At 44.3% G+C, this 70,220-nt stretch overlaps 1 protein-coding gene and 1 long non-coding RNA gene across 2 annotated transcripts in view; both read left to right on the top strand.

Moving 5' to 3' along the window:
* The window catches only part of IL9R (interleukin 9 receptor), a 10,201-nt gene extending 4,173 nt beyond the window's left edge, over positions 1 to 6,028 (top strand). Inside the window, exons 4-10 of the mRNA XM_008587303.1 lie at positions 119 to 230; positions 339 to 517; positions 1,063 to 1,208; positions 1,711 to 1,912; positions 2,397 to 2,502; positions 3,784 to 3,868; positions 5,549 to 6,028. Coding sequence (XP_008585525.1) covers positions 119 to 230; positions 339 to 517; positions 1,063 to 1,208; positions 1,711 to 1,912; positions 2,397 to 2,502; positions 3,784 to 3,868; positions 5,549 to 6,028 — 1,310 coding nt within the window. The remainder of the gene's footprint in view (positions 1 to 118; positions 231 to 338; positions 518 to 1,062; positions 1,209 to 1,710; positions 1,913 to 2,396; positions 2,503 to 3,783; positions 3,869 to 5,548) is intronic.
* A 41,837-nt stretch (positions 6,029 to 47,865) lies between these two features.
* Positions 47,866 to 53,914, top strand: LOC103602852. The gene is made up of 3 exons (XR_551558.1): positions 47,866 to 48,167; positions 53,644 to 53,720; positions 53,816 to 53,914. It is a non-coding gene; the product is annotated as an uncharacterized LOC103602852 (long non-coding RNA).
* Positions 53,915 to 70,220: the final 16,306 nt, after the last annotated feature.

A 70,220-nucleotide genomic window follows, 5' to 3' on the forward strand; every position in this document is an offset into this window, starting at 1 on the left:
CTGATCCCTGAATTCTCCTGGGATCATTCTCTGTGACTGCCCTGTTAGGGTGTCAGCCATCAGTCCCTACCCCCCTCCACTCTGCCCCAAAACACCCACTATGGGCTCCTGTTCCCAGGGCTAAGGGCTGGGAGTTTCGTCTGCCTCACCAACTACGTCCTCAGGATTGATTGCCACTGGTCTGCTCCAGAGGTGGACCAGGGCTCTGGCCCCTGGCTCCTCTTTACCAGGTGAGGATGGAGGGCCAGGCAGGGGGAACGAGGGCGGTGGGTCCTATAGCAGCGGCTGGTGCTGAGATGGTGCAGCAGCTCCTTGGTGCTGATACATGGCCTTCCCAGCAACCAGGCACCTGGCAGCAAGCACACGTGCGTGTTCCAGGGCAGCATGTGCACCGTGGTGCTGCCGCCCGAGGAGATGCTGGTGCCATCCGACAACTTCACCATCACCTTCCACCACTGTGTCTCTGGGAAGGAGCAGGTCAGCCTGGTGGACCCACAGTACCTGCCCCGGAGACATGGTGAGCAGGGGTGGCCAGAGACCTAGGTGCCTTGGCAGGAACATCTTGGCTGCTTGGGGGTTGGGGACAGGCCCTGCTTCCCATGATGTGCGTGGTCCTGTAAGTGTTCTCAGTCCCTGAGGAGTAAGAGCAAGGGCTGGGAACACGCTGGGCTCCTGGGAGAGGAGGGCCATGTGGTGACTATAGGGGCAGGGTTTTGGCGGGGGATGAAGATGCAGGGCTGCGAGTTGGTGCAGGGGCTGCAGTTTGAGTCACTTCAGTCACAGCAGGAAGGACCCCAATAAGACACTGGGAGGAACTTCCAGCAGCTGATTGTGGAATAAAGGGGTTTGGAAACCACCTTGCTGAGCTGCGGGGGCCAGAGGAAGTCACTGCTGTCCTGTCTCACCTGGGGCTTTTCCAGACCAGTCTCCCAGTGAGGCCCCTGGTCTGAGAGGGCCTTGACCATGCCCCTTGGGAATCTTTCAGATCCCCTGTCCTGGGTGTGCCAACTAACATGCCCAGAGCCGTGGGGCTTGGCCTTACACAGCCTCAATCTGTTCCAGTTAAGCTGGACCCTCCCTGTGACTTGCAGAGCAATCTCAGCTCTGGCTACTGTGTCCTGACCTGGAGCATCAGCCCCGCCTTGGAACCGATGAGCGCGCTGCTCAGCTATGAGCTGGCCTTCAAGAGGCGGGCAGAGGCCTGGGAGGTAATGCTCTGGTTGGCTTCCCGGGGGCCTCTCTGTCCCAGGGGCAGCGTTCTGGGGCAGACCCTACATAGGGTGGTGTCAACTTGAATGATGTGGAGGGGAGGGGGCCAGGGCCACCTGTGTGTGCAGCACCTGTGTTTGCACATGCACGTATGTGCTTGTGCAAATGCAAGCAGTGTGTGCATGAGAACATGTGCCTGTGTCTAGGAGTGTGTGTGTGGGTGATGAGTGTGCCTGTGCACGCGTGTGCATGCCTGCATGACTGTAGTGAGTGTGCCTCTGTGCACCCACGTATGTTTGACTGTGCATGCAAGTGTGACGAGTGTGAAAATGTGCCTCGGATGTGTGTGTACGTGCAGGTGTGCGTGTGCTCATATGTGTGAGTGAACACAGGTGTGTCTGTGTGTGGGTGTGCGTATGAGTGTGTGTAAGAACAACTGTGCTCGTGGACTGAGGAGCCCAGCCTGCCCTCAGCACCTGCTGACTGTCCCCAACCCCTCAGTGGGCCCGGCACAAGGACCGCATTATTGGAGTGACCTGGCTCCTCCTTGAAGCCATCGAGTTGGACCCTGGTACCATATATGAGGCCAGGCTGCGTGTCCAGATGGCCACGCTGGAGGACGGTGTGGCAGAGGAGGAGCGTTACGAGGGCCAGTGGAGCGAGTGGAGCCAGCCTGTGCACTTCCCATCTCCCCAGGGACGAGGTGGGTGCTGCCCAGCTGCCCCACTCCTGGGGTCAGGGCTGGGCCTCCTCTCCCCTGCTGATCCCACTTGCTACCCTTTCACCCTGAGGCAGTCACGCCCTGGGTGACCCCCTTCCTTGGAGGTCTGAGATGCATAAGGAGGAAACAAATGCCTGCCGTCCCTTGGGCTCCCTAGGAATCCGCAGTGGTGGCTGTCACCAGGGGCGAGTGTGGCCCTTGGCTGCACACCGGGGCTGGCGCTTCTGCCCAGACATGACCTCTGCGAGGGCTGGGCTGACCCTGCACACAGCAGAGCTGGTTCCCAAGCCTGCCAGGAGGCCCAAAGGTGAACTTCAGCGGGCGCGACACAGACCTCTGACACCCGCCACACACTCTCTCCATGTGGCCCAGGGCACTGGTGCAGGCATCTTTGCAGTGCGGGTTCAGGGGGATTCCCCCCGGTGCTGAGACTGCTCACAGCCCTGGGCCCTTCCTTTTCCCATAGGCCCCCCAATCCCATCCTGGGGACGGCCGGACAGCACCCTTGTTGCTGTGTCCATCTTCCTCCTGCTGACCGGCCTGAGCTACATCCTGTTCAAGGTGTCACCCAGGTAGGTTGCCGAGGTGCGTGTGCATGTGTGAGTGTGTGCATGTGAGCGTGTGCCCGTGTGTGCATGCATGTGAGTGTGTGGAGAGTGTGGCTTCAAGGACCTCCTCCCCCTGCCCCCACTGTCTGGTCTTGGATGGGTGTGGTTTTCAAGTCTCTGCCCTCGGCTGCAGGGATTCTCAAGTTGCCCAGGGAGGGGGGGAACAGGGTGCTGTGGCAAAGCCCGAAGAGGAGGGCAGCTTGGCCCCAACCAGTCATGGGGTGACCCAGAGTCCCCAGGACCAAGTCACCTAAGGGCCCATCTCCTGCTCTGGAGGTGTCTGGTGTTGGCTCTTTTGTTCACACTTTCTAAGAAAATACAGTTTGGGGCATTTGGTGTGCCCAGGACCCTGTTCCTGACTCTGGCAATGCCACAGAGAACCAGATAGACAAGGGCCCTCCTTGAACAGGCTGCCATGCCTCGTGTGCCACATGTCAGGTTGCAGGAGGCGCCGAGGGGCACGTCCTGTAGCGAGAGGACAGGCGGAGGTTGGAGAAAGAGCTAGAGGGTGTGGAGAGGGGGTGCTGGGTAGGGCCAGGCAGGAGGGTGCCCGCTTCTCCTTGGAGCAAAGGAAAGTGCTTGAAGAGGGTTAATCTGTGGTGCAAACTGGTTTATGTTTTGGGAATGGATTGTTGGAGTGCGGGGGTCTGTGGGGACCTGCTGGGCAGCTGGTGGTGGTGTCCATGAAGAGGAGACCTGACGAACCAGTGGGAGAAGTGGAGAGGGCAAGGTGGAGGCATTGCCGGCAGGGGGGAAGCTGGGCATGTGGATGGGCAAGATGTGAGTGGTGGCCCCTGAGGTTGGCAACTGGAGGGGCCATGCCTGGTGGCAAAGTTGGTGATGTTGGTGGGAGGACGAGTGGGTCCCAGCAGGCAGGTCTGGTCTTCAGGGAGATTTGAATGGGCCTGGGAGCTGCAGACCATGTGCTAAAGGCAGATGTGGGTGCTGGAGCTGCCGGCTGCCTCTGAGAGCTGAGGACCCGGCTGGACCCCACACCGCAGCACACCCTGTAAAGGACATGTGTCTCGTTGCACAGAAGTTCTATGGTCCATTAGCCAGGGAGGCCACAGGGTGCCAAGTTGGGTCTTGCCCTGAGGGCAGGTTTGGGGGCAGCAAGAGGGGAGAGTGGCAGCAGGATGGGTGAGGTGGAGGGTCACCCACTGGTCAGAAGGAGCTCAGGTCCCTGCTGTGACCTCAGGCTTTCTGGGTCCCCATAGGCCTCTGACTGTCCTCTCCTGGCCGCAGGGTGAAGAGGATCCTTTACCAGCACGTGCCCTCACCAGTGGCATTCTTCCAGCCCCTCTACAGTGTGCACCATGGGAACTTCCAGGTGCGTGCAGGGCCACCACAGGGCGCGGGGACACGTGTTGCCCACAGGTCTGGCCTGCCCAGGATGTGGGCTTTGATGAGGATTGGGGTAAGGTAGGGGCCTCTGTCAGTGCTTCGAGGCTTTTTTGTATATATGGTGGTTTTAAATTTGCACGCTTGTCACAAATAGGCAAGAGAAGTTAGCTTTACTTTCTATTGCTGGTTTCTTTCTGTTCTCGTCTCCAGTTCCACTGTCGATGGAAAAAATGTAAACCTCCTCTGGTTTGCAGCTGAGGTGAATGGTTAGTTTGAGGTTCAAACTGGGGCTGCCTGGACCCACCACCGGTCTCATCCCTTGTCCCTCTCGCCTCCTCCTCCAAGGCCGTCTGCGTCCTGTGGCCATGAGGAAGGGTCCCTGATGCTTGTGCTGTCTGTCCTTGGGGCCCTCACTGGCCCTGGACTCCTATTCTGGGGCTGTGGTGGAGTGCCTGGCTGTCCTGGTCCCCTGGGTAGCACACTGGCATCACAGCTGGTGAGGTGACTCTGCTTTTCCCCTTTGCCCTGGGCAGTGAGAGCAACACGGAGGGTTGCGTCTGACCATCGTGCAGACCCCTCTGCCCCCTCCCCCGGGTGGGATGAGCAAGGCTGGGGGAGAGGAGAAGCTCTAGCGGGTGGTCTCTGCTTCTGCCCTCTCAAGCCCCTTACTTTGGGCAAAGGACAGCAAATGGTGCTCGGTTCCCCCCCAGGGTCTGGGCCAAGCTGATCCTGGCCTTCCCCAGGACCTCCCCTTCTGGTGGCCTGGGGCTTCCCGCCACCCTTTGTGGCACGGGTATCTCCTCCACACCGTGTCTCCAGCTTATTATGCAGGAAAACCCTTTTCTCTGTCTACGGGGAGCCTAGTTTTCAAGGTGGTTTTCCCAAAGCAGTGGATGTGACTGTCAAGAGCCCTGAGCAGCTGAAGGCAAAGACCCAGAGGGACAAGAATTGTGATTGACCCCCGACTGTGCCATTTAGTTGCAGACAGCCAGCCCTTCCTCTGTAGAACCATGGTGCCTGCCAGGGGTCACTTAGACCCTCGGGTGGTGGTCTGACACCATGAGTTTGCTTTCCAGGAATCAGCACAGTGATGGGAGGGATGGGTGTGGCATGTGTGGTGCATTTGGTGGAGGCCCCTGGTCCTCATGAAGGAACAGCTTCCTCTTTGGGGGTGGGGTGCACAGAAGGTCCAGGGCTGCTGCTCTTAGCCCAACATTTTAAAAGGTGCCAGTCCCGAGACCATGTCCTATCTTGCGTGTGTGTGTGTGTGTGTGTGTGTGTGTGTGTGTGTGTGTGTAAGTGGGTTGGGGTGGGGATGTCCGGTCTCTACAGCTGCTGAAAGGCCCCGGGGCATCATGTTGCCAGGGATTTTCTCTGTCTTTGGCACCTGTCAACCTAGTTCCTGCTGCTGTGATCACCAGGCCCTGTGCTGGGAGGCAGTGAGGGGCCTGAAAGGACTCAGGGTCCTGTGTTGAGGCCGGGCTAGCACATGGGGAAGTAGACAGAATGTTCCAGGCACAGGTGCTGCTTGGCCTCTGGAAGTGGATGTCAGGGGAGCTTCCTGGAGGAGGCATAGAGGCTGGGCCTGCCAGGGGGAGGTCCCTGCTCCCAGGGTGAATCCTGTGTATGCTCCTGACCCCTTCTCCCTCCCTGTGCTCTGTTCCAGACCTGGACAGGGGCCCACAGAGCTGGTCTGCAGCTGAGCCAGGACAGTGTTGTCACCCTACAAGGAGCCTCGGAGCCCGGCGTCCAGGAGGCCATCGCACTGCTCACCTACGGCCCGGTGCATTACCAGCAATCCTCAGGCCTGGGGGAAGAGGGCACCGGCCTCCCCGGGGCCCCAGGCTCCAAGGACATGCTGCCAGCTGGGAGTGTGGAGTGTGGGGGACAGACTCCTGTCTACCTGCCACAGGAGAACTGGGCCCCTGCGTCCCCCACCAGACTGGGTGCCCCAGACTCAGAGGGCGGCAGCAGTGACTACTGTGCCTTGGGCTGCTATGGAGAATGCAGCCTCTCAGGCCTCCCAGGAAACACGCAGAGCCTTGGGCCCATCCCAGCCTTGCCCTGTGGCCTTTCCTGTGACCTGCAGGGCCCAAACACCTGCCCGTGTGGGAGCTGTTCGCAGTCAGAGGCGTGGGCTACATGAGGAACTACTGGGCACCGTATTCCCTTCTATCCAAGCAGACAGTGGGCTCAGGCCTGGAATTTCTAGAGCTCTGGCTTACGCAGCTACATTATGTCTTTTTTGGGTAAAATGAAATTAAGACCTCTGGAGCTGACCCTTGGCTGGGACTGCGTCTCCTGCAAAGGGGCACCTATGCAGTGATCAGAGGTCCCTTCTGGAGGGAGACAGGAGGCTCCTCCTCCTCCTCTGTGCAGCACCCTCCCCTAGGACCCAGCTTCCCCCTCCCCTCCTGGCTTTGTCCCCGGCCTCTCTGAGAACAGCTGTGTGCCCACAGCCTGTTTTGTCTTCATGGTCTTAAAGGGCCAGCCTGGGCCCGGTGAGCACAGGTGAGATGCCATGACCAGGTGGTGCACCCTCTTCGGTGCCTTCCTGAGATGGAAAGGGACATATTGGCTCCTCCAAACTGTCGATGGCTGGGAGGAGGGGCCAGGAGAAATACGAGGGATGGAGTTAGGCCAGCCCTGGGCTTTCTGGACTCCAGGAACATCAGGGTGGAGGCTTAGTGACCAGGTCCAGGGAAGCCGACTCCCTCCCACTCCTGTCCTCATCCTCCCACTGGCACCAGGGGACTGGGTGCTAAGGCCAGAGCTCCCAGACAGTCAGGGCTGGAAGTGACCACACCGCAGTGGCCATGGCCTATGCAGGGCCCTACTTGCACCCCTCGCCTGGTTGTAGGGTGGGCTTGGGGAGGCAGCTGCGGTCTGGGGAAGGGCTGGTGGGTAGAGCAGAGTGTGCCTGTGTTAGTTTTCTAGGGCTGCCATAACCAAGTGCTATAGACCAGGTGGCTTAGAAATTTGTTGTCTCACAGTTCTGATGTCCAGAAATCTGGGCCCAAGGTGTCAGCAGGGCCACGCTCCCTCTGAAGGTGCTAGAGTTCCAGGCTTGCTCCAGCTTCTGTTAGTTTATTGGCTTGTGACAACACAGCTCCAGACTTTATAAGCCATCTCTCGTGTTTCTGTGTCCAAATCCCCCCCTTTATAAGGATACAATCACAGTGAATTAAGGCTGACTGTAGTGACTTCATCTTAACTAGATCATGTGCAAAGACCCTATTTCCATGTCAGGTCACATTCATAGGTACTGGGGGTTAGGATTTCCACATATGAATTTTGGAAACAATTCAACCCATAACAGTGTTCCTGCCTCTGTCAGTGGTCTCCACATTCCTGCTGGCCCCCGGTACCATGACCCCTCCCAGGATACCACCTGCCCTTCCTGGGAGCCTCAGGAAGGTTACAAGAGGGCCTGGCCACTGGGCTCGAGGCTGTTGCTGGGATGAGACCATCCTGGGGTTAGGGGTGCTAAAGTTTTGAAGGCAGAATAAAATGGAGGCCGGTCTGTCTCTGGGTGCTGAGTCATGGGGGACATCTGTTCTGAGAGCTCCCATGTTCCTGTGGCCTGAGAAGAAAGAAGTATTTGCAGCCAAGGCCCTCAAAGGCAAAAGCCTCTTCTGGCATCCCTCCTTCGCTGCGTGCCTGTGGAGCCCCCAAGGTTTTTTGGGGAGCCCCAGCCAGATACCCACTGGTCAGTGGGGGACAGACAGGCCCCAGAGTGTATCTTCAGCATGCAGAGAGTGGGACAGGGTGTACCTTCAGCATGCAGAGAGTGGGACAGGGTGTACCTTCAGCATGCAGAGAGTGGGACGAGTGGTGTGGATGGAAACAAGGGGCAGGCATCCTCAACTCTAACCAAGTATAAAAATACTAGCATGAATCCACTTCCTGGAGCTGGCCTCAGGGGACACCTGGGCTGGTGTATTTGTAACAGTGTCTGAAAGGCTCATGAGGCTTCATGTGGGACCTGGGCCACCTCATGACCAGACAAGTGACCTCCACAGCTGGGACACCTCTCCTGTGTGGCCTGGATACATGCTCATTCCCTGTGTGGCACCTGGAAACCTGGCTCTGGGCTGGAATCTAAGTGGTGAGTCACTAGTGGCCGCATCTGTTAAGGGCTTTTTTGCTGCATCATCCCGTGGTGACAGGCAGAGGGGCAAGAGAGCGCGAGAACAAGAGAGAGAGAGAGCGGGGAAGAGGGGCAGGTGGTGAACTTGCATTTATAACAAAGCCACTCCCATGATAATGACATTAATCTATTTATGAGGGCTTTGCTCTCATGACCTAATCCCCTTTTATTAGGCCCCATCTCCCAACATTGTTGCATTCGGAATTAAGTTTACAGCATATGAACTTTGAGGGAAACATTCAAACCATAGTGCTCCACCCTGGCCCAAAATTCATGTTCTCCTCACAGCGCAAAATATATTCATTTCATCCAAATATCCCCAACAGCCTTAACTCATTCCAGAACAAACTCAAAAGTCCAGGGCCGGCCCCGTGGCGCGCTCGGGAGAGTGCAGCGCTGGGAGCACGCAACGCTCCTGCTGTGGGTTTGGATCCTATATAGGAATGGCCGGTGCGCTCACTGGCTGAGCGCGGTGCGGGCGACACCACACCAAGTGTTGCGATCCCCTTACTGGTCACAAAAAAGACAAAAAAAAAAAAAAAAGTCCAAAGTCTAGAGTCTCCAGTGAATCAGATACTGATGTTACTCAAGGTGCAGTTCACCCTGAGGCAAATCCCTCTCCAGATGAGAACTTGGGAAATTAACAAGTTATGTGCTTCCAACATACAGTAGGGAAAGGCATAAGATAAACATTCAAATTCCAAAAGGGGAAAATAGGAAAAAAAAAAAAAAGGAGTAATTGGTTCTATATAAGTCCAAAACCCAGCAGGGAAAACAACATTAATTCTTAAAACCAGAGAATAATCTCCTTTGAGTCTATGTCCTGCATCCTGGGCATTCTGGGGTGGGGTTCAGGCTCCCAAAACCTCAGGCAGCCCTAACCCTATGACTTTGCTGGGCTCAGCCTGTGAAGCGACTGTCATGGGTTGGAGTCTTGTGCCTGCAGCTTTTCCAGGCTGGAGTTGTACGCTGGTGGCCCTGCAGTTCTGGGGTCTTGGGGGCTGCCTGACTCCCATGGCTCCTTGCCCTAGTGGGAGCTCTCTGCAGTGGCTCTACCACTGTGGCAAGTCTCTGCCTGAGCCCCCAGGCTGTCCATGACATCCTTTGAAATCTAGGTGGAGGCCACTATGGCTTCACAGCTCTTGCATTCTTTGTGTCTGCAAAGTCAACACCACACGGATGTCTCCCAGACTTATACCACTTGTGCTCTCTGGAACTGCAGCCTGAGCCACATCTGAGCCTGCTTGAGCCACAGGTGGTGTGGCCAAGGAGCACTGTGTTGAAATGTGACAAGCAGAGTCCTGAGACAGCCCTGGGCAATGAGCCCATGAAGGGTGCCCCAGGCCTGTCCCTGGAAACCATTCTGCCCTCCTAGAACTCTGGGTTTGTGATGGGAAGGGGAGCTTCAAAGATCTCCAAAATGCCTTTGGGGTCATTCTCACATTATCTTGATGAATAGAACATGGCTTCCTTCTATCTATATTAATCTCTTTAGCAAATAGTTGCTTGGCCAAACCCTTAGTATTCTCTCCCAAACGTGCTTTTTTATTTTTTACATGACCAGGCTGAGCGTTTTCCAAATCTTTCCATTCTACTTCCATTTTATTTATAAATTCTGTCTTTAAATCATTTCTCTCTTCTTTCATTTTCTTGTAAGTGGCCAAAAGAAGCCACACAGCTCTTTGAACACTTTTCTGCTATATATTTCTTCTGCCAGTTATCTTAGTTCATCACTTTTAAGTTCTGCCTTCCACAAAGTCCTAGGACATGGACACAATTCCAGCAATTCTTTGCAACTATATAACAAGTATGGTCTTTACTCCAGTTTCTAATATCTTGTTCCTCAGTTCTATCTGAAACCTCATCAGAGTAGTTTTACTGTCCATATTTCTACCAACATTCTGACCACAACCACTTAAGTAATCCCTAAGAATATTTAGGCTCTTCCTATAGCTCTTGTCGTCTTCTGAACCCTCACCAGAATTGCCCTTAGTGCTCTATTCATGGCAATCTAGGCTTTTCCTATTTGCTCCTCCAAATTCTTCCAGCCTGTACCCATTACCCAGTTCTAAAGCCATTTCCACATTTTCAGGTCTTTGTTATAGCAATGACCCCACTTCTGGTACCAATTTTCTGCCTTAATCTGTTTTGTGCTCCTATGTCAGAATACCTGAGACTGGGTAATTCATGAAAACCAGATTTTTTTTTCCTTTTTGTCTTTTTTCGTGACCGGTAACGGGATCGCAACCCTCGGTGTCGCGCCCGTACTGCGACCGGCAACGGGATCGCAACCCTCGGTGTCGTGCCCGCACCACGCTCAACCAGTGAGCGGACTGGTTTCTATATGGGATCTGAACCCTCAGCGGGAGCGCCGCCACACTCCCAAGTGCCGCACTCTACCGAGTGCGCCACCGGGCTGGCCTGAAAACCAGATTTTTTTATTAAAGTTCTTGAGGTTGGGAAGTTCAAGGTTGAGGGGCCTGCATCTGGCAAAGCCTTTCTTTTTGCATTATTTCATTGTGGTAGGCAGAAGTGGGGAGAGAGAGAGAGAAACACCAAACACACTTTTATAACAAAGCCACTCTCACAATAACTCACCCACTCCTGAGATAATGACATTAATCCATTAATGAGGGAGAGCCCTCATGACTTAATCACCTCTTATTAGGTCTCACCTCCCAACACTGTTGCATTGGGGATTAAGTTTCCAGCACATGAACTTTGGGGACACATTCAAACCATAGCATATGGATGCACCACATTAGTTTGTCCATTCATCTGTTGATAGATATTTGGGTTGTGTTTGCCTTTTAGCTACTGTAAATAGTGCTGCTATGAATATTTGTGTACAAGTTTTTGTTTAAATACCTGTTTTCAGTTCTTTTATGTGTGTATCTAGGAGTGGAATTGCTGAATCCAATGGTAATTCTATGTTTAGCTTTTTGCGGAACTGCCAAACTGTATTTCACAGCAGCAGCATCATTTTATATTCCCATCAGCAGTGTTCATTTTCTGCACTTCCACACCAATGCTTGTTAGTTTCTGTGGTTTTTTTTAAAACTGCCATTCCGATGGGTGTGAAGTGGTATCTCATTGTAGTTTTGATTTGTATTTTCCTAATGGCTAATGGTGGCGAGCATCTTTTTATGTGCTATTTGCATATCTTCTTTGGAGAAAAGTCTCTTTAAGTCCTCTGCCCATTTTCTACTTAGGCTGCGTGCCTTTTTGTTGTTGGGTTGTAAGAGATCTTTATATATTCTCGATACTAGACCCTTATCAGATTCATGATTTGCAATTTTTTTTTCTTCCATTCTGGTTTTCTTTTCACTTTCTTCATAGTGTCCTTTGACTTTTTAATTTTGGTGAAGTCCTCTCTTTCTAGTTTTCTATAGAATTCTTAATTCTTTGTACTTCTGCTATTTTCTATCAACAATATTTGGAAAATATACTTCTTAGCCTATCTAGTTTTTGATTGGGAGAATTATGTCTGACAATTTCTCATGATCCAATGAGAATCTTAAATGATTTTAAAATTAATTTCTGTTTAATAAGACATCTTTGGCAGGACTCAACTGTCGGTGGTATTGTCAAAAAAATTATATATTTATATACACATTGATGGATTTTGGACGTGGCTGGCACCATTGTGCACACAATAAGCACCAGCACGAAATAGCTGCCGGCCTCGTCTTGCACTCCAGCACCAAGCCCCTCCCCGCTTCCCTTTAGGAGAAGCCTCCTGACTGAGAAACAACTTTCCAGCTTCCACAAGGATGCAGTTCGCCACCCAGTTACATCAACCTAATGGTCCCTCCCCCCCGTACCTTTCGCACCCAAAAGCTAATATAAACTCTCACAAACCCATTGTTGGGGCTGTCCCCCATTTTCAGGGCAGCCCCGGGCTGTCCTCCATTTTGAGTACAGCCGGCAGATTTCTTTCTTTAGTAAAGCTTGAAGGGTACCCGGCATCTCGGCTCACTGTCTTTCACACATATACCAACACCTGTTCTACATTTGGATAAGATTGTTCTAAGCAAAATTTGTGAATCAGTTTTGTTTTTTGTAAATCAGAGATATTTACTAAAAATATCCTTTCTCCTGTTAAAGAGACAGAACTTGAAGGCACTTTAGTCTCCATTTCATAGTTGAAATCAGCATGGCTATATCTCCTTAGTTTTCATGTGACGATTTCCCATAGTAACTGAAGCTTTCATCTGGTGATTCATTTATTTCTAATGTCTTTTCTTGATTTCATATTTAGAAAGTATTGGGGTGCAGAAAGCTGTTACCCCAAAATATGGTGCTTTGACATGCTAAAATACAGAAGTAGCCTCAAGGTCTCTGCTCCCCCTGCCATCTCTCAATCCTCTGTGTTCAAAGCACAGGATGAAACTGGTCCCGTATCTGCATAAAGACTAGACCCACCAAAGAAGAAGACAATGACCTCTGGTCCTTTCCCTGAATTTCATTAACTTAAATTATATCACAAGAAGGCAGACTGGAGTCTGTCAATGCGCCTGGATTAACTTTTCTCACAGACCATTGTCTTCTATTTTGGTCTCATTCAGTGTTTTGAAGAAAATCATTTACTAGCTTTGTCTACCCTGTGGGCCAAATAGACTTTGCCCCAGGCCTTTGTATGGTCTCCAGCCCACTGAGTCCCTCTAAAAATGATTTATTCCCACACCTCCATCTTTCCCTTCCCCACGACAAAGGGTGTATAAACATCTGTACCCTCCCAGGAAATTGGGACATTACTCTCTTGTGATTCTCCCATGCATTCTTCCTCCCAGCAAGTTAAAATAATAAAATTTGCTGTGCCTTTCTCCATATTATGTCTGTTTATAAGCAGATTTTTCAGAGAACCTTCAGGGGGTTAAAGAAATTTTCTCTTGGCCCCTTAAAGAGATATTTATACGTCTTGTTAAAGTTTTACATTTATCAAAAAGTTACTTTATCTCATTCATTGTAAGTAAGGAGATGGGCTTTCTAATAAGCATGCTGGTTTATTTGATGCCAGGAGCTTTTTTTTTTTTTTTTGTCTTTTGTCTTTTTCCGTGTCTGGCAACGGATCGCAACCCTCAGTGTTGCCCCCGTACCGGACCGGGGACCGGCAACGGGATCGCAACCCTCGGTGTTGCTCCCGCGCCTCGCTCAGCCAGTGAGCGGGAACCGGTCTGTATGTGGGATCTGAACCCTCGGGCGGGAGCGCCGCCGCACTTCCCAAGCGGCGCACTTATCCAGTGCGCCACCGGGCCGGCCCGATGCCAGGAGCTTTTGCTGGAGACCTTTATTAACTATTTCTCCTGTGTTGAAAATATCATTTAAAAAGCACCAAAATGCTTTTGGTTTCCGCATTGTGTATATCTTCATTGTAGACTGTGTATGTACGTATCTATTAGTATTTGGTCAATGTCGTTTTGTGTGGAAGGTACCCCGGTCGCATTGTTCCTGCTTGTCAGTAGGTACCCTATGTATTTATAAGGTAGTTTGGAGAACAGAGATGAGAATATCCCATGATTGTTGAATTCACAGAAAAGGTATGTATACGCTTTGCCATATTTTAAAATGTTATCCTATTTATATTAATAGAAGCCAAAGTTTGACATAGTACGATTGTGAACTGAACAAAGTACACATTTAGTTTAATCATTTTGGGGGAGGGGAAGTAATAGCTTCTTCCCTGTTTTACACCTGCCACAGGTGTCCATTATCGTGTGTCTGGCCTGAGCATTTTTTTTTTCTTTTTTCGTGACTGGTAATGGGATCGCAACCCTCGGTGTCGCGCCTGCACCACGCTCAACCAGTGAGCGGACCGGTCTCTATATGGGATCCAAACCCTTGGCGGGAGTGCTGCCACACTCCCAAGTGCCGCACTTTACTGAGTGCGCCACCGGGCCGGCCCATAGCATCTTTAGCTCTAACAATTGGTTTTGACCCTGGTTCCTTCCACAAAGTTCCTAAATCCCTTGGAATCTCCTGGGCTGTAAGAATGTCTTTGTTCTAGTAAGGACTCTTGGTGCCTCTTGGGCAGCTTCAGAATGAGGGATGGTCACCAGAAAGACCGAGCCACAGTTAGGAGCTTGGAACTTCTATCTTGACACCCCATCATCTGGAGGGGAGAGGGGCTGGAGCTCGAGGTAATCCATCTTGCCTAGTTGATGAAAAATCCCTCAAAGGTAGGGTTCAGAGAGCTTCTGAGTTGCTGAACATATCCATATGCAGAGAGGGTGGTGCACCCCAACTTCATGAGGACAGAAGCACCTGCACTGGGGAACTTTCTGGACCTTGCCCTGTGTACCTTTTCATTTGGCTGCTCAAGTGTGTCATTTATCATATGCTTCGTAATAAGCCAGTGTCTTAGTCTTTTCAAGTGGCTGTGACAAAACACCTTAGACTGGGTAATTGATAAACAACAGAGGTTTATTGCTTACAGTGCTGGAGGCTGGGAAGTCCAAGATCAAGGAGCTGACAGGTTCCATATTCTTCATAGATGGTGCCTTCTAGCTGTGTCCTCACAGGGCAGAATGGGGAAAGAGGCTTCCTCAAGACTTTCATAAGGGCACTAGGCCCATTCATGAGGGCTCCACCCTCTTGATCTAATTACCTCTTAATCACCTCTTAATACCATTACAGTGGGGGTAACATTCAGGCCATAGAATCCAGTAAACAAGTAAATGTTTTCCTGAGTTCTGTGAGCCATTATAACAAATTATCAAACCAGAGAAGGGGGCCATGGGAAACTACAATTTGTAGCCAAGTTGTACAGACGTGTGGATTCACTACTTGTGACTGGCATCAGACGTGGGGAGCACTCCGCTGTTCCCAAGCCCTTAACCTGTAGGGTCTGTACTAACTCCAGGATATTAGGGTCATAATGGAATTGTAGGACACACAGGTAGTGTCCAGAGCACTGGAGATTTGGTTGTTCTGGGAAAACTTCACACACATTTAGGGTGAGGGTGAGAGCTTAGGGATAGGGTTAGGGTCAGGGTCCGGGTCCAGGATCCACGTGCGGGTCTGGTTAGGAGTTAGGGATAGGGTTAGGGTGAGGGTTAGGGCTTAGGGTCCTGTGGAAACACAGGGGCCTGTTTAGTATAGGGAGTGCACAAACGGCAAAAGCTTTAAGTGCACAGAATCAAAACATTACGTGCTGAAAACAGCAAACGCTGGAAACAGCAAAGATGTTCTGATTGTATAGTAGGGAACACTGAGATCATTTTCTGTCCTGTTCACACACTCTTTTCTGTACTTCTTTTGATACTGTACTCAGCTTGTTACATGGCCAAGGTCTTGATACTACAATAAAAGATGAGACAGGCCTGAGCTCGGGGCTGCACCCACTCTCTCCTTTCTTGTGGAGTTAGCTTGGTGCAGTCCCTCTGGGCCTCTCATTGCTTTCATGTAGTTGGGCTCTGAGTAATCCTTGCATCTCCACCATACAGAGAGCTGCAGCAAAGAGCTGTGCAAGAGGTGCCCCATGTGAGGTTAGGGTTAGGGGTTAGGGGATAGAAGATGGGGTGAGGGTTAGGGTTGGGGTTGGGGTTAGGGTTAGGGTTGGGGTTCCATTAAGGTTTAGGGGTTAGGATTTATCATTAGGGTTAGAGTTAGGTGTTAAGGTTTAAGGTTTAGGGTTAGGTTTATTGGTTAGGTTAACCATCAGTGTCTGGGTCAGGGGTTATGGTCAAAGGTTATTGTTAAGGCTAAGAGTCAGCACTATGTTTATGGGTTAGGGATTAATGGTTAGGTATTAAGGGTTATGGTTAGGGTTAGAGGTTATGGGTTAGGGTTAGGGTTACATTTAAGGCTTATGGGTTAAGGGTTAGGCTTAATGATTACAGTTTGGGTTATGGTTAATGGTTAAGTGTTAGGGTTAGTTTTATGGTTTTCTGGTTTTATGTTTAGGGTTGGGTTTCATGTTTGTTTTGGGGTTAGGTTTAGGTTTAGGGTTCTGGTTAGAGGGTTTGGGTTATGTGTTAGGGTTAAGTTTAGTGGTTAGGGTTAGGGGTAGGGTTTAGGCTTTAGGGTTTTGGGTTAGGGTTAGGGTTATTGTTAGGGGTTAGGGTTATCGCTCGGATTATGGCTAGATCCAAATACACTGGTTTTAATATCTTTGTTCCCAGATCACATGTTGACAGATTTTTGTCCCTCCATATTTGTGTGGATGAAAACTTACATCAAGCCTTTTTAAAACCTCTCTTTGCTTCCTGGATTACAGGCTTTCCACTATTCGGTGGAATTATCTAAGGATTGAAAGCATTTCGATGTATAGATAATAAAATTTGACTGTTGTAGCCAAACCTCAACATGTGTAGAAAGTACTAATCTTTGTGGGCATCTTTGCTGGTATTTGACAAGGAAGAATTTTTAGAGTTTAGTTAACAGATTGTGGCAATGGGTCAAGAATGGGTCTCAGGGGCTGGCCCATGGCTCACTTGGGAGAGTGTGGTGCTGACAACACCAAGTCAAGGGTTAAGATCCCCTTACTGGTCATCTTTAAACAACAAAAAAAAAGAAAAAAAGAAAAAAAGAAAAGATCCTTCTGGGTGACAGAGGTTCCAGGAAGAGGGGGCAGGGAGGGGAGTATTGTGTGTGTGGGTGTGTGGGAGTGTGTGTACCATAAGTGCTATGGTTTTGTTGAGTTATAAGCTGTAAGACAGGGAGTGGTGTGAAATGAGTGGGGAGGGTGGGCCAAAGACAGAGCCCAGTGGGCCTTGGGGGGACACTTGAGGAGCTTGCACGCCATGGAAAGGCATTGAATGGTTTTAGGAAATTTGTAATTTACAGAGCGAATTGTAGCCATATTGAAGGAAGTTGCAGTAAACCAGGCTTGAATTGGGGTGATAACACCAAGGGTGTCCTGGAGCAGATATGTTCAAGAAATGGTAAAATTGGCAGACTTGGGTGCCTGATCAGCTATGGCAGGTGGGTAGAAAAAGGAGTGAAGGTTGAAGCTGAGGTTTTTAGCTTGAGTGGCTGGATGGAGAATGCAGGTCGGGTGTGTGTGTGGTGGGTGGGGATGATGAATCCAGCATTTAGATGCTCCGCACAGTGCTAGAAGCTATGTTTGACATGAAAGGTCAAGAAAGCAACCAGCCATTAAGTGTCTAATATGTGCAAGTTATGCTTTCAAACACCTTACTCATTTAACCCTCATAACAATACTGTGAGTAGAAATTTCAAATCTCATTTATAGATGAAGCAATAAGGTGCACAGAGACTTAGACTCTGTATGTTGAAGGTCACTATACTCATAAAGTTGTGGAGGTAAAGGTCACTGTGGTTATGGTGTGGGAGAGATACACACATAAACACATGATCTAATTGAATTAAATGCTAAGTTATATGGTTATAACATGAGGTGATGAAGACACCCAAAAGGGTAAGAATAAAATGGATGGGAGTATTTGGAAAGTCCTGCGGGAAGTACGGTCCTCGACACTGAGGACCTCAGGGTTGTCGCAAATTTCGAAAGTGGAGTCTCTGGCTTACGTGTCATGTGTTATATCACATCAGGATGAGTAAACAAAACCAGGGGGTTTGTTCTTCGTCCTTTTTACTTGCACATGTTCCTGACAAATAGATAATTGTGCACTTTCATTTGAGAGAAAACTCCATTTCTTTCGTATGCCCAGTCTTATTCTTTTAACAGTTTCCATTATTCTCAGGAATCTAACACTTTTTGAAAGGAAACTGACTGGAGGATGGCTATGTAGAAGAATCACAACAGAGCTGAGCCATGCAGTTCCCTGGACTAGAAAAGTTCATAGAGTAATGTCAAAGCTTATCAGTAATTTATAAACACTGGCCCAAAGTCACTGACCACGGGAAAAGTTTCTGCAGAACTACTGTTGTGATAGCGTCTGACCCCAAAATGAGTGAAACCTACTCGACCACCAGCATTTATTCTAAATCCCAGCAGCAGAATCATCTCAGCTGACTGGTTTGAAGGCCTTCACTGCCAAAGATCTCATTGAGATGGAATATCCTGATGCCATAGAGACCTGGATGTTAACAACCACATTTCATTTTTATACATGATGTACAGCTTATCAGTTCTGGAATGACTGGTTGTACAAATAAAAATACCAGTAATCCCAGCTTTTAAATGCCAAGAGTTTAATTTAGGCAAGGATCTCTTGTAAGCTTTAAATTCTGACCTTCTTAGATAAGTCTATTTCTATCTTACACATTCTATAAAGATAAGGAAAATTAAAGGCTAAAATGGAGGACCAGATGTCTTCTAGGGTAAGCCTACCTCCTTGCTTCTATGTATTAGGTTAAGCTAGATGAATTAGCTGTTTTTATAGGTAAAAGCAGTTTGAATAGCAGCAATTCCATCTGGTTCAACCTAACAGTACTGAAATCATTGCAGAAAAGAAGCAGCCTAGGTTTTTCTCACCAGCTTCAGGAAAAGCTCTTCTACAACTTCCTTTGGCAGCCCCTTCTATTGCCTTGGAATTCATTCATTCAGGAAGTTTTTACTATTGAACTAAATCCCTCTCGGTTCAATTAAAGCCATTTTACTTCTCCTGTCCAGAACGATCATTGGAAAAGACAGCTTGTCATTGCTTATTTGTACCCCTTACATCATTCTGAAGACTGTAATGAAGTGTCCAATCAGCCTCTTTTCTCTAACTTAAAGTTCCACTAGTTTTCCCTCAATGACATGTTCCCTTTCAATTTTTTGATGCTGTTAACAAGGAGAAACCAGGCAAGTGAACATGGAAAAGCACTTATTCTTTCTAGGACTCAGCCTCTTTGTTCACAAAATGAGGATCTGGAATAAAATCAAGTGTTTTCCTCTGCTCTGAAGATCTTTCTTAAAGGTCTGGGAAGGGGCATGGTAGGTGTCTGTGTGTGTGTGCAAGGGAGAGAAAGAGAGAGAAGGCTGGTTTCTACTCTATTGTATTTGTAACAATACTTAATTTTTTTGAAAGGTCTTTTTTGGCATCCCCTTCTTCCCCTTTCTTCTCTTCACTTGATTCACGCATACACGGGAAAAACACAGACCAATCTGTTATAAATAGAATTTAAAAATCCTCAATAAATTATCAAACAAAACCCCAGAATATATCTAAAGAATAATATACTATGATCAATTTTAAAATAAATGAAAATATGCACCTAATTATAATTAATTAATATAGTATAATGTGTATTGATAAAGGGGAAAACTCTCCAAAGTTGGGGAAAAGTCTCCAAAGATGCTGAAAATGAATGCAATAATTTTAATATTCACTTTTGACTTAAAAAAAACCTCTTAATCATTCTACTTCCCTAGTTCTGTGTGCATGTCTGATCCATTGAATACCTCTGTTACAGATTTCTAGGTGTCTCTGATCTTTTAAATAAAAGCCTTTGAACCAAAAAACAAACAAACAAACAAAAACCTCTTAATTAAATAGAACTAGGTAGACATTTCCTTAGCATGATATATGTTTATGTATTTCAACCAACAAGTCTTCTATTTGACTAATGAGCCACTAGAAGCAGTCCCAATAAAGAGAAGAACAGGCAAAAATGTTCAATTTTACTACTGTTATCTAACATAGCTCTGGAGATACTAGTCAACAATTCTGAAGAAGAATCAGATTGGGGGACTTGAGCAGCCAGATGGCAAGTCTTTTTTTTTTGTCTTTTGTCTTTTTCCGTATCCGGCAACGGATCGCAACCCTCAGTGTTGCCCCCGTACTGGACCAGGGACCGGCAACGGGATTGCAACCCTCGGTGTTGCTCCCGCGCCTCGCTCAGCCAGTGAGCGGGAACCGGTCTGTATGTGGGATCCGAACCCTCGGGCGGGAGCGCCGCTGCGCTTCCCAAGCGGCGCACTTATCCAGTGCACCACCGGGCCGGCCCAGATGGCAAGTCTTAATATAAGGCTGTCATAACTAAGAAAAATATAGACACTAGAAGAGAATAGAGAATACAGTAGCTTGCACAGATACTCATTTATGGAAACCTAAAAAATGACATGTGACATTGCAGATTGGCAGATAAAGACTGAATTATTCAATAAATGGTACCAGCTGTGATTGCTAGATAAAATACAAGATGCCCAGTTAATTTGATTTTCACATAAACAATAAATAACTTTTTAGTGTAAGTGTGTCCAAAATATTGCATGGGATACACTTATACTACAATGTTATTCATTTTTATCTGAAATTCAAATTTAACTGGGCATTAAACTCTATTTTTATTTGCTAAATTTGGCAACTCTAGTGCCAGGCCAATATGTTATTCATGTGGAAGAAAGTAAATATGGATTCCTACCTCATTCCCTACACAAAAATAAATTCTACGTGGATCAAGGTCTTAAATGTAAAAAGCAAAAACTTAAGATATGAAGGAAAAATTTCATGACCTTAGAATAGGGAAACATTCCTAAATAAGACTCAGAACTGTAACCCATTTTTTGGAGAAGATATATAAATTTGACCATCTGAAAAGATGTACTTTTTTTTTTTTTGCAAAAAACACTATAAAAAGAAGGAAAAGATGAGCTACAAACAGGTATTTTTTGATAGTACCTACAATCAAAAAGATTAATATTCAGAATGTATAAAGAATTTCAAAAAGTCATAAGGATTTCAATGATAAGACAACAAGAAGGAAAAAAGGTAAAAGATATGAAGAGTCAGTTTTTAAAAAGAGAAAGCATGAGAGGTGAATAATTGTGAAGATATGCTCAACATTATTAGTAATCAGGACAATGTCAAATAGAGACATCATCATTGTATATCGACAAAATAAAATAAAAAAAAGAAAAAGAAAAAAACAAAGAAAAACAAATAGAGACATCATTTTACATCATCAGATGGCAGACATTAAAAAAATTAAGTTGATCGTGATAATCGTTACACAATGTATACATATATCAAACCATCATGTTGTAAAACCTTGAATATATATAATCTTTGTCAACTAAATATTTTAAAATTTAAAAAAAGGAAATAATCAGACAATGCTATGTTTTGGCAAAGATGTGGAGTGATGGGAACATAAATACATTTTGCTAGCCTTGTAAATTAGCACAATTACTCTGGAAAATATTTAACACTGCCTGGACAAGTTGAACATGCACATATATCCTACTTATAGCAATTCCACTCCTATGTGTATGTATCCTAGAGAAAGAAACTCTTGGACATATCAATCAGGATATATATGCAAAAATGTTCAAGGCAGCCTTATTTGTAATAGGAAAAAAAACAAAAACAGAAAGAAAATAAGCCCAAATGTCCATGAACGGTAGATTGAAAAAATAAATTGTGGTGTCTTGTTAAAAGAGAATGCCATACAGCAGGGAAAATGATCAAAATACATCTATTCCCTACAACACAGATAAATCTCAAAAGCATAATGATGAGAATGAAAAAGGAAGTCAGAGAAGAATATATATAGTATGACTTTGTTTACATGAAATTCAAAGGCAGGTGAAACAAATTACATACACGCATACACTAAAATGCAAGGGAATGTTATTACTACAAAATTCAGGGCAGTAGTCACTTCTGGGAGGTGCACACAGGAATTTCAGAGGAATTGGTGCTGTTCTATTTGCTTGAGGAGTCGAAGGGTATTTATTTTATTTTATTTATTTTTATTTTATTATTTTATTTTTTGTTTTTTGTCATTTTTTGTGACCAGTAAGGGGATTGCAACCCTTGGCTTGGTGTCGCCTGCACCACACTCAGCCAGTGAGCGCACCGGCCACCCCTATATAGGATCCCAACCCGCAGCGGGAGCGCCGCTGAGCTCTCAGCACCGCACTCTCCCGAGTGAGCCACGGGGTCGGCCCATTTATTTTATTTTAAAACTATATCATTCTTTAAAATATACATACATGTTATAATATTCTTTTATAGGTATAAGTATAATGTATTTTAGAACAAATGAAATAAAGAAAAAAAGGAATCCAGTTAAAATTTAATTTTCTAGAGAATGACTGTATTCTTAGAAGGGTCCACAGAATTAAAAAAAATAGTGAGTTCGGGCCGGCCCGGTGGCGCACTGGATAGTGCGCCGCTTGGGAAGCGCGGCGGCACTCCCGTCCGAGGGTTCGGATCCCACATACGGACTGGTTCCCGCTCACTGGCTGAGCGAGGCGCGGGAGCAACACCGAGGGTTGCAATCCCGTTGCCGGTCCCCGGTCCGGTACGGGGGCAACACTGAGGGTTGCGATCCGTTGCCGGACACGGAAAAAAGACAAAAAAAAAAAAAAATAGTGAGTTCAATGAAGTTGGATAAAAATAAATATTCAAAAAATTAATTATTTTTACTTACCAATACCCACTTAGAAAATGTAACTTTAAACATTCTGTTTCTGATAGCAATGAAATTCTTACTTTTTCCAGAAATAAACCTGAAAAAGAATGTGTAACACTTATATGAAGAACACCGTGAGGGCATAAAGTCTGAATATCTGTAAAGAAATATTTGTTGACTTCTAATAGAAGTCCTCTCTGAAGGACTTCAAATCTATACTTCCTGGCTTCCAGTCAAGATGGTGGAATAGAAGGTTGCCAGCATCACTCTCCCACAAATCAATCCATTTACAACTATTAAAAAGGAACAACTGCCAATCTGGGGCCGCTGGAGCTCAAGGGAAGAGGAGGAGAGATCTACAGAGTGCATGAACAGGGAGAAGCCACGATGTGAGAAAGAAAGAACTGCTCTGCCCCTTTCTGATCCTGACTGCTTCCAGGCTGGAGCTGCTGAGCGCATGGAGCAGGAGCTGGCAGAAGCCACAGCTGTGCCCTTCGGATGGAGTTGCTTAGAGGTGGCAGGGGCAAAGAGGGCCTTGGTGGCCCCCAGGACAGCAAGACCACTAATAGGGTTCCTGGGGACCCACATAGGAGTGAGGAAACAGAACAACTGAAAAAAAAGGATCCACTCAGAGGCCGGTGAGTCATTGCAAGGGAATGGTGCAGGGCTCGTCCCATGGGAAGTGTTTGGAGGATGGGTGGTGGGGGAGATGAGCCCACCAGGGGAACACTGGGGCACAGCAAGGACAACCGATCTGCCTTCCAATCAGCACAGGACCACACAGAGGACACTAGTTAGGAATATAGAATTACATGGGGTGCAGTTTGATGAAAAGACTCAGGCCCAGACCAGAGTTTCTACACAACCCAGGTGTACAGGAAATCACAAGAGCCAGAAGTACCTATAAAGTCAACAATTAAAACCCGAGCTGCACAAAAAGCCTTCCCCAGGGAATCAGCAGCAAAGCAGCAATTTAGCTCAACCACAGGGCTCAAGTGCTGGTCTCCATAGGAAGTTCCCACATTTTAGAAGTAAGCAAAGTACAACAAACTAGTTTCTGTTCAGAGTTTGAGTGGTGGGAACAGTAAATAATCCAACACAGAACTGGAAGAAAAAACAAAATACCCACAGATCAAAGTTTGATATTAACTAGTAAAGGTCTTACATCACCAAAGAAGACCTATAAAACCTAGAGGGACCGGAATTCTCCTGGGCTACCAAGCCAGGGAGGAGGGAGGGCTGGGGGACTCAGCCATGCCCCCTGATACCCGCAAACAGCCCAGTGAGGACCACCAAGCTGCTGTAGGAAGCACCCTGGGCTCTCTGGAGCTGGGGTGATAGAGGACCAAGGGCCTAGGCCATGCTCCTCTGACCCCCACGACCAGCCCAGTGATGACCACCGAGCCACTGCTGGAAGTGCCCGGGCTTTCCTGAACCAGGATGGTGGGGGGGCCAAGGGCTTCAGCCACACCCCACTGACATCTGTACCCAGCCCAGCAATGAACAAGACATCACTGGAAGACCCCTGGTGTCCCTTGCAGGAATGAGGGGGGTGCCACAGGCCTCAACCTCACCCCTCCTCCTTCCTCCTTCTCCCACCCTATTTCCTTCCCCCATTCCCTCTCCCCCTCCCCTGCAACGGCTCCCCAACATCATAGAATGTAAAAAAATAATATTAGTAACTAAACTTAAAAAAAAGTCTATACTTCCATATCTATACTTCAAACCTAATGGAGAGGAATGCTGATCCAGTTGGTGGGGTTCACATGTACTGATTAAGTCACTCTTTCTGAGGGTGAAACTTTGACAGAGCTGGACACTCAGTGGCCCCAATCCAATTCTCTCTTTCTATTTAATTTTTTTTTCCCACCAAGCTTGGCCACTTGTCTTCCTTTTATTGGGCCCTCTCTCTCCCACCTTAGCTGGCTTTGCTTTAGATCTTACTTTTAATTATGGGACAAATGTGTTTTCTCTTTCCATGTATCTCTCTGGATCCTTTTTCTCTAGCACAATGGGTGTGGCATTTCATCCCACTGAAATGGCAAATTTTGGCGTTTGGGGTTTGTCATTGGTCGGTGGTGGGGGCGGAGGAGGGTGGTAGGCAAGGATGAAAGAGACTGATGGTGTGGCCTCGGCAGAGCAGATTCTTCTTTGATGCTAGGCCATCCACGTGGATGTAGCTTAAAAAAGGAGATCCGCAGTTGTTCCGGATTAGCTTACCAGAGGTCTGAATATGGTGTAGGGATGAAGATTTATCTAATAATAAAGCATTATTTTTCTGTACTTGCCTTCTCAGGGGCCTTAAAGAAAAAAGGGTTGACTATGCCAAAGCAGAAATCAATTATTTTTCATTAATATTTTACCCTATTTGCTCATGGTATCATGTTCATGGATAGGAAGGTACAGAATTGTAAAGATGCTCCCCAAATTAACCTATGAGTTTAATGAAATTTCAATAACTATGCCAACCAATTATTATTTTTATCTTAAAAATATGATCAAATTGTTTATCTTGAAAAATAAATGTAAAAGAACGTCTAGAAACTATAGGAAAAAAATAATAAGGGAATTGCATTAAAAGTTATCAGCACATACTCTAAATCTACAGTAATTAAAACTGTGGTACTGGCCCAGCAATAGGCAAATAGATCAATGTGTGGAACGAAAGGCCTATAAATTGCATTTAATGTGGACATTTAATATATGATAACAGAGAGCATTTAGAATTAATGAGAAATGAAACAACAAATATCATCACTGTTACAATCGGATAACAATTTGGGAAAAATAGGTTAAGTAACTGTGTTAGTCTGTTTTCTGTTGCTTATAACAGAACACCTGAAACTGGGTAATTTATAAAGAAATAGAATTTATTTCTTACAGTTTGGGAGGCTGGAAAGTCCAAGTTTGAGGGGTACATCTGGTGAGGGCTTCTTCTTGGTGGAGGCTCTTGGCAGAATCTGAGGTGGTGCAAAGTATCATGTGGGTAGGGCTAAGCAAGAGGATTTCACAGGCTCACTTGCTCTCCTTTTAAAGCCACTAGTCTACTCTCTGATAACCCACTAAGCCATTAACCCATGAATGGATTAATTCATTCACAAGGGCACAGTCCTCCCAATCCAATCACCCCTCAAAGGCCTCACCTTTTAAACACCAAATTGGGGATTAAGTTCCGACATGAGCTTGGGAGAACATTCAAACCACAGCAATAACTGGCACTGTAGTAAAAAATAAATTCCAAATAGTTTAAGGATTTAGACAAACAAACCCTGTAAATTGCAGGAGAAAAAGAGAGAATATTTTTACAATCTTGAAGCAAGAATGATCTTCCTCAGCATGTTGCCAAGGCCTGAATATATAAAAGGAAAGAATGAATAGATTTGACTTAACACAAATTGAAAACATATGAATGGAAAAAGAGGCCACAAATAAAGGTGAAAGTCAAGCGAGAAACTGGGAAATATATGTATAAAAGGGGTTAATGACCATAATATATTCAAGATATTAAAATGGAAAAAAGAAAAACAACCCAATACAAAAAGGGTTAAGTATTATGCAGGCAAATCACAGTCTGGGGTAGAGGGGAAGGGTAAGGCCACGGGTTTATTTGTAAATTTCCCCAGGTGTTTCTTATGAGCTCCCCATTCTCCATCAAGTGAGACTCTCAGGGAAGAAATAAACTATTCCCTTCATCCATTTGACAAATGCTTCTTATTTACATTCAAAGTCTTCAAAGACAGTTGACACACTGTCATGACTTCCTTTATAACCCTAATGCTGAGGATTTACCATTCTCTTTTCCCTAGATTCCAGGTCTGTTGTTACCAAATATCTCACGAATATTATGTTTTAAATATCTTGTAATCACTTAAAATGTTCAAAATTCAATTCATCATTAAGAGAATCGTTTACATGAGTTTTCTATAAGCAAACTTAGGGTTCCATACTGTATTAGTTATTTATTGCTGCTTAACAAATTACCCCAAAACTTAGCAGCTGGGACTACATTCCACTTTAACGACTGAAAGTTTAGCACCCACACTGAGATATGCTGTAAGTGTAAAACACACACTAGATTTTGGACACTTAGCATGAGAAAATCATTTTTGTACTGATTTCATGTTGAATTAATAAATATTTTGGATATACTGGGTTAAATAAAAAATATTTTTAAATGAATTTTACCTGTTTCTTTTTACTTTTTAAATGTGGATACTAGAAAATTTTAAATTACACATGTGACTTGTATTATATTTCTGTTGGACAGTGTTAGTTTGGATTATATGATTTCTTTAGTTATCTTCTTTCCTTAAAATTCCTAGATGCTAAACAATCCTTGTAATTTTTCATCTCACAATGTTTTTATAACCTTCCCAACCGCTATACATATTGTGTTTCCAGAACCATTGACCTAATGATCTCCAAGATGAAGACATTTGTACAACAGTGAAAACAATTTGGAAATAAAGTCTTTATTTTAGATTTCTGTGCACTTCTCTAGAAACTCTCAGTTTACAGCTGAACACCAGGAGGAAGTTCGTGTAATATTGAGAAGTTGTGACGGTATTTGTCGCAGTGTATAATTTGTACTTGATGCTTCCCTTTTAAATTGTCTATGGATTTTTGAGAATCAGGTGCTTGAAATTTGAGCAAATTACCGGTAAATGGTGTCCTAAAACTTTTCTACAACTAAGACTTCTAGACTAGCTTCACTTTTCTTAAGACCATAAACTTCATGTTACCAGATACTGAATAACTATATGTTTAGTGGTTACAAAATTAAACTCACTCCACTCTCAGATGTGGATATTGTCAGTGTTCTTCATGTGTCCACCATGAAATCTGTGCTTGTGAACACATACATGTTACTTTCTTCTTATTTCTCAGCTTGGGCAGGGTCAAGTGGCCCCTCTGTGCTGCCTTGGCCCCACCTTGGTTCTTTGTAATGGCCTTGCTATCTGCCATACCCCCCATCTAGTTCCTGGGTCTGGGTAGTTCACCCTGCATGCTCTGTGGAGGGTTCGCTCTCCTGTTAGTATGGTGGGCCCCATGGCAGGCTTTCTGGATCTCCATTCATCCGCCTACCATCCTCTCTACTCCTCCCTCCATAGGAGGATGTGAAACCTTCTGGGTTGTCCACCTGAGAGCTAGGGAGGTGGGTCTGTCTTTTGGCCAGACTCCTTTCATACTGTGGGGCCTCTTTAGTGGATTCCTCCCAGGGAACCAAATGGGAAGGAGGGCAGGTGCCCTGTTGCCTTCAACCTTCCTCAGCTTACCTAATATCTTTTCTCTGTCAGTCTCTTGGTCAAATGCTGGAGAAGGGACACCAGGACCCATGTTTCTCACCTCCTCTTGCCTTTCCTGACTTTCTCCTCTAATTGCCCATCCCCGCTCCCCAACCCCCAACCCCAAATCACTCTCACTGTCCTCTCCTTCTGACTGGATGCAAAGGGCTTTTGTTTCATGCTCCCTTTCACTCTAGATTTTATCTCCTTTATGTCGCATGTTTCTCTTTCACAACCCCAGCATTATATCTGAGCCTTAATGTAGTTGGGGATGGGAGGAAGTGACTCCTAAGAGTAGTTAAATCAGTAAAGATTTAAAAAATATTGTACATGAACCAAATGTATTTTCACATAGAAAAAAATACTTTTCTAAAGCGTGTTAGAAACAGAAATGCTACTTTGAACATTTTTGGGGGGAAGGAAGGATAAGCAGTTATGTCCAAAATAGGATTAAATAAACTTTTAAATATCTTCTTAGTATTCTCAGATGTGTGGTAGCTTATATAAAAATTGCTTCTCTTGGTCAGTAGTATTTTATAGCCTCTTCACTGCATGAGGTCACACTTGCCTAAAGAAGCAAAACCTTTCTTTCCAGTTTAGAAAACTAGATATTCACCTCATCTAAATGGGCTTTCTTTATCCCCTACAGATATAATTATAATAAGATCTCATTCTCTGCTTTAGCTAAGTTGAAACTAAAATTGTGGGTCTAATGTATGTCTACTTCTCCCTCAATTGTTCCCAGAACTTTCTTTTTCTATGAAAAGGTTTCTAGGGCAGGGATGGAATATAAATGATTGTTCATGATTTAGGCTGTGATCTCCCCTTTTAGATTCTATTTTCTCTGGTTCTCTCCTAGTTTACGAACACACACAAACAAACACGTCTGTCTAAGTTTGGCTGAAATCTTCCATCAAAAAAAGAAGTTGATCTTGTCTCTCAACATCTACTAAAAATATCAGGGCTTAAAAAATCTTTCTTGTTTCTCATAACATTAAAATTTATTTGAAATGAAACAATAGTTTTCTAAAGTAAAAATCAGCCCTGCACCAATATCACAGGTTGAAATGAGGCAATAGCTAATATTCAGATAGTATCTAGAAAATGGTATACTGAAAAGTGCTCCAGATTGAGAATCATAAAAAAGGGGCATAGCATACCCCTGCCATTGTTATGTATGTATCTTTGAGCAGCTCATGTCATTTCTCTGGGCTCCAAATTTCTCCCTCTGTAAAATATGGAGTTACATTAACTTTTCTCCTAAGGTCTTTACTTTGATAAAAAATCTGTGATTCTAAAATCTAGAGGAAAGTGACCACATACACTGAAAATACATTTCTGCCAGCTACCCCCACTTCTAACTGAAGGCATAAATGTATAGGTCAAGAAGGTTCTTCCAGGGCTGCAGACATCTCACCAAAAAAAAAAAAAAAAAAAAAAAAAGGACCCATATTTTTATTTTGCACTGGGCCCTGTAATTTAGGTAGCTGGTCCTGGACTTGCAGGCTCTCCTTTCCCTAGGATGTAGGGGAGGGGCAGGAAAGCAGAGAGCAAGCAAGCAGAATCCTTAGAAGAACTCTCAGGGTGGCCCTAGGACCATATGTCCAAACCTCCTTCCAAGACATTCATACATGCTTGGAGGGCAGAGGGATCAGTGGACATACAAACTCAGGAAACAGCATTATAAAGCCCCACCTGCAGACTTACAGGGTATATCAACACAGTAAAAGTTCTGGGACATCTCCCCAGTAAATAAGATACCAGCTTAATTTTGTTTAATGCTTGAATAAACACCTGCATTTATGCAGGGGAAGATTTATTTTCTGACCCACCTCTTAACACCGTGGAACAATTTTCCTTAACACTCATTTGTAAAGTGCTGCCCCAGAAACTCAGGAAGAATTGGACATACCTCTGAGACCTGGGTGTAGGAATCTAAGAGCCTAGCGCCGACTTCTTCCCTGCACCCCTTCCAGAAGTGACAGGCAGCAAGTCATTAGGTTGCCATGCTATTTGGGAAGTTAAAAAGAGCTCATACAGTCTACTTCAGATGTAGACAAGAAAAGGGAGGTCTTTCAAGGTTAAATCTTATTTATTTATTTTTTGGCATAAAATTAGGCAAATCATTGCTGATAATCTTTTTAAAAAATCTGAATGAGTTGGAACTCATTTGTCATTCTTAACTTTTACTCTTCTCTGCATCATTAATTATTAATTCACTAACAAGAGACACTAGGATATTTTACTTTCTTCCACAACTACAAAGTCCCTTTCAAAAAATCATTGTTTTAAAGCAACAAGAGCTTGTAGCAGCTCTGTCAAGAGTTAAATACATGCAACAATGGTAACAGTTAATTGAATATTTACTATTTATTGAATATTTACTATTGAATATTTACTATCCTGGGGGCTGCATTGTACCATTTTACCGTCACACAAACTATGGAGTAGATACTTAATCTGGATATGTGGAGTAGATACCTGTGATGCTTAATGTTATGTGCCAACTTGGCTTAAGTACGCTGCCTAGTTGTTTGGTCAAACACCAGTCTAAATGTTGCTGTGAAGGTTCTTTTTAAAGATGAGATTAACTTTTAAATCAGTAAACTTAGAGTAAAGAAGAATACCCTCCATTATGTGGGCAGACCTCATCCAATAGTTGAAGGCCTTAAGAGCAAGGACTGAAATTTCCTGAAGAAGAAGGAATTCTTCTCAACATAGAAACTTCAACCAAGAAACTCTGCCTGAGTTTCCAGCCTGCTGCTCTCAAGACTGCAACATCATGCGCCAGCCGGTAGCTCAGTTGGTTAGAGTGTGGTGCTGATAACACCAAGCTCCAGGGTTTGATCCCCATACTGGACGGCTGCCAAAACAACAACAACAACAACAATAACAACAAGACTACAACATCGACTATTGCCCTAATTTCCAGCCTGCTGGCCTGCCTACAAATTTCAGATTTAACAGTGCCCATGATCACTTATGATACATCCTTCAAGTAATCAATCTCTCTCTCTCTTTCTCTCTCTCCCTCTTTCACCTCCTCCCTTCCCCATTCTCTGTCTCGCTCTCTCCCTCTCTCTGTTGTATTGTGGGTGTTGATTCTTTATCTCTGGAGAATGCTGACTAATACAATGCCCGTGCTGGGTATTCTGTTTGCCCCTCCAGGTCTACTCTCTACTTTCTTCTGCCCTGTCTGTAACTGTTAAACTGCATCAATTTGTTTTCTTGCTTTCTAGCTTCCTGCTGGGTTGGGCCAATGAGAGGTAGTGGCAGGAGGTCAGAAGTCAGGAGGAGTGAGGTTAGGGTGTGGATTGTCTTGGCTCTGTCCCTGTTGGGCTGCAGGCTGGCAGTGGCTGTGTTCCTTTACCTAAGGCTGGAGCTCCCATTCAGTGGCCTGTCCTGCAGCTACAGCCACAGTGGCAGCTACAGCCTCAGCTCTCTTGGGTTTCTGTAGCCACTCCCTCCCCTCACTTTTCAGGCCTAGGTTGGTGGGGACTCTCCCACTGTTGCTAGCCCTTTACCTCCCATCCCTGCCCCTGTATGCTTTACTGTTCCTCATAGTTTTCCCTTAATCCTGCCCATAGTTCTGTACATCATCCTCAGTTTCCCTGTTTGAGTGTGCCATCTGTTTCCTGCCAGGACCTTGAGTAATTCAATGCCCTTTTAATTCTCATTTACTCTTTCCAAACTAGTGTCTCCATTTGCAAAATGGGATCAGTACAAAAATTCCTGTGATGGTTAATTTTATGTGTTGACTTAACTGGGCCACAGGATGTCCAGATATTTAATTAAATGTTATTTCTGAGTGTGTCTGTGAGGGTGTTTAGAGATTAGCATTAGAATTGGTGGACTGAGTAAAGACCGTCTGCCCTCCCCAGAGTGAGCGGGCGACATCCAATCTGCTGAGGACCTGAATACAACAAAAAGACAGAGGAAGGTTGTTTTTCTCTCTTTCTGCCTGACAGCTTAAGCTGGGACATTGCACTGATCTTCCCCTGCCCTCCATGCTGCTGATTCTCAGGCATTCAAACTGTGATTGGAATCTACACCGTTGCTCTTCAGCTCTCAGGCCTTTGAAATACACCACTGGCTTCTTAGTTCTTCAGCTTGCAGATGGCAGATCATGGGACTTCTCAGCTTCTGTGATCATGAGGCCAATACGTTATGATAAATATCTTTTCATATTTATAAAATCTCTGATTAGTTGTGTTTCTCTGGAGAACACTGACTAATACAACTCCTCATAAAGTTCTAGTTAGCACTCAATAAATATTAGCCATTGCTATTATTTGCCATAGATGGACACAACCTTAATGAAGATAGAAATTCCTCCCTCACAGGGTTGCTGTAGAATTGCTTGGCTAAGAGGTGCACAGTACCTGGTACACATGGGCTGCTCAAGATATGATCAATATATGGCATTAAACTGCAACCACATCTGCTGTTCTTCTCCAGCGCCACACTCTGAATTCTCTTGAATTCTATGTGAGCAGGTGAGGGATGGTGAGAGGCACTTTGCATATGTTATCTCATGTAAATGTCACAACAGAACTAAGGTGAATTATTCCAGTTTTACAGTTGAGGAAGCTGAGGGCTAAGAAGTTAAATAACTTATCTAAGGCTACTACTACACCTGGTAGTGATGATTCCAACCCAGATGGAATATGTCTGATTCCATATTTATTTGAGCCAAAGACATGCTATAGAGCTAATGTTCAGTTGGTCAGCACTGGTACTATAGGTCCTACCATTAACATATTGAAGTATTTCCCCTGGTGAATGGCTGCTGCCCCATGTCTCTTGAGTATAACCTGTCTGCCCACTTCCCCCACTCACAGCTCCAAAGACAGGACCTGTTTGGATGAGTCTGTGGCCACACCTTATCAGTTATTACTTTTTAGAATATCACTCCTAGAATGAAATCCAGTAAAGGAACTGGAGAATCACATCTCAGAGGAGTAAAGAATAAGCCATGTGCAAACCTTACAGAAGTCCAGGAATAAGGGTGATCTGACACTTTCACAACATTGCAGAAAATACTCTTCATTTCTGTGCCTGTCCCATGGCTGATTTCCTTGGAGGGATGAGCCTCTGAGGGAGCTTTAGAGGGAAGGTGTGGAGGGATGGGATCGGTCTGTCTCCATGGTCCAGAAAGCCCAGCCCTGCTTCTGGCCATCCTCATTCTAGCCTTAATTGCTCCTCTATTCTGAATTTCAAGTCTCTGTAGTCCTTTTAGAAGAATATGACAGAAAAAACAGTTATGAATACTGTTCAAGGTGATGAGGGGGAAGGCCAGCTTCTTCCCAGGCTTCCAGGTTTCCAGTCAGTTGGGCCGGGCCCCCACGGTTTACCTGAAAGAGGTAGACTTGTGGCTCACCAAGAGCATGAAGGCTGCTCCTAATGTCTGTGCTGCCGAGCAGACAGCCTCCTTCATCTTCACTTGTGGAGTCACCCTGTCCCCTTGGGGTCACGCTGTCCATTTCCGAAGGAGGTTGGGCTGTCAGGCCTTTCCTAATGGCAGAGGGAGAGTTTGAAGATTAGTGGGAGAAAGTCTGCAGAATAGATAGTTACTATGGCCTGAATGTTTGTGTCACCCAAAATTTATATATTGAAATCTAATCACCAGTAGGATGGAATTAGGAGGTGAGACAGTTGGGAGGTGAATAGGTCATGAGGGCAGAACCTTCATGGGATTAGTGCTCTCATAAAGAAGCACTGCAGAGCTTCCTCCTTCTTCCACACGAAGACACAGTGAGAAGGTGCCATTCTATGGACAAAGAAGTGAGACTTCACCAGACACCAAATCTGCCGGCACCTTGATCTTGAACTTCCCAGTCTCCAGAACTGTGAGAAATAAATTTCTGTTGTTTATAAGCTTCATAGTTTATGATATTTTATTGTAGAAGTGCAACTGGACTAAAACAATAGTGAATTAGGAAACCCAAAGTCCGGGTTCATGGGATAAAGTGGGGGGGGGGTCCAGTGAGAGGAGGAGGCTATGGGAAACTCATCCATAGGGGGGTTGCAGGCTGAGGGCAATTCTGCTCTGTGTTTCCTTGGAGACACCTCTACAGAGCAGCAGGCTCTGTCCCTGTTCTTTCAAAATGGACTTTCCCTGGATTAATAATGATATGCTGGAGAGCTGCTTATCTCTGCCTAAAATTTTGCTTCCAATAATAATATTACCTCTATATTTTAATCTAAAAAGTAGAGGGGAGTTAAAAATAATTCACAAAGAAAAAGCAAGCCTTCACAATTGAAAGAGATAGGGCTAGGAGCAGAAGAAATGACAAGAAGACACTGGACTGAAAATGGTGGCCTTTAATCAGGGATTGGGCAGGAAGTTGGTGAGGCAATTCCAGAATGACAAGAACCACCCTGAACCGTCTAATGAAATCTTTGTCAAGGTTTTCAATACTCCAGTGCCCTTTAAAAACTGCTTTCCCCTCTGCCCTTGTGTTTTTGTCCAGGCTTAGAAGTGAAAATAAAATAATCGAAAGCGAGATGCAGGTGCTATTAACTTTTTCTCAAAGGGAAGACGGTTACACAGGAAACATCTACTCTCAACGACAGCAACCCTCTTCAGGGTAGCAGCTGTTCCCTCTATGACAGGAACCAGTGACCAGCAGCAAAGGGAGAGTAGGACAGATGCACATAACCCGTCTCACACTCACCCTGGGGCCTGCGCCCATCCTGAAGATTAGCACCGTACAAATTGTTAGCTTTGTGCTTTGTAATTTCCAGTAATTGTGAATTTGAGTAATTTATCTGTAAGTATGATGAGACAATTCTACTTTTCTGCTATAACATCCTCTTTGCTTATAATAAAGAAAGAAACCAAAAGTGTACACAGATCATTTAAACTTATTGAGTTTTTTTTCTGTGTAAGTCAATGAATGCCTATGTTAGTTCAACTGCTGGTAGAAATCTCCCCTTAAAACAACAGAACACAGAAGATGGAAATGGTATTTTATTAGGAACATTTGCTGTAGAAAAATAATACGATGTTGCTTTTAAAGAAACAATACCATCTATAAGTTCTTTTCTGAAAATGGTTCTGGTGAAAAACTAAACCCATCAAAACTCTCTGAGGTGTGTATCAGAGGTTTTTTCACCTGAATAAGTTACCTGAAACTTTTTTCCAAGTAAATTCTCTGAATTTGAAAGGGTGATGGGCTATGTGCTCATCACTTGTGAGGTCTCCTTCACTGGAGTCTGGAACATGTCAGGTGCCCTGTTAAATGAAAATATTTGAAATGCAGTTCACATATTGTTTACACATGCAAACAACCAACAAGCAAATGATGGGAAATAATTACAGGTTACTCCCTGGAATTGCTTGTAGACAGAGCCTGAGAGATGAAGGTCATTTCATAAATAATGCACTCATATTTTTTTAAAAAGAGAGCAACAAGAAGATAAGTGTATATAACTTCTCATCTTTCCCTTCTTCTGTAAAGGAAATCAAGTGAAGAAAGTTGACATATGTCATCTTTCAGCCTAGTCCCCAGACCAGAGCTGTTGCAGGAGGACAGAAGCTGGTTATTGGTGTCCCAATCTCAGCCCTCCCCTCTGAGCATCCAGAAACCTAGTGCCCTCAGGCTGTCTTCTAAAAGTCCTGGCTCACGCAGTTCTGCATTTTATGTAAAAATAAAATGTCTCCACATATTAGAAAATGACTTAGGACAGCCCATTTTTAGTTTTGTTAAGCAATTTATTATTAAAAAACAACAAATATCATAATGTTTCCATTTTAACAACAACAAAAAAAGTGGTACTGATAATCTCCAAAAAAGAAAAAAAAAAAAAAAAAAAGAAAAAGAAAAAACAGTACTTTAAATGGAAGATTTAACTTTCTGAGATACTCATATCCCATGTTATCATTCTGGCATCAATGAATAAGAATGTTTTTTCAGCAGTCAGCTATCTGCACAATGTGCTGGGGACGCCTGTTGTGAAGGTCCCATCCAGACCTGTGCATTCACTTAAAAATCTCTTCCTTCTACCCCTGTTCAGGCTTTACATAAAAGCCCCAAGATTTAGTCTTCAGCAGAGATTGATGCTGTGTGTTGAACATTACTTACACAAGAGTGTGAATTGTCTGACTCTAGAAAAGAGAAGAAATGCTTGAGATGATACTCTGTCCCAGGTGCTGAGCATTTAAAATTTATCTTGAAGACATTTTTTGAGTGCTTATATTTAATGTTTAAAATATATGTTTTGCCATAGTAATACATGTATATAAATATTTATTTACACATATACACACATATCTACGTAGATGTGCATATTGGGTGGCATATGCCCAAAGGTTTTTACTCCTGGGGCATACTGTCAAAACTTTGGCTACCACTGTCCTAGATTGTTGGGTGTGTGTGTGGGGGGGTGTTTCATTTTTTTAAAAGGTAAATATATTGATCCAAATGTGACTCTATTTGGAGAGAATTTTATGTGGGGTAAACTGAGGAGTACAGCAAGTCTTCCAACGTAAAATCAGCCAGGAAATAAACCTAAGATTTCACCTAACTAGTTCAATTGTCCCCTTCCTCACAAAATGTTCACAGTGGAAACCACTGGTCCAACCATGAAATCTGAAACCTGGTCCTTGCCATAGTTTTAACCTGGTACAACCATAAGAAAAGTCAGGTCACACTTTTACTGAAGATGGGGTTGAGTGGCAACATTGTCTCTACTGGGAAAGGTTTTAAGGAAACCTTTTCACACTGCTTTGGAGGAACGGTAAGCTAGCTAGAGAAAAGGAGGTCTTGAAAATTTCCTCTTGAGAGTAAGTCTTTTTACTTGGAGAAGCAAATTACTTCAAATTTTTTAAAGAAGAAAAATATTGGTCAAAAACCAATTGCTCCAATTCTAGGACAATTTATTAGTATAACTGGAGAGAAAGAGGCAATTATAAGAGCAAATCAGCTTTCTTCACTAAAAAGCAGCTTCTGGTTTTCTATACATACCCTGCTCTCCAAGGTAGATGCATATGCATTTGATGGTTCCGTTTCTGCTTCAGGCAGGACACATCTGGCTAGTTTCTTATGCACGTTAAACAGGGTTGGTCTTAATGTGGATGCTCTACCAGATTTAGGCCTTGATTTAAGTGAGACCAGCAGTTGTGTTTTCCTCTGCAAATAATCATCACTTTCTTTTTCTAGTGCATAATGAGTTTGTGATCCTGATTTTCTACTCTTCTGTAGAATGTTTTCTTTTTCTGATTCCACATCTAACTCTTCCTTTATTGATGTATAAAAGCTTCCTGAAGGGAGTTGTGTGTGTGTATTTGAGGTTTTTGTGTGTGTGTATATATATATATATATTTGTTTTTTGTTTGGTTTGGGTTTTTTTTTATTTTTGTTTTTGATATATACTCAAGACATTCTTTAGAGGGCAAAGAATTTATTCTCTGAAAGAGCTCCCTAATGTCACCCTGGAGTTTCCTTTATAATCCCCTGCTGTGGACTTGGTTGCATTCTTGCCATTGTTTTCAGGACATTTTGAGTAATAAACTACATTAAATGTTTTCCTGCCAAGATGATCTTCTGAGCCATCTCACACAGTACTATTTCCTTTGACTTTTTTGACATGTATCAGAGATCTTCCTGAAAATTTCCTTCAGTGAACTTTGAAAGGACATTGGAATCTCAATTTTTCTCATGTTGGTAATGAATTGCCAAAAATGCCTAAATGTATACATAAGAAATAAATACTCACCTACTGGCCAGGTAGTTTGGTATCTCCTGTGGGCCTCAGTTTCCAAGTGAGTAACATCTCTCTAATGGGAAGTTTGTTTTTTTAATTTAAAGATGTCTGGTAAGGGGATCTCAACCCTTAACTTGGTGTTGTCAGCACCACGCTCTCTGAAGTGAGCAACCAGCCATCCCTACATGGGATCCGAACCTGTAGCCTTGGTTTTATCAGCACCGCACTCTCCCGAGTGAGCCACGGGCCAGCCCTAATGGGAAGTTCTTAGGATGAGAAAGCAGTTTTTACATTTTTGCTCCAAGCACCTATATGATCAGGCCACCACTGGTTCTCCTTGACTTTCTTTTCTCTAAATCTTTACCCGTCATCTCCTGTCTCCCTTCGGCAGGATCTCAACTTGATCCCTGGGTTTTATTAATTATTAACCACCTCTAAGATCTTGTTAAAGTAAACTATATTATTATATTTAGAAATTTGTCTGAAGCATTATTATAGTGCTGATCGTTATTGTTGAAATTCTGTTCTCAAACAGCACAAATCTCTAAATTCGACCTCATAAATACTTCCTTTTATTTTAAAAGGAATAGATGCTAAAAAAATGGTTCGTGATATCTCCTTTCTAGAAGAGCTTCAATAATAAGACACCCATTTACCCTAAGGAGGGAGGATCTGTCCGTGAGATGATCTCTACAGGGACCCTCTGTCCTGGAAATCCAGGTATTATGAGGACTACAGTCTTGAGAGTTTGACGTTGTTAGTTACTCAAACATTTGTCAGTGGAAAGAATGATCTCTTATATTAGATTATTAATTGCATATAAATGTAGTAATTGTATTCAGCATCTTTTGATTATCTCTATATGCTGTTAGAGTGCTGTGCTATAATTTCCCCGGTAATATGCCAATCTCCACCCCTTGAATTGAAGCCATTCCTGCACGGGAATCCATGTGCACCTCGATATCTTTTCTAACCTTAGTTTACTCTTACTTTTCCACCTTGTATTCAAGTGACCCTGTCCTGCCATGTTTAGTGTTGGTTTCTGGGTCAACTTTAGGGATGGCTTTTTAGGTCCCATTTCTCTCCTCTTTGTCTCCATCATGTATGTCAGTCACACATGAAATTTACATAAAGAGATGGAGACTTCTTAATCCTCACACACTTATTATTCCAAGGGATCTAATTCAGCTGCTTTCAGTGTTTTTTAGCCTGCTGACTGACTTTTAAAATTCCACTCATTCTGCAGAACAATTTATTCATATTCTTTTAAAATAAATTGATAAGGAAAGACCTAAGAAATTAATAGATAATTAGGCAAATGGCACAGAACTTCTATTGACCAAATGTCAAAAAGATGAAAAGTTTAAGAAGATAAGGGAAATTGTTCAAACTTACTAGTAATTTTAAAATTCAAATTCGACAATATTCCATCTTTGCATTATCACGTTAGCAGAGAAATTTCACATGAGGCTGTGCAGGCAGTGAAAGGCTTCTCAGGCATGGAACTGAGTGGAGAAGGTGTCACAGCTCTTTTGGAAATCAAGCAATTTGATGGTACGAAGCACATGCTGCCTGATCCAGCAACTAGATTTTGGGAGATCTACACTAAAAACATAATCCGTAGTATCCAAATGAGGTTTTTTCCAAGATGTTCATCACAGCATTATTTGTTATAATAATAATGTTAGAAAAAAAGTAAAAGTTCAAACACAAGAAAACAGGAGAGGTTATCAAAGCGATACAAGTATTTACTAAAAGTGAATTAGAAAACGTTTATGTCACAAAGCTAAATGAAAACATAAGAACTGAAATGGTGTGTGTATACACATATGTGTAATGATTATTCAAACGATTAAAAATATGATTCTATTCTTTGTGCCTCTCTGCGTGGCTTTATCTGCCTTCTACATTTGTATATTTTGCAAATACTTCATAATAAATACACACAGTATTATCTTACTAAATTAAAAAAATTTTTTCAACATTTCATTCACGTTTTTTGATACCGTTTTGTTTCACTTTCTTTCTGTAAACTCAGAGTTGAGATCAGTGGTTTCTCCGGGGGTTAAGTCGTGTGTGGGCAGGTGGGGCTGATGCAGAACCGCCCGTGGCTGGCGCAGGTCCGCACTGATCAGGGCACATCTGGATCATTACTCTCCAGGGGACTCCCCCAACTCCCTGTTCCAGGAGTGCTTCACCGTCTGCCAAGCTCACCTCCTCTCCTTTCCCGGAAAGGATTCCAGAGGGGAGAAAGAGCAGAATCAACAGCCCTGACCCTAGAAGGATCTCAGGAGCCTCCAGGAAGGAAGAAGCCGGGGGTGTGTGGGGGGGATGGGCGAGCACAGGGAGGACGGAGAGATCGGGGCGGGAGCGCCGACGCCTCCCCCACTTGCGCGCGGCCCCGCGGCGTCTGGGGCAGGGGCAGGTGCAGGCGTCAGCGCTGGAGAGTCTGGACCGGGTTCCCGAGCGCAGTGCGGGCGCTGAAGCCGGATCCGGATCCGGTTCCGGTGCTGTGTACACCGATGGCTGAGAGTCCAAGGTGCCTGGCGAGGAGCGAAGACTGCCGGGCCACCAAGGACCTTTCTGGAAAGATGAAACCTGATGAACCTGTGTTTGACCCAAGGGTCAAAGAGGTGCACTGGAGTCAGAACAAAGCGACGTTTTCTCCAGCCGTCGCCCCCACACGTCCTGGAGAAGGCTTGGTTTTGAGGCCTCTTTGCAGTGCTGACTTAAATAGAGGTTTGTTTGTTTTTTAAGGTAGTGGGGGGTAGCTGAAAGATACTGGAGTTGCCAACCCTGAACAATTTATGAACTCTTTTAAGCATATGAAGAAATCTGGGGATTATTACGTTACAGTTGTGAAGGAGGGAGTCCTAGGACAGAGTGTTGCTACAGCCACTCTGATAATGGAACAAATTCATGGGAGATGTCGCCGTTAGTGATGAACGCAGAGGAAAGCAGCTTGCAAACGGTTATGATAAACCTTCACTTCGCTAAATAAAAAACAACTGTTATAAGATTCCCCTTGAGTGTCTACCACAAAAGTTTGGGTATACAGTAGCCGAAGAAAACTGCATGTGTTGGAGGCTGCTAAAGTAAAAATGTTTTAAGAAAGAGAGTTGTCAAAGGCGCACATGCTACAAGGTCGTTCTCTTCCTAGGGATAAAATATTTTGCTGCAGCCCAGTGACCTCCATAAATAATGGACTGACAAAAAATTATAATAACGCAAGTGTAATGACATCTAGAAGATTACTTTGGGCTGGTGGGGCATGCTGTGAGTTTAGATTACAAAGGGAATGATTTTTAACCAAAGCAATATATATATATATTTTGGACCGGTAAGGGGATCGCAACCCTCTGGAGGGTGTTGTCTGCACCACGCTCAGCCAGTGAGCGCACCAGCCATCCCTATATAGGATCCGAACCCGGGGCCTCGGTGCTACTGGTGCTACCAGTGCCACACTCTCCCGAATGAGCCACGGGGCCAACCCGAGAGTTGGCTTCATTTCTTGGTAGTCAAGGTTATGTGTAGTAAGGAGTAACATGTCTGTTCTCTGAACTGCTCATTTAAAAAGAAATATACATTGAATAAAGGTATTTCTTATCACACTCATAAAATTAAATAGTTTTGTTTCAAAGAAACATATCTAAATACATTTAGGATTGTATCATTTCCCATATACTAATTATGTAAAGCTGGATACGTTAGCTCTTATAACTAAATATCATGTAGTCTAACATTTCTTGGTCCTAATACTGGCAAACAACCTGGTCCACCTTTTGAAGAAGTAATGAAAATTAACTTATCAAATCTGACAAGACTCAAAGCAAAACAATTTAAATGTCTTACTAAAAGCTCATATGGTTCTATGTAGATAAAGTACCCCCTGTCTTATCTGTAAAATATAATAATCATTCATTTGTTAAGAGCAAGTATAATGGGATATCTCAGGTACTATTCAACAGTGAATTAGCAAATCTTGGCATGTGTATTTCCACCCCAATTTCTCTTTTCAGGGACATCTGAAGCTTCTCTTCTGAGTAATGTTTTTATCAAAAATGGAGCATTACAAAATTGGGTGGAATATTTTTAAATGTATCATATTGCATTTGTCACATGTTAAAATCAGTTGAAGCTTTTCTATGCACTGTGGTTATAATGGTACTGTTATCTGGTCTGAAGTAAGAATTAGATACCTTATTAGTAGTTCTAATAAAGTAGTAGTTTTGTATTCTGTGTTTCATTAAGCCCATTCACAGGATGAATAGTCTTCTGTTAGGATCATGTCTGTGCTTTTCTTTAGTCTCTGTTGAACTTCTAGGTTATGTCATGGTTCATAAAGTTTTAGTTTTGTGTTCTCTTTGTAAGAAGAACTTGGAAAGTAGAGACTGCCTGTTTCTCTTCCCTTTGACTCACACCACCTCGAGTGGATTTGGGTCCCCCTCCACGTGATCAGCTGAAGTTAGCTTCCCAGAACAGCAGAAATCTTTCACCAGTAGAGGGTGCACAACTTATCTGCTGATAAACGCAGATGAAAGGATCTGTCTCTAGCGATAGCAACAAGCTTGTCTTTTCGGGCGTCCTGCAGCCTTGGCACAACTGTAGCTTTATTAAGCAAATTCTGGTCATTAAAAACACACGTTAAGGGCTGGCCCCGTGGCTCACTCGGGAGAGTGCAGCGCTGGTAGCGCCGAGGACGTGGGTTCGAATCCTATATGGGGATGGCCGGTGCTCTCACTGGCTGAGCCCGGTGCAGACAACACCATGCCAAGGGTTGCAATCCCCTTACCGGTCCAAAAAAAAAAAAAAAAAAAAAAAAGCATGTTAAAAAATAAGCTTAGTAAAAGGCAAAATTAAATGCTTTATTACATTACTAACCATTGAACGATCTGAGGTAAAATTGTCTACAAGGTTGGTATTTCAATAAATCCCTTTAAATGGTGTGTTCTTAAGGTCTTCTCTTAAATCGCTGTACAGGAAATTGAGTATATAGTCAGGTATAAAAAAAAAAGTAAAATTTGTGTCATTGAGGAAAATGGTGACCTTCGTGAGGGTACTTCAAAAAGTTCATGTATAGATTCCTATTACCTTCTAATTTTACTTTTCCATGAACTTTCTGAAGTACCCTCATATTTAGCTTTATTTAACAAGTGTTCATGATTTTTTCAGCCATATTGTGAGTAAACTTGAGTATGGAAAAAGCTGCATAAAAATTTCTTAGTATATGAACTATGTTCACCACATTTTTGAGCATTGTTTGCTTCTGAAAAGGTCCAATGACACAGCAGTTCTGACTTTCATGTGTATTTCAATGACTCTAAGATGCATGGTAACATCTCTGAAATCTGGATGTGTTTTATGGTCAATGGCTTGTAATAGTTTAGTGAACAATATTTTCCCCTTTAATGGCACCTAAAATAAATACTGGTGTGGTTGTGATGGGATCTTAGATTTGATGAAGTGCAGTGTGTAGGTAGACTAAGAGGGGGAAGAGGGTCTGTAAAAGCAAGAAGTTTTTTTCTTTTTTTTTTTTTTGTCTTTTGTCTTTTTCCGTGTCCGGCAACGGATCGCAACCCTCAGTGCTGCCCCCGCACCGGACCGGGGACCGGCAACGGGATTGCAAGCCTTGGTGTTGCTCCCGCGCCTCGCTCAGCCAGCGAGCGGGAACCCGTCTGTATGTGGGATCCGAACCCTCCGCCGGCCCAAAAGCAAGAAGTTTTTTTTTAAAAGGCTTCAGGCTGTTCTGCGGGTGACCTACCCTTTCCTTCAGGCATGAATTGAATTCCCTCGCTTCCAACTCCAAACTTCCTCAGTGAATCCTTAAGAATATACTTGAGCAGGAATTTGAAAAAGTAAATAAAAGGTAGAGGCCAAGAGGCAGGAGGCCTCAGGGCACATATGGCCTAGAGGGCCTGGCAGGAGGCAGGAGCCTACTGTAAAAGCAGTTAGAAGCCTATGAGGGGTGTGAGCCGGGAAGGAGCCTGATCTGGTTTGAAATTTGCAGGAGCACACTCTATGGTGATGGCCCCACAGAGGGGCCCAAGCAGAGGTCCTGGAGGTCAGCATGGGCTGGAGGATGGGGAGATTAGATCCCAACATCCTCAGGGTTGGGACACAGGGAATGGGGACGCACTAACAGAATTTGGGGTGGGGAAGAGGTGTGTTCCCATCTGTGCTTTGGGAAAGTTGCCCTGATGGAGGCCTCTTCCCAGACAGGCCAGGCAGAAGGCCCAGTGGGCAGAGTGGGGCAGAGACTGGGATACCAGGGAGGGACAACCCCACAGACACTGTCCTCCCCCCACCTGTGTGAAGGATGAGAGGACCTCAGCTTTTGGCCTGGGTGGGGTGTGTGTGGGCCCTGCTCAAGGAGCCTGGGACATGGGGCAGACAGGAGCCTAGGCCCCAGGTAGTGAGTTCAGCTTTGGGGCTGAGGTTGAAGACAGGCCGGTGCTCTTGGGCAGTACAAGTATTCAGAAAGACCCCAGTCCGTCACTTCTTGTCACCTCTCCCCAGGGTGACAGAGATGGAGATGCAAAGGATTACCCAAAGCCCATTTTTCCAGAGCTGTGAGAGGCCCAGAAGGGTTAATTCTAGGAGACGACTTTTTCAAGAGAGAAGCTTTTCTCGAAAAATAGCCCTTAGTTCGAACTACGTTTTCTCTCAGCTTTTATTGGTCAGCCAAGAAAGTTACAGAAAAGAACACAGGTGGTTAATCAGTCATAGTGAAAACATAAACTGGCTACATAACAATTTTCATTAAAGCAGGTGCAACTTAAAAATAGTTTAAGCAATTTACCATCAAAGGAGTCATAAAACTAAGCTATGTGACATACAAAAGAACCAATGAGATAATTGTTATGGCAACACTTAGTTCCCTAGGAAACTTAGAGAAGTGGTTGAAGGTGAAATGTGAAACCAACCACTAATTGGCAGAGTAGCCTTGAAGCTTTTAACTCACATACTCTTTCATAATTAGGTTTAGCTGCACCAAGAGCATCTGCCCTTAGAGCAAGCACTTTTGCTGTGTTACAATTTTCATATCCACACCAGAGACTTCTTAGTCCTATGAAAGTTTTCTGTTTTTTTCCCCAAGCTTAGCATTTCTGTGTGCAATACTAAAAAGTTAGGTTCTTCCTCAACCTACAAGGCTTTGGCTACAAGGCTTTTGCTATAGCCTAAACTAAAGGGCTTTGGCCCTTCTAACAGCTAAGGACTGTTGTCCTACTAAGATAAAGATCTTACTAAGCTACAGCCTGATCTAAGGACTGTGGTCCTTCTAATCTAAGGGTTGTGGCCCTACTAGGCTAAAGGTTAAGGCCCTGTGAAATACATGTGCTTTATTAATGTTATTACCCTACACAACTTCTCACCTAGTGTGCTGATTTCCCTCCCCTGACCCCCACGTTAACACCTTTGTCTCCACTGATTGGAAAGCTGGAGCGGGCATGGGAACAGTGACTAAGAGACAGGGGAGGGGAAATGAAGTTTGGGAGGCTGGGTGCTCCCTTAATTGGCACAGTGACCCCAAATGCTGCCACTTGAGGGTCCGGGGCTTGGGTAGGGAGTGGGGAGAATGGCGGGATCCGGTGCTTCCTGTGGACTCCGGGTCACCTGTTGCACGCCCACGCCATTGAGGGAGTGTCGGGATTAGATCCCGCCCAGATTGACGCAGTTGGGGGGGGGACTTTTGGGGGCACAGGCCGCCCTGGAGGGGAGCCCACTGTGTCCTGCCCTGTCCCCCTCTCTCCAGCCACAGGGGATTGGTTAGGGATCATGGAATTGAAACTTTCCCAAACTGAGGGGCTGACAGGCCGCCCCTGGGTGAGTGGCGATGCGGGAAGGAGCCTCAGGTCAAGTTCAAGAAGGAAATTTACAAAGAAACGGGACAAGAGCCAAAGCTAAAGAGACTGCCCTAATAATAGGGAGGGGCCGCCCCTTGGGAGACCTGCCAGAACTGATAGAATCTCAAAATGCAGTCTCTACAGTGCTCCTTTTTTCTTCCAACTTGTGTTTTTCTACTCCACGTCCCCCACCGAATTTTATCCTAAGGTAACGCACATACTTTTGTTCTTGAGTTTTTTATCCACTCCCACTCTACATATCTGCAAGTCTGTTTCTCTCTCTCCCTCTCTCTTATACCTCACATATTTACACACATTATATTCACTAAATGATAGTAAATAAAACTACATAAATATTTCAAATTTTAATATTTATTGTACATAATCTCAAATTTTATTGGAAATACGCCCTCTAATCAGATTGATGTGCGCTTAAGGGAATTGTTGTTGCTGGTCTCTTTTGGGTGCCTGGGGCGATGTCCGTTGTTGTAAGTTTCAGGCAGGTGAGTTTGGCACGTGGGAGAAGGAAGAAACAGTGAGAAGGGGCCCAGGGGCAGGGAGCTCCCGGAGACTTTCTCTGGCTGATTGATTTTGGGCTTGAGTGCATGTGGACTGTGAAGATTTGGAAACTGATTCCCTGAAAACTCCCCAAGTCCACATAGCCCCAGAAAGGCTTTTCCTGCCCATCCTGGGTCCCTGGTGCCCTAAGTATACCTGGTCTCTTTACACTCTTAATAATTATTGAGAACCACGGAGAGCTTTTATTAATGTGGGTTATATCTATCTGTACTCGCTATATTTGAAATTAAAACAATTTTTTTTTCCTTTTTGTCTTTTTTTCGTGACCAGCAAGGGGATCGCAACCCTCGGTGTTGCGCCCGCACCTCACTCAGCCAGTGAGCGGTGGGTCTGTATGTGGGATTCAAACCCTCGGCGGGAGCGCCACCGCACTCCCAAGCGGTGCACTGTAGCAGTGCGCCACCGGGCCGGCCCTAAAACAAATTTTTCACATATTCATTTATTAATTCATTTTAAAATAATGATGAACCCGTTTCTTGTTAACACAAATATCTTATTTTTATGAAAAAAAAGTTATTATCCAAAATAAAAAATAGTGAAAAGAGCAGCATTCTTTCACATTTTTGCAAATCTCTGTAATACCTGGCTTCAGACAGCTGGATTCTCACAACTGCTTCTGCGTCTGGCGAACTCCACCCCACACTCTTGAGAGTGAGAGTGAAAAGGGCAAATACCTCTAGCGTCATCATAGACACGGTTTTGACCTCATGGACCCCCTGAAAGGATTCCGGAGACCCTCGGGGGTCCCCACTACACTGTGAGAACTGCTGCCCCTGAACAAGGGAGCCAAGCTCCAAAGGGTATGGGGGAGTAGGAGGGGGTTGGATGCGGGGGAGGGGGTGTCACCACAGGCATGTTTGGGCTCCATTTACTTGATCCTTCATGGGCCCAAGGAAGCTTCCCCCGCACCCCCACCACAGGTGGCTCCAGGATGGAATCCTGTGCATAATTATTTCAGGATTCATCCAAGTTGTCATGCACAGAGTATTTTATTTATTTATTTTTTTGTCCTTTTTGAGACCGGCCGCACCGCGCTCAGCCAGTGAGCGCAGCGGCCATCCCTATATAGGATCCGAACCTGCTCCTGCGAGAGCTCCGCTGCGCTCCCAAGCGCCGCACTCTCCCGAGTGCGCCACAGGGCTCTGCCCTGCACAGAGTATTTTAATTGGATAATTTTTGTAATAGCAAAACACTGCAAACCTACATGTGTGGTGACAGTAACGATTAGGTAAATTACAGTATTCCAAAGCCGAATACTCTGCAGCCATCAAAGAGAAAGTAGGAGAGAATGAACTCAGTGGGAATAGTCTCTGGACCTATTAAGCAGATACCATAGAATATACAACAATGTGCACATTATGATCTTTTTGTGTGTTTTTGAAAAATTGAACAATGCATATGTAACTGGAAAAGACGCAAGCAGCTGCTTAAAGTAACTGCTCATGTCTGGCTAGATGTAGGGCCTGCAGAGGAAGGTTTGTAGGTTGTAAAAACGTGACGTCATCTATCCAGCCAGTTAGCTCAGTTGGTTAGCCCCAAGCCGTGGGTTCGGAGCCCCTTTACGCCAGCCACCAAGAGGAAAAAATAAAAAACCGTAAAGCTTTTAAATCTCGTAGCACTGAATGGTGTTCCTCTTGTTTGGTTCTTAAAGAAAGGTAGGAGGGGTCATCTCGGCAGCGGGAACGTGCTCCGCTTCTGCCCTTCGGCGCCATCTGCCTCCGGGAGCTCCTGTGCCCCGCCCCCGCTCGTCGCGCCTTCCCATTGGCCCGCCGCCGCGCCTCCCGCCCAATCGCAGGGCTCAGCGCCAGAATTCGAATCTCCATTTTCGTTTGAGTCTGGTGGGCGCGGCGGGAGGCCTCCCGGTCCGGCGGGCGGGCAGAGCAGCGGGGCTGCGGGCCGGGCGGGCGGCGGCGGACACAGGCGGAGCGTCGCGGGCTCCTCCTGCTGAGGACTTCGGAGGCTGGACCGCCGGGTCCCTCCGGGCTCTGGCGAGGGTGCCTCGGGGGAGCTCCAGGCAGGGCGGGCCCTGGGGCAGCGTCGTGGCCGCGATTCCCACGGGTCAGTAAGGTGCGGGCCGGGGCGGCGGCATCGGGGAGGGGACAGGAGACCCTCTTTGGTCACTTGACATGTCACTTCTCAGAGCCTCCACGTTCAGAGCGCCCCACCTGTCCTGCAGCGGAAGAATCGCTTGTCGGTCGGCGTCTGCAGACATCTGAGGCCTGTCCTCCCTCTACCGGCCGTGCTCAGCGTCCTGTGTGGAACGTGGGGCCAGCGGGACGCTGGTGACCGTACAGAGGAGCGGGGTCGAGGCCTTCGCTGAGCCCGAGGACCCGAGTGTGGGAAGGTGAACCCGCGCCCGCGCCTCAGCTCAGAAAGACGGACGCGCCCTGATCCCGCATGAAGTCCAGAGACCGGCTCTGGGACTAGTTCCCGCCCTCCAGGTTCCTGGTACTTCCCTGCACATTTTCACCTGGACGTAGTTGTTTATTGCTAAGTAAAAGTCTGAAAATGTTCACATAGTTAAGTGGTTTTTTAAAAACAAGCAAAAGTTTAAAAATTGACTTGATAGAAATCTTGTGGTGGTGAAAGATGGAGATGATTCTGAAGCCTAATTCGCTTCAGTAGTCTTGAGAGGACACTGTGCACCCGAGTCCCTCCCCTGGCTATTCTGGACACTATGGGAATGAAGGAAGGAGGCGCAGCCCTTGTCTCTTGGCTTTTTTTGGAAAAAAGAAAATGGGAGAGAAAGCCCTCTTGCTCGTGTTTTGAGAACTGTTGCCTTCCTGTTGTGGCAATAACCGCGTGCCAACGTAAGAGGCACAGTTACTAACAGCGCCCCCTTTCATTCTTCAACGTTTCTCCCTGTGTGGCCTGGCCTCTGACCCCCATGCTGGCCTCATCCCATTCTCCCAGCCCCATCACCTACCAAGGTCAACCCACTTAAGCCATTCCAAGCTCTTGCTCCCCTTGGTGCTTTACACAGTTGGAATTTTATGACTGGAATTTTCTGCCCACCCTGATACTTGAGTCATTCCTTTCCCTCTTTCAGGTATGTGTTTAAATGTTACCTAAAAACAAGACTTTAATGAAAACTTGTCTTTCCTAACACCACAATTTCAGTGATGAGTTGTTGGTTTGCCTTTCCTGCTAGGCTAAGCTCCCCAAAGGGCAAGGACTATCTTGTTAATAATTAGGGACTCAGGGCCAGGAATGATGACCGGCATGTGAGAAGTGACCAATATATTACACTCTGGTAAGTGTGCAGTAGAAATATGGACTGGAGATGGGAACTTGTAATCAGTAGATGGCAGTGGTTCTCACAAGAGGGCAACTTTACAAGGTGACATTTGGCAAGGTCTGGAGACTTCCGCGTCACCATGGGGGAGGGACTTGCCACTGTGATGACTGAGCAGAGGGCAGGGGTGCTGAACATTCCTGCAGCTCACAGAACAGCCCCAAACAATGAAGAAGTGTCTGGTCCAAAATGTCGACAGTGCTGAGGCTAAGAAACACTGATCTACAGTAATCTTCCTGCCAAACAAATTCTCATCTCTATTTTGCTGGGATGTTCTGATACCTAAAAAGTTCTCTTCTTGGGGTAAAAGAAGCTGTTCACTTTCCCTAGCTTCCTTTCTCTTCAAAAGATAAACAATAAACATTTCAGTCGCAAATGGCAGTCATTTTAGTTAGTATACAGTAGTACCTAAGTATATTTTTATACAAGATTTTATAATTTAGAAACTAATTCATAAGTGTTTGGTCATACGACATGAGTAGGAAAGAGATATGCTTAGACTCCAAAGGTTCATTTGGAGAACAGACAGGACATTACATAGTTTGTTCAAACTTTCTAATCCACAAGATAGAACAGGAGCACCAGACTCCAGGAACCTGCTAATGAGCTCTTAGGGTTATTAGTTTATGTGTAGGTTTATTCTGCTGTTTTGCCATATGTTAGCTTTCTGTGGAAAAGACCAGTTGAATCCAGATATTGTTTTTGTGGTTTGCAGATTAGTATTTTTAATGTCAGCAGACTTTTGATTCTGTCACTTAATACAGTATAGTTTTAAAATAATGAAAAGCTCACACATAATGTGCATTTACTGAGTGTGCAGCAAATGAGTGAGTATACATCTCATTTTATGTTTCAACAACACTATGACGTAGGGGCCAATGTAATCTCTTTTCTGTATAGAAAGAAACTGAGGCACAGAGCACATAAAATATACCCCACTTTGGGGGATGATTAAAGCTTTAAACATACATAAACTTACAAACAAACATACATCAACTTTTTTTTTTTAAAGCAGAGTATTAAAAATAGTCATTCTCCAAAACTGATATAATTACACTTTTAGTTTGTCTAAGTATAGCTGTTTATATAAAAGGTAATTCAATTTGTATTCTAGTATTTTCTATGATTTATTTTTTTAAAGGCTGGTCAAGTGAAGCAGTGGGAGTGGAGAAGGAACAAAGAAATTTGTAATTGGTTGTGATCAATTAGTCTAAAACACCACTACACTCAGACCACCTCCATCATAATTATTTTAAAATACTTTAAGTTTTAAAGATCTAAAGGAGTTGTTTATGTAATACTTGTAAAAATCGTTTGCAAATGCAAAGGTCATTTACATTGCCCATTTTTTTTAAATTTAAAAAATTTAATTTACACAATAATTGTACATATTTATGGGGTACAGTGTGATGTTTCAATACCTGTGTACATTGCATAATAGTCAAGTCAGAGTAGTTATTTTTTTTATTTTTTCAAAAAAAGATGACTGGTAAGGGGATCTTAACCCTTGACTTGGTGTTGTCAGCACCACATTCTCCCAAGTGAGCCACAGGCCGGCCCTCAAGTCAGAGTAGTTATATCCATCATCTCAGCAATTATAATTTCTCTGTGTTGGGAACATTCAAAATCCTCTCTTCTAGCTATTTGAAAATTTAGAATAAATTATTTTTAACTGTAGTCACCCTGCAGTGCTATGGAACTCTAGAACTTGTTCCTCCTATCTAGCTATAATCTCGTGTCTGTTACCTAACCTCTCTCTTCCCCTTCCCATCCTCTAGCTGCCACTATTCTACTCTCTACTTCTTTTTTTTGTTTTGAAAAGATGACCGGTAAGGGGATCTTAACCCTTGACTTGGTGTTGTTAGCACCACGCTCAGCCAGTGAGCAAACCGGCCATCCCTATGTGGGATCCGAACCCAGGGCCTTGGTGTTATCAGCACCACACTCTCCCAAGTGAGCCACGGGCCGGCCCTTCTACTCTCTACTTCCATGAGGTCAACTTATTTAGCTTCTGCATATGAGTGAAAACATACTGTATTTATCCTTCTGTTTGGCTTTTTCCACTTAACATAATGTCCTCCAGGCTTTTCTATGTTGCCACAAATGACAGGATTTCATTCTCTTTTTTATGGCTGACTAGTATTCCAGTGTGTGTATATACTACATTTTCTTTATCCATTCATCTGTTGATGGACATTTAAGTTGATTTCATATCTTGGCTATTGTAAATAGTGCTGTAGTGTACATGGAGTGCAGGTATCTCTTTGACATACTGAGTTCCTTTCCTTTGGATATATACCCAGCAATAGGATTGCTGGATCATATGGTAGTTCTAGTTTTTAGTTATTTGAGGAACCTCCACACTGTTTTCCATAATGGCTATACTAATTTACATTCCCACCAATACTATATAAGAATCCAGGAAATTCTTAAAGGGCCACAAAAAACAATTACATTGTATAATGTTAAATATACTAACTATCCTGATTTGAGCATCACATATTGCACACAGGTACACAAGTAATGACATTCAACTCTGTACCCCACAGAAATGTACTATCAACTATGTTACAATAAAAAAAAAAGAATTTTCGTTTCTCCACATCATGGATAGCTTTTGTTATTTTTTGTATTCTTGATAATATTCATCTTAACTGGGGAGAGATGATTATTGGTGGTCTTGATTTGCATTTCTCTGATGATTAGTGATATTGAGCTTTTTAAAAATATTCTTGTTGGCCATTTGTCTTTTGAAAAATGTCTATTCAGATCATTTGCTAACTTTTAAAATTGGATTTATATATATATATATTTTATTTTATTTATTATCTATTTTTTTTTTGCTGTTGAGTTAAGTTCCTTGTGTGTTCTGGATACTAACCCCTTTCAGATGAATAGTTTGCAAATATTTTCTTTCATTTTGCAGGTTGTCTCTTCACTCTGCTGTTTGTTTCCTTTGCTGTGCTGAAGCTTTTTAATTTGATATAATCCCATTTGTCTATTTTTGTTTTTGTTACCTGTGCTTTTGAGGTCTTATTCATAAAATCTTTGCTTAGATCAATGTCCTGAAGCATTTCCCCTATGTTTTCTTCTAGTAGTTTCATAGTTTGGGGTCTTACATTTAAGCATTTAAGTGTTTAATCCATTTTGAGTTGATTTTTGTATATGCTGAGAGATAGGGGTCTATTTTCATTCTTCTGCATATGGATCTCCAGTTTTGCCAGCACCATTTATTATAGACTGTTCTTTCCCCATGTATGTTCTTGGTGCCTTTGTCAAAAATCAGTTGGCTGTACATATGTGGACATATTTCTGGGTTTGTTATTCTGTTCCATTAGTCTCTGTTTTTTTGCTGGTACCACACTGTTGTTTTTTTTTTCCTTTTTGTCTTTTTTACTGACCGGTAACGGGATCGCAACCCTCAGTGTCGGGCCTGTACCAGGGACCAGCAATGGGATCGCAACCCTCGGTGTTGCGCCCACACCGCGCTCAGCCAGTGAGCAGGAACCGGTCTCCACATGGGATCCGAACCCTTGGCAGGAGCGCCGCTGCGCTCCCAAGCGGCACACTCTCCAGTGCGCCACTGGGCCAGCCCACACTGTTTTGATTACTATTGCTTTGTAGTATATTTTGAAGTCAGGCACTATGATGCTTTTCTTCCAGCTTTGTTCTTTTTGCTCAGGATTTCTTTGGCTATTTAGAGTCTTCTGTGCATCTGTATGAATTTTAGGATTTTTTTTTCTATTTCTGTGAAGAATGTCATTGGTATTTTGATAGGGGTTACATTGAATCTGTAGATAGTTTTGGGTAGTATGGTCATTTTTAACACTTTTAATTTCTTCCAATCCATGAACATGGGTTGTGTCCACTTTTTTGTGTTGTCTACAATTTCTTTCATCAGAGTGTTATAGTTTTCCTTGTGGAGATCATCCACCTCCTTGGTTAAATTTATTCCTAGGTATTTTATTTTCTTAGTAGCTATTGAAAATAGGGTTGATTTCTGGATTTCTTTTTCAGATAGTTTATTATTGGTGTATAGAAATGCTACTGATTTTTGTGTGTTGATTTTTTTTTTGTCCTGCAACTTTAGTGAGTTTATCAGTTCTAAGAGTTATGTGGTAGAGTCTTTACATTTTTCTCTATGTGAGATTGTGTTGTCTCAAACAGGGACAATTTAACCTCCTCATTTCCAGTTTGGATGCCCTTTATTTCTTTCTCTTGCCTGATTGCTCTGGGTAGGACTTCCAGTGCCATGTTGAATAATAAGAGTGGTGAAAGTGAGCATTCTTACATTGTCCTGGTTCTTAAAGGTACATTCCTTCTCTGCCTAATTTGTTGAGAGTTTGTATCTTGAAGGAATGTTGAACTTTATCAAATGCTGCATTATTGAAAATGAGCATATGTGATGTACTGTGTTTGTTGGTTTGTGTATGTTGAATCATCCTTGCGTCCCTGGGATAACTGCAAAGTCATTTAACATTGCACATTTTGTTTTGTTATTCCTTTGTGTCATTATATTTACAAATCAAACATACTAGTCAAATTCTGTTCTATTTTGAAAAATTGAGGTAATTTTTAAAGAAGTTGCAACAACCAAAAAAAAAAAAACCTTAATTCTTTTATATTAAGGGGTATCAAATGTGACATCCATGTCCAGCTTCCTGTAGTATTGAAACAACACAGCAAAAATGAAATCAGAGCCGGAGGTAAGTGGATTTTTGGAAGTTGATTTTTAAAACTTTTTAGTTCACTTTTTATCTATTCATTTGTAAAATATTTTATCCTTTCTTTCCACTTGAAGGTAATATTGTATAATTTAAGTTCCACAAATCCAGCACAAGTCAATGGATCTGCTATTGAAGAACCCATACAACTGAAACATGTGAAGATGTAATAACTATTGTTGATCGATCTTTCAGGTAGGTAAAAACTAATTGGGTTAACAAAAAATGGCACCTTCTGATTAACCATAAACTAGTGTCCCAGTTTTGCTGTGATTCTTCTTTAGTGTTGATGAATATTAAATCTTTCATATTTTCATTCTCAAAACTAATCTTAATCTAAAAGCATATGGATCCAGAAGGAATGATAAGAGGGGTTCAATGTGATGGAATTCAAGGATTTGAGTGCACATTATTATGTAGAAGAAAGGTGACCTAGCCTTAAAGGAGTTTGTTATTTTGTGAGTGTTGTGAAACCTCATGAGTTTTTTTGTTTCTTTTTTTATTTTAAAGAATAAAAATAAGTATTCTATTTTATAGGTACTAAACAAAATATACAAGTCAGGTTATCATGCTGTGAACACCCTTGTGATTACCACCTGTTATGGACTGAATTGTGCACTCCCAAAATTCATATATTAAAGTCTTAACTCCCAGTACCTTAGAATGTGACTGTAGTTGGAGACAGGGCTTTTAAAGAGGCAATTAAATTAAACTGAGGCCATTATTATGATGGGCCCTAATCCAGTGACCGGTGCCATTATAACTGGAGGAGATTAGGACACAAAGAGATACAGAGGGAAGCAGATGAACAAAGAAAAGACCATGTGAAGAGGCAGCTGTCTGCAGGCCAAGGAGAGAGGCCAAAGAAACCAGCCCCACAGACACTTTTATCTTGGACTTCAGCCTCCAGAACCATGAGAAGAGAATTTCTGTTGTTTAATATATCCAGTCTGTGATATTTTGTTATGGAAGCCCTGGTAAACTAATACACCATCCAAGTCATAAAGAACATTTCCAGAAGCTTCTTTTGTGCTATCTTTTACTCACTGCTTCATTTTCTAAGTTAACCACCACTGTGGCTTTTGTGATATCATAAAATTCTCTGGAGTTTTACTACCTGAGCATCGATCTTTGATCAGTGCAGTTTTGTCTGTCTTCATGACACGTGTGTGAGAGTCACAGCATGCTGTGTGTCTGTATAGTGTGTTCGTTCTCACTGTGTAAACATTTCATTGAGAAAAACATGCATAAGATACACAAAAATAAGCATAATTATACACAATTTATTTGTTCTGGAAGGGCATTTGAGTAATTTCCAGTTTTGAAATGTGCTTTATGATCAAATACAATTAATTTTTTACTAATCTGTCCCATGTATTTGAAAGTAATGTGTGTTCTACTGCCATTGGATCCAGTGTCTATATATATGTATGTGAGATTCAAATCTTTTATATTCTTAATAATTTTCCCCCTGCTTATTTGTCGCTCTAAGAGATATGTTGAAGTCCTCCACTGAGGATTTACTTATTTTTCTTTTTTAAAACTCTATTAGTTTTTTGGGCCAGCCCGTGGCTCACTTGGGAGAGTGCGGTGCTGATAACACCAAGGCCATGGGTTTGGATCCTATATAGGGATGGCCGGTTTGCTCACTGGCTGAGCGTGGTGCTGACAACACCAAGCCAAGGGTTGAGATCCCCTTACCGGTCATCTTTAAAAACAAACAAACAGGGCCGGCCCGGTGGCGCACTGGATAGTGCGCCGCTTGGGAAGCGCGGTGGCGCTCCCGTCCGAGGGTTCGGATCCCACATACAGACCAGCTCCCGCTCACTGGCTGAGCGAGGCGCGGGAGCAACATCGAGGCTTGCGATCCCGTTGCCGGTCCCCGGTCCGGTACAGGGGCAACACTGAGGGTTGCGATCCGTTGCCGGACACGGAAAAAAGACAAAAAAAAAACCAAAAAAAACCCAAAAACTCTATTAGTTTTTGCTTTATTCATTTTAAGGCTGTCCAATGGTATAAAACTTTAGAATTATATCCTCCTAGTACATACAATTCTTTATCATTTAGAAACGTCCTCTGCCTTTAGTAATACTTTTTGACTTAATGTTTCCTTAGATGATAAATATATCTACTGTAATTTTCTTCTGATTAGTGCTTACATAGTGTGACTTTTTCCACTCCCTTGATTTCAACAGTTTGTGATCATTATGGTTTAGGTTTTCTCTTGGAAACTGCTATCAGGTGAATTTTTGTTTTTAATTGGAATATCCTCTTGATGGATTGACCCTTTTATTATTTGACCTTTTTATCACTGTAAAATGTCCTCTGTCTCTGTGAACAATTTTTATCATAAATTCTCTTTTGTCTCATGTTAGTATAGGCACTCCAGTCATCAACTGGTTGCTGTTTGTATGGTGTATCTTGCCCCATGCTTTTACTTTCAAGCCACTTGTATCTTTAAATCTAAATTGTGTTCCTTGTAGGCAGCATATAATTGGATCATTTAGAAAATCCATTCTGTTATATGGATGTCTGCCTCCATTCCTGCTTTCATTTGTATTAAATAAGTATTTTCTCATACACCACTTAAATCCCCTGGTCATTGTTTTTTTTACCATGCTTCTGGTGAGCTTTTCTTTATTTGTAAAGGCTATTTTTATTTAATATAGACTTCTCTGTATGAAGTCTTTGATGTGGAACCGAGACTAGAACTATTTCCCCCAAATGAGATACTGTTCACATTGAGATTGAGGTGATTACAGATCTCCTACAAGGACTGGTAATGGATCTTTGGGGGACGGACTTGATTCAGAACTCTACTACCATGAGAAACAGTTTCAGGTGCCTGACTGCTTGAGATTTTACTGAGGTGACATCTAAATTCAAATTGGGTCATTTTGATTACATTCCCAGTTTTCATTATTCAGAATAAAACGTTGCTTCTATGAACTGATCCCTGAGTTTGGCTAGAACAATTATGTATCTTGTTACATATAGCTTCCTATGATGTGCCTGTCTTGTTCAGACACAAATTACGTGGGAAACTGAAAAGATCATAATGTCCTGAAGTAAAAGTATGGCTTTGTAGTTAACCTGAAGTATGTGACTTCACAATGTAGTAACAAGTCAGTAGCCACCAGGCTTTCTGGTTGACCTTCAAGCCCTCAGATGACTTCCATGGGCATGAACTGGAGGAAACCCAGTTTTGCTCTCAAAGGTAGTAGGTTCTTACATAGAAGTAATTCAGGCAGGGCTGGCCTGTGGCTCACTTGGGAGAGTGTGGTGCTGATAACACCAAGGCCATGGGTTCGGATCCCTATATAGGGATGGCCAGTTAGCTCACTTGGGAGAGCGTGGTGCTGACAACACCAAGTCAAGGGTTAAGATCCTCTTACCGGTCATCTTTAAAAAAAAAAAAAAAAAAAAAAGTGACTCAGGTATACTGCTGAATTATAACCAGGCTGGTCAGCGATCAAAAGTAAATCTGGATCTTCAACCTCTGACAATGGTGTTCCAAAAGAAACTTGAGTCAACTTATCTAAGTTTTTATTAGAAAAACACTTTTCTAACTCTAAATTTATTTTTATGAGAAAGGTAATATCTTGACAAAGCCTGAAATTTGTTCCTTGGTCCTTAGACATTAGCCAGATATGGAGGCTTTAGCCATAGGGTACAAATCTTTGATTTGGATCTGTCTGTCATTCTACACACTGCAGGTATGAAAATGAAAGTCATTCGAATGAAAGCCAGTCAACGGAATTTCCAGGACAGACACGAACAGGTGATGGGAAATATCCAAGTTAGGGCTCTGATTCTTTTTTGATGATTTGAAATCATTTGTAAGCACTTTGGTGAATGATTTCTTAACTTTAAATCAATGGCAAGTGAGGGTTGCTTAGTGGTTAGAGTAGGAAAATGTAATTAAGGTATTACAGCTCGTTGAACTTAGACATATTAAAATAATCTAAAACTGTATTTTCTTTTCTATTCAAAATGAGAGCACTAAGTTCTTATACTTTTGACCAAAAAGGCCACTAGTGTATGTTATGATCTTATCTTCTTACAGGCCTGCAATTAGGACAGCCCTACCATGTAGAAATAACATTGGGGGGCTACGGTATCTGTTGGTTCATTTTTCCTCCCAGTCATCGTACTCATTTATCTTTATGTGTCTGAAATAACCACATTATGAAAATTGTGAGTGCTGAAGATGATTACCAATTTTGAAAGATGGAAGAGAGTTACTGTACTTTGCCATGTGACAGAAGCCTATATATTGAGTGTATGAGTGTAGACCAGATATTCCAGTGGTATAGCACATTAAAACACAGTTCTGGGCACATTGTTAGTGATTTAATGGGATTTAGTAGGGTTAGGATAGGTCCTGAGAATTTCTATATTTGTTTGTTTACTATATTTTAGGATACCACTCTGGCTAGTTTCATATGAGCTCACTGGAATTCCTTGGCTTAGGAGGCTAATCCTAGGTGCACCTGAATTAGCAACAGGCACTTGAATTTCATGGTCCCTGCCATGTTTAGTATCGCTTCTTCTCTAGAGGGTGACTCTAATGTTGAGCCTCCTGCTCCTCAGCTCCTGTGGTGAAAAGCTAACTGAAGAGGTAAGAGATGAGAAGTAACTTGTCCTAGCCACCCACCTCTGTGCATATGGGATTTAACTGTGGGAGTCTGACTTCTGAGCCCCTCCACTCTTAACTGGTAAGCTGCACTGCTGCCAGGGTGTTTTGGATTTTATTCATCAACAGAAGCTTCTGAGCAGTTTTCAACAAGGAAATATGACATTAAAATTAAAAAAAAAAAAAAAAAGAAAGCAGTAGGGTGCCTTTACCAGCAGTCCAAGCTTGGGGACTCACAGGGGCAGACCAGTCCAGTTGGTCCCTTGGGCAGGCCAGACCAGGAGGCCCTTAGCACTAAACCAGGCCAGAATGGCCCTGGTATAGGCTAGGCCTGGGGCCTGGAACCCTTAGCAGAAAGGGGGCCCTTAGTGGCAGGGGGACCCTAATGGCAGGAGACCATGTGGGACAGACCAGTTAGAGGGGGGCCCTACAGCAGGCTGGGCCAGTGGGTCCTATGGGCATGTCAGGTCAGGATGGCCCATAGTGGCAGGTGGTCCCTTAGCAACAGGCCTGGCCAGGGGGCCACTTAGTGCCAGATCAGGCCTTGGAGGTCCTTAGTGGCAGTCCAGGCCAGACCATGGGGACCTTAGCAGAAGGCCAGGCCAGTGGTGCCAATAGCTGCAGACCAGTTTAAGCCAGGGAGGCCTTTAGCAGTCCAGGCCAAGCCAGGGGGACCCTTGTAAAGTTTTATAATTTATATTATACCAGAAATTTTGTAGTTTCCTCAGAATCCATAGTCACATCTTTTTTTTCTACTCCCATGTTTGTGTATTTTTATTTGAATCAAATTTATTTAACTAAAATAAACACCAAAAGTGAATACATGGTTTTTGTTGGGTTTTTATTAGTCAAATAACTGTCTTTCAGTTTTATTAATCTATCAATTCTACTGATGTCCCCTGTCCTGATAATCTGATTTTATTTTTTTATGTTTAGTCTTTCCATTCTCCTGTGACTCTTATATTTGTTATTTTCTTAATTTCTAATGATGAGTAAGTAATTTAAAAATATTTTAATATTTATTGTTTAATAATGACATATAAGTGGGCCGGCCCGGTGGCGCGCTGGATAAGTGCGCCGCTTGGGAAGCGCGACGGCGCTCCCGCCCGAGGGTTCGGATCCCACATACAGACCGGTTCCCGCTCACTGGCTGAGCGAGGCGCGGGAGCAACACCAAGGGTTGCAATCCCGTTGCCGGTCCCCGGTCCGGTCCGGGGGCAACACTGAGGGTTGCGATCCGTTGCCGGACACGGAAAAAGACAAAAGACAAAAAAAAAAAAAAAAATAATGACATATAAGGGAATGAATTTGCTTCATACATTTATATGTCATTAAGATATTTTATCTGCTACATTTTAGCAATTTAATTGTAATGGGCATTAGTATGATTTTCTCCTCTTCTTTTTTTAATCCTAGTTGGAGTTTGCCCATCTATTTGGGGTTTCTTGAATCTGTGGATTGATGTATTATACCCGTTTTGGAAAATCCTCAGCCATCACACCTTCAATGACTGCTGCATCCCCCTCCTCTCTCCCCTCTCTGTCCCCCTCTGAGCCCAAGTACACACACACAGTTGTGATGAGGCTCATCTACCTCTGCTTCTGTCTTCCTCAGGGAAGGCCCTTCAGGGATTTGGATGGAAATTCTAGTGGGTCACTGGCCAATCATGAAAGACTGTGACAAATCCACTTGTGACCTTTAGCAGTTTCAGCTTGCTTCTTTACTGCACACATCCTGCAGCTTTCAAATGTGGCAAAAATCTTGAGGGACCAATCAGCAGTCCTGTCCCTTGGGAAACATAATCTCTCAAGCACTTTGAGATTCAGGAAGATTTTACTCTGACTTTTAGGAAACCTTGGCCTGGCTCTTCAATCCTCTACACCCATCTTCAGAACCTACAGAACGTCTTGTAGAAAACACCAACCACATCATGAGACAGGAGGTGCTCAGTTTCCCTGGGCCCAGGTTTTCAGACATGAGTCTGCATTTCCAGCCACTCCCTGAGGCTCAGGACCCTCCTCTAGGCCCTCCCCTAAAGGACATCTACTGTTGCTAGTTAGACCTTGTTTTAGTCCATTTTGTGTTTCTATAACAAATACCTGAGAGTGGGTAATTTATAAGGAAAAGAGGTTTATTTGGCTTACGATTCTGGGACACCTGCATCTGGCATGGTCCTCAGGCTGCTTCTACTTGTGGTGGAAAATGGCAGGCAGCTGGCGGGTACAAGCAGATCACATGGCGAGAGAAAGCAAGAGAGAGGAAGCAAGAGAGAGAGAGAAGGTGCCAGGGTCTTTTTAAGCAACGAGCTCTCACAGGAACTAATAGAGCGAGAACTCTCATTAATTTCCCCTCCCCCAGGGAGAGCATTAATCCATTCATAAGGGACCCGCCCCGATGAATCAATCAGTTTCCAACACTGCCACATTGGGGATCAAATTGCCACATGAGTTTTGGAGGGGACAACACATCCAAACTCCATCAGACCTATATTCGGCACCAACATGGGGAAAATGAGACCACAAAATGCTGGCTTATGCAAATCCAGTGGCTGGGCATGCTCAGTAGAGAGGGGTTATGTAACTCTGGTAGCTGAATGACTTTCCACTACAGGAGCTAGAGAGCACAGAATATTCTCAAATATGTCTGGTGCCTGTGATAGGATGTGACCAAGAAGAGACCAACTGAGCATGTGGAAGACTATGTTACATAACTGGGAACCACACTTTTTATTGAATATTTATTAGACCGTGAAACTGTAAAAGCCAGATCCCAGCAGAAGGCAGGTCTGGTGTTTGCTCTCCTGGAGGCAGCCTGCACTCTGCCTGTGGAGTGCGAATTTCTTTCTCTTTGTATCAAACTTACCTTCAGTGAGCAGCTGTTCACTCTCTTGAGCCAGCCTGCACTTGGTACTGAACTTTAAGTGTGTATTGCTTGCTTTTGTGTTAAACTTGGTGTGGGCCCTGCTCAGTCTCTGGTGCTAGGCTTCTCTCTTTCTGTCAAGTCTGTATCTCTTCTTTGTTACATTAAACCTGTTCTCACTTTGTCCTGTGACTCCACTCTTGAATTCTTTCTTGTGGTGGAGTCAAGAGCCCAGTAAGAGGATGGGGTGGGTTGAGACTGACTACTGGGACCCCACAGACATCAGTCAGTGCTTCTCAAGTTGTGTGATTTCTGACGCCAGCACCAATCATGAGTGACCAACACTTCCCTGGTTTCTCTGTTCCCCACGTGGGCCAAGTGCGATCATCAGTCCCTACTGAAAATTAGCAAAAACCCTGCCCTAGAAGTCTCCTTCTATGAAATTCAAGTTGAACGAATTATTGTTTCCACAACTCTGTTATGCCTTCAAAAGTAGGATTTTATGGTTTATCTGGCTTTTTCCTATCTATATCCTAATGAGAAGCTTAAGTCATGGCACATTTATTTTTTAACAGCTTTTATTGAGCTATAATGTACATGTCATATAATTCACCCATTTAATGTGTGTGATTCAATGGATTTTAGTACACTCCAAGTTTTGCAATTATCACAGCAATTGTAGAACACTTTCATTACTCCAAACCTAAATCCCTTAGGCATCATCCTATTATTCCATCCCCTCCAATCCTAGGCAACCATTAATCTACTTTATTTTCCTACAAATCTCCTTATTTTGGATATTTAATAAAAAGGGTATCATACATGATGGGGTCCTTTGTGACTGGCCTCTTTCACTTAGCATAATGTTTTCAAGGTTCATGAGAATTTGTAGCATGTGTGAGTACTTCAGTGCTTTTTATGACAGAATAATGTTTGTATGAATATCCCACATTTTGTCTATTCATTCATCAGTTAATGGACACTTGGCTAGTTCCACCTTTGGACTATTGTGAATAATGCTGCTATGACCATTGGTATTCAAGGTTTTGTGTGGATGCAAAGTTTTATTTCTCTTGGCATATACCTAGGAGGTGAATTGCTGGATCACACAATAACTACACTGAATCATCTGAGGACCTTTCAGGCTGTTTCCAAACTGGCTGCACTTTTGTACAGTTTTCCCAGCCGTGTGTGAGGGTTTTAGTTTCTCCATATCCTTACAACCCTGTTTTTATGCATCTTTGTGATTATAGCCATGGTAGTGGGTGTGAGGGATATCTCACTGTGGATTTGATTTGCATTTCTCTGATGACTACTGATGTTAAGCATCTTTTGATGTGCTTATTGGCCATTTGTATATTTTCTTTAGAAGACTGTATTCAGATTTTTTTTGCCAATTTTGAAAAATGGGATATTTATCTTTATTATCAAGTTGTAATTAAAAAAATATATATTGGGGCCGGTCCGGTGGTGCGGCGGCGCTCCCGCCGAGGGTTCGGATCCCACATACAGACCGGCCGCTCACTGGCTGAGCGAGGTGCGGACGCGACACTGAGGGTTGCGATTCCGTTGCCGGTCATGAAAAAAGACAAAAAGGAAAAAATAAATAAAATAAAAATATATATATTTTGGATATAAGCTCCTTATAAGGTATAAGATGTGTAAAATTTTTCTCCAATTCTGTGGTTTTCTTTTCACTTTCTTGATGGCATTCTTTGAACCACAAAAGTTTTCAACTTTGATGATGTTCAGTTTATCCATGTTTTCTTTCATTGCTTGTGCTTTTGATTTCACACCTAGAAAACCATTGCCTAATCTAAGATCATGAAGATTTATACTTATGTGTTTTTCTGAGAGCTTTATAGTTTTAGGCCCCCCCCCCCAGTTTGTTCTTGAGGCATCCAAGGGGAAGGGCTGATGGCACCCAGAGCCTGTGCTGGGAGGAAGGGGGTGCTGTGGGGTGTGAGAGGAGCAGCAGCTGGCAAACAGGAGTGCCCTGGGTGGGACCCAGCTGGGAAGGGGCAGCTACGCTCCTGGGATCAGTGAAGGGACCCTCAAGGAAGGGGGAGAGTGGGGAAGCATCTGGAGGACTGAATGGGGGTCTTTGGAGGTGGTTTCTGGGATGAGGAAGTCTATGGCAGAGCTGTGAGGAGTCTGGAAAGGGACTGTGAAGTGATATGCTCTCACCTGCTGTCCATTCCTCACCCACCTCCTGAGCCCTGGGGTCCGACACCCCGGGTCAGGGTTTGAACTGGCACAGGAGGACCCGGGGCTGGAGAGCAGCCTCTTTGCTCTGCCAGGTACCTTGAATTCTGTCACAACTGCCATGAAGGGTCACACAGGAGTTGCATGGACACCAAATGAGAGCCCCCCCCCTTTCCCTGAGGGGGCCCCCTCCCTGCTATGGGCGGGGCCAGCAATCACAGCTTTCATTGTGATTCCACCCTTCCCTGTGTTCTGGCCACAACCCCATTAATTTCATCTTTCTCATCCACCAATGGGCTGTGAGCATTGAGGCCACACCCATTTCAGTGTTGCCTAGCACTGCCCGCTCCCACCAGCTCTGGCTCAGTTGCACATCTGTGCTATTAGCTGAAAAAAACAATTCCCCAGTGCTTAGATGATGGTGATGTGACCCCCATTTCCTTTTCCTTGCCCCAAGATGTCGGAGGAAACCAGACAGAGGAAATTGACTGTGGCCAAGAAAAAGGCATAGCATGTTGGGTCTCAGGCCCCGGACCCAGCCTGAGGCCCCTCTGATGGTGGGAAGGGGCAAGACTCCGGGTTAGGGGCAGTGCCTCTTGACTCCCCTCACCAAAGTCTTCTCAGCCATCCCTGCCCCCTCAGCAGCCCAGACCCTGCCCTTGCCAGGCATCCCCTGTCAGTACTGCCTGTAGCCCAGCCTTTGACCTGATGACCCAGTCTCCTAAGTGTTTTCACCCCCTTTCTGGCTACTCTGGTCATGGCACAAATTTCCACTTGGAAGGGTACTTGGGACTAGGGGACCCAGGACCGAAAGGTTTCTGGCTCCCTCACTCCCTTCACTTAGACATTGACAACCTGAAAAACCTACATTTCACCAGTGGTCTTGAAATGTTGACAATATCTCTAGGTGACAATTGGGAGAATGGGTTTGGTTTGGTTTTCTTCCAGGTTTCTACTCTCTAGAGACACTTTACAATTTATTTCTGAGTCTGTATCTCACATTAGAATTCCCTAGGATTCTGGGACCAGAGCACCTTTCAGTCAGTGCTCTCTGGAGGGAGATGTGCTTATCTTCTGTGGAACAAATCCTGGGCAACTGAACTTCATGGCTTGAATCTTGCCCAGATCATTTCAATCTGCAGTGCCACAGGATTCACAGTGGCCTCTTTCTGAAGAATCAGATTTGCTCGATTCTTTTGAGAGAGAAAAAACCTATTAATGTACTTGGGGGTGACATTCACCTAGATTTGGAAGATCATAATAGATTTCTCTCTGAAATGATGCCTGGATTGTTCTCTTTTTGTTAGGTCCCCAGATCCCTAGGGGTGTGCCCTCACTGACTTCTGCCATTAGGATACATTGATGTAAATGTTTGAGAAGTACTGGTGGGCAGCTCTCACAGCTCTGTAAGAGAGGACCCCAATGTCTGATTTGTATTGTGCCACCTGACAGCTGCTGATTCATGACAAAGCCCCAGAATACTGAAGTTAAATTCCATTATTGTCTTTTTTAGTCATGTTATCAATCCATTTCTTCAGCCATTTAGTGATCATTACAACAGCTTATAGGGTTGCTGGTGGCATTTAATCAGATGGTATAAGTAAGAATATTTTGTAAAGACTGTAAAGTGGGATGCAAGTATAGGGGCTTATAGGTCTCCTGAATATTACTGCGTTTCCTTTTCACAGTTAAGAGATTACCAATGGATAAACAGGCCTGGTGGTCCTCAAGGAGCAAAGAACAAAATGAAAACTGGCAGTAGCCCCGATTCAACCATTTCTGGTGGTTGCCAGTTGCCTAAGGAGGTGAGTGTTGGCTGGTCAGGCTCCTGGGAACAGGGGGCTCAAGGGGCAGTAGGGGGTAATGGTAACTATTATGGAAAAAGTGTCAGGGACTGGTTAAGCAGTCTGGGTTTGAATCCTACCTCTCCATCTGCTGGGGATATGACTTACAACTCTTCTCTGAGTCTTCTCCCTTGAAGCTGTATACACAAAGATGGACCACGAGCTTGGTTCTCATTGGATCCTGCTGCAAGAAGCACAGGATGATGTTGGTAACACCAAGGTCCAGGGCTCAATCGCTGTACTGACCACCAAAACAAACAAACAAAAAATACAGGATGAGAGATGCTCAGGAGGGGAGGGATGTTGGGGGAGAGAGACCATGAGAAGTGGGCACGAAGGGGCTACAGAGGTAGGGCCTGGTCCAGGTCAGGCAGGAAAGAGACTCACCACATGTGCCCTGGGCTGTCCCCCTGCTGGGAACTCTAGGCTGACTGTTGTTAGAAGCCCTGTGTTCCCACCCTGACTTAGTTACTGCTTTGCTTTTTCTTTGGTTTTGGACAAGCCACCTCTCCTGCCTGGGCTTGAGTATCCTAAGATAGAATTAGAGGGTGTCAAAAGTCTCTTTCAGTTCTGAGAATGAAAGATTTCTAGGCACACTTGAAACATCAGGGAGACAGGGAGCTTGCCTGTCCTTTTCATTCCTGGATCCCTGCTATTAAGAACAGTCTCTGCCCCGTAGCATGTGATTTGTGGTGAATACATGCGCCCTTGTGGATCACAATCTGGCAGAAGGTAGTCTTTCCTTTTTCAGCTTCCATTTCTAGAGGTTTCTGTGGTTTTTCTTTAAAGAGAATCCAGATTCAGACATTTAGCTCTGTAGCTGTGAGTGAAAACTAACAAAGATCCAAATTCTCTTTCCTTGGGAGTTTGAGGAGAGTTTGTCAATTTGTGTCCCCATAGGGTCTGAGAGCTTTTCTTTGAAAATCCATTCCTGTCCCCTGCCCACCACTCTGGTCTGAGGAATGGAGGCAATGGGGACAATCTCAGTTACTTTCCTGTGATTCTCCACACAGAAAAAAACAGCACCAGGAAACTCTGGATCAACTGGAAAGAGGAACATGATTTCTTTGTTTGCTCATTCCATGGCTGATGGGTTTGGGGAAAGAGTCAGATGGAGAGGCCACAGGTTTGTCTTGCCCACTCCCAACCTGAACAAGGCTCACCCCCTGCACCCCACCCTCAGCCCCACAAAATTCCTGAGAATCTAGTCTCACTGGTGCTCCTGTCCTGGGCAATTGGTGGTATTCCTGGGGCCTGTCCCCTGCTGTTACATCTCTGCCTCCCCGGTAAGAGATGTTTCTTTCCTCTTCCTATAGCAGGAGAGTAGGTGTCGGCAGGTGAACTCTCTGCAGGAACAACTGCAGGTGAGTGGACTGTATGGCATCCCTCATGTACCTTAGAGAACTTTCATTTCCCTCTCTCTCTGAACCTGTTTGGCTTTTCTCCCAAAGGCTCAGATTTGGACCACTGATGTCTTAATGTCTGAAAAGGTGCAGTTACAGAGAGCCCTGGCCAATGCTCACCATGCAGTCTGGCAGAAAGCAGATGCAAATCTGGGCACCCTTCCTCCCTCAACCTGGTGCCTTGGCAGGCCTTCAGGGGAGTATTTTGGGCTCTGTCTTGACCTCTGTTGCTCCAGGGGAGTGTGGACATCTGGTGAGCTGCCGGTGCTCATGTGAGCAGCAGATAAAAGAGCTGCAGTGAAATCTGACTGCTGTCTCCACATAGCAGAAGGAGGCTGAGAGGGTAAGCCCAGCCACCTGTCCTCATGCTTGCACTTCCACCCCCATGGAAAAGATGGGCCTAGAGAATTAGATAGACCTGGATGTTCACATCTCAGTTGTAAGTGATCTTAGCACTTAACCTCTAATACTCTATTTCATCTACAAAATAGAGATAATAATAGTAACTCCCTACTATGGTAGTTGTAAGGATTCAGTGGATTGTTAGCATGGTGCCTGGTGATGCACTCAATACAGAGTCAAACGATGATGATGATAGTCATAACAATGGCAACATGACCTGATATCCCTGGGCCTCTGTCAGCCATTTATAAATCAGATCTCTTTCCCTGCCTCTTCCACACTTATTGAGTTCTTAGTAAAACCAACTGAGAACATGGGTTTGGAAATGCCTTGAAAATATGTCAAGTGTGATTCAGGGGGAGGAGATATTACTGCTGAATGGTTGCTGTAGGTGTTGGTGTTAGTGTGCCCCGACTACATCTTCTCCCTGCCAAATCCTGACTTCACCTTTCTGTATTTGCAGTCCTACCATGACTTGATAAAAGAATGAGATGCTCTCCACCTGCACTTGGAGTACAACAAGTAGGAGGGGGAAGGTAGATGGCAGATCTGGGGGGCTCAGCATGGGTGATGTGTTGGGAGGTGGGAGGGGTACAGGTGAGCATGATGAGATGGATGCATAGGTTTGGACATGTACAGAGCCAAGTTCTGGCCCCAGCTGTGCCAGTGACTCGTGTGTGGCCTCAGGCAATTCATGTCCACTCTCTGGACTGGCACTTGTAACTCTTGATTCCTGGGGTCCCCTTCCCATGCCATGGTCCTCTGGTTGTGTGTCAAAGTCAGTGCATTGATCACCAAAGTGGTCCTTAATGTTCTTCGTTCATTCCATTCTACACCACCTCTGGCCACAGGAACAGCTATGAGGACTTCAAGTGTCACCAGTCCCAACTGAAGGGGAAGCTTCGGGTCCTTGTGATGGAGAAGGCAACCTTACAGCTCAAGAATGAAAAAGCTCAAGACATCCAAGCTCCTGCTACAAGTGAGTGGCTGCAGCACAGGGTTTTGGTTTTATGAGGGTGGGGTTAGAGAGGAAGGTGGCAGCCTGTCTGTTCTGCAGCCACTCCCTCTATGGCTCACACCCTTGTGTTCTGGGCAGGTGCACAAGTGGGAGGAGCATGGCCTGAGTCAGGTCCAGGAGGCAGAGACCTGCTTGGCCAATGTAAGCAGGTGGACAGGTAGCTGGGTCTGGGGTATCCTGGGAACAGGTGGGAGGAAGAGAAAGAGGCATGCATCAGCAGATGGCAAGTCTGCTTACCTGAACCTCAGTGTCCCTGTCTTTAAAGAGGGGTGGAGTGCCAATTGTCAGCCACCCACAGTTGTCTTGAGCACAAGAATGTAAAGAACTCTATTTGAAAGTGGTTTGAATGATTGACCATCATCTGACCATGAGGAATGACTAGTCAGGAAGCCATGGTCTGGAGCTAGGAGCCTGAATTAGGACCTGTGGGTCAAGAAGAGGGTTTTTTGCAGCTCCAGAGGCCCTTATCATCCAATTCCTTTCTCAGCTGTAACCCCACCCCTGGAGCCTCCAGCAGGGCCCAGTGAGGAAGAACGGTTGCTGCAGGTGGAGGCTGAGCAGCTGCAGGAGCAGTTGGAGAGCCTGGTGAGTCAGCTCCAGGCTCAGGTAAAGGACAGTGAGGGTCTGAGTCACCTGAACCAAGAGCAGGAAGAGTGGCTGTTGGAGCTGGGGGAGGCTGCTGGGCTCTGAGGCAGGCAGCACAGGCAGGTGCTGGAGGGCCTGCAGCACCACCATGCCATTACCAGCTGCATGCTGCCCCAGGCCAATGAGCTCCAGGAACAGATGGCTAAGCTGTAGACTGGCTTCATCAGGCTGGTGTGCCACCCACTCTGCCAGCCTGCCCTCCACCCTCACCCGCTGGGCCTTTGTTTCCTCACACCTGTAAAATGGGGTGGTGGAGAGTGCCATGTGCCATGGGTCTGCAGCTGCATCAGGTGGCTCCCGATTGCTTCTCTTCATCCAGACCAATTAGAACATGGAGGCCACCAGTGCACTGTAGTTGGGACAGCATGTGAAGATGGAGCTGGCTGAGAAGTTGGGCCAGAAAAGAAAAGAAAAAAAAAAAAAAGAAGAAGAAAGAAAGAAAGAAGAAGAAGAAGGAGGAGGAGGAGGAGGAGGAGGAGGAGGAGGAGGAGGAGGAAGAAGAAGAAGAAGAAGAAGAAGAAGAAGAAGAAGAAGAAGAAGAAGAAGAAGAAGAAGAAGAAGAAGAAGAAGAAGAAGAAGAAGAAGAAGAAGAAGAAGAAGAAGAAGAAGAAGAAGAAGAAGAAGAAGAAGAAGAAGAAGAAGAAGAAGAAGAAGAAGAAGAAGAAGAAGAAGAAGAAGAAGAAGAAGAAGAAGAAGAAGAAGAAGAAGAAGAAGAAGAAGAAGAAGAAGAAGAAGAAGAAGAAGAAGAAGAAGAAGAAGAAGAAGAAGAAGAAGAAGAAGAAGAAGAAGAAGAAGAAGAAGAAGAAGAAGAAGAAGAAGAAGAAGAAGAAGAAGAAGAAGAAGAAGAAAAGAAAAACACCAAAAGGAGAGGAAAACATTAAGATGAAGGAGAAAATATCCAAAAGGAGAAAACACCCAACTTGAGAAGAAAACACCCAAAAGAAGAAGAAAACACCCAAAAGAAGAAGTAAACAACCAAAAAAGGAAGAAAACCCCAAGCAGAAGCCAGGGGACCCTTAGTGGCATACCAGACCAAGGAAGCACTTGGGGCCTGGAAGAGCCTTAGCAGAAGGGGGGCCCTTAGAGGTAGGGGGGCCTGAATAGTAGGCCTGCCCATAGAGGCCCTTAGCTCCAAGTATGCTAGGTCAGGGGCGCTCAGTGTCTATCGAGGCCAGGGTAGCTCTGAGACAGGCCTGATCAGTGGGTCTCTGGTGTAGGTCTGGTCAGGCCAGCCCTTAGTGGCAGTGGGGCCATTAGAAGAATGCCTGGCCAGTGCAGCCCTTAGTGGCTGGCTAGGAAACGCCAGAGGTGCCCTTAGTGGCAGGTCAGGTGAGGCCAGGGGCTCTCTTAAAGGCAGGCCAGGCCCTAAGGGAGCTCTTCCTTCCTTCCTTCCTTCCTTCCTTCCTTCCTTCCTTCCTTCCTTCCTTCCTTCCTTCCTTCCTTCCTTCCTTCCTTCCTTCCTTTCTTCCT

Source organism: Galeopterus variegatus, unplaced genomic scaffold, assembly GCF_000696425.1.
Source record: "Galeopterus variegatus unplaced genomic scaffold, G_variegatus-3.0.2 Scaffold4331, whole genome shotgun sequence".
Taxonomy (NCBI): Eukaryota; Metazoa; Chordata; class Mammalia; order Dermoptera; family Cynocephalidae; genus Galeopterus; species Galeopterus variegatus.